Source organism: Cygnus olor, chromosome 19 (assembly GCF_009769625.2).
Source record: "Cygnus olor isolate bCygOlo1 chromosome 19, bCygOlo1.pri.v2, whole genome shotgun sequence".
Taxonomy (NCBI): domain Eukaryota; kingdom Metazoa; phylum Chordata; class Aves; order Anseriformes; family Anatidae; genus Cygnus; species Cygnus olor.
In genome coordinates this window covers 9,274,471-9,340,229 of record NC_049187.1, presented here as the reverse complement: position 1 = coordinate 9,340,229, position 65,759 = coordinate 9,274,471, and the positions used below count along the sequence as shown (strand labels likewise).

General features: G+C 53.4%; 1 protein-coding gene across 7 annotated transcripts; it reads right to left on the bottom strand.

Moving 5' to 3' along the window:
• Positions 1-12,751: 12,751 nt before the first annotated feature.
• Positions 12,752-65,123, bottom strand: NACC2 (NACC family member 2). 7 transcript variants are annotated; one of them, XM_040531186.1, is made up of 7 exons: positions 64,989-65,057; positions 33,383-33,472; positions 31,086-32,012; positions 22,721-22,888; positions 19,999-20,104; positions 19,599-19,696; positions 12,752-17,340 (listed from the first exon to the last, which is right to left on the bottom strand). In XM_040531186.1, the coding sequence occupies exons 3-7, from the start codon at positions 31,948-31,950 to the stop codon at positions 16,841-16,843; spliced, it is 1,737 nt and encodes a 578-aa protein (XP_040387120.1). In that variant the 5' UTR covers positions 31,951-32,012; positions 33,383-33,472; positions 64,989-65,057; the 3' UTR covers positions 12,752-16,840. The 7 variants fall into 7 exon arrangements, with proteins under 7 accessions (XP_040387120.1, XP_040387117.1, XP_040387119.1 ...); XM_040531183.1 differs by lacking the exon at positions 33,383-33,472 and having other exon boundaries at positions 64,989-65,123; XM_040531185.1 differs by lacking the exons at positions 33,383-33,472; positions 64,989-65,057 and adding an exon at positions 59,518-63,822.
• Between the last annotated feature and the right edge of the window lie 636 nt (positions 65,124-65,759).

The window sequence follows — 65,759 nt, the reverse complement described above, 5'->3', positions numbered from 1 at the left end:
CGGGGCTGGGTGCCCGTGGTCGGGCGTGGGCTCGGTGCCCAGCTACTGCCTGCACCCCGGCAGGCTGATTTTTTTTATTATTATTATTATTATTATTATTATTATTATTATTATTATTATTATTATTATTATTATTATTATTATTATTATTTCTTTTAAATACCCTGCTAAAAGGAGCTGGGAGCGGACACGGCGCCCCGGCTACCGCTGCGGTTTATTTGTGTGTCACACGATCATTAATGTTGGAAAACACCTCCAGGATAACCTGGTCCAACCGTCCCCTACCACCAATGTCACCACTAAACCCTGTCCCCAAGCACCACACCCAGCCTCTCCTTGAACACCCCCAGGGACGGTGACTCCACCACCTCCTGGCTGAACGAACACACTGAGCATTACTGGGCCGGCATGGATGGGGTCGTGTCGGCGGCACGCTGCTCGGCCTGGAGCCGGCTGAGGGGCAGCGAGAGCCCGGTGGGAGAAATAAACCCAGGCACAAACAGAACTGGGGCAATAATGGGGCTAGGGGAGAGAATCAGGGGCAATAACGGAGCTAGGCGAGAGGATCAGGGGCAATAATGGGGCTAGCTGAGAGGATCAGGGGCAATAACGGGGCTAGGTGAAAGATCCGGGGCTCCCGACCGCCCAGAGATGGTCTCCGAGAGACCACGACAAGGAGAAAATCCCTGAATGGCTCCGCTTGTGGTGAACGGCGTCGTTTGCTCGCTGGAACTTGCACTGCTTCACCAGCGGAGCTGGGAGTCTGGGAGCCGATTTGGGAAGGTGACACGGTGACACCGGCACGGCTGCCCCTGTGGCTCGCCAGTCACCGCGCAGTTTTGTCAGGAGGTGCTTCGAAACGGCAAAGAAACGGCCGGTGATTTCCAGGCAGGTCAAATTCAGCTGTGAGCTCGTAGTGCAGGGAGGAGGCATGAATGTTACACGGCCATCAGGGGGGCTCTTAGCCGTCCTTACTGCAAGTCGAAGCAATATTTGGAGATGAAACTGGAGCTGCTGCAGAAAGAAAATAAAAAAAAAAAAAAAAAAAAAAAAGATTTCTGCTGGCCATCCATATCTTGCATCAAAACAGTACTTGCCTAACACAAGTGGAATACTTTATTTTCTTGCTTTGAATGCAGCTCCTGTGTGCTTGATAAAATGTAGCCATAAAATTGCAAATACAAGGCAATTTGACTACTGATGGCTAATGCATCATAATGGCTAAGGAAATGCGAGCATTTAAAAATATCCCATTTAAACGTGGGGCATTACCTCCTTTACTTGCACCATAGCAGAATAAATAAACAATATATGTTTATTATGTTAATATTGTCCAAAGCCAAAAGAATGAGTGCACAATGTGTTGCTTGCCGCCTATGACTGATACATTATGCCCAGAGACGAGCGCGGGAATGCGAAAAGGTGGAAATCAACATCTCTTTTCCTTTGAGAAATGGCTTTTTTTGTTTTATGTCTCTGGATGAATTATTTTACGTGATTGCAGCTAGCAGCAGGAATCTCCTGCAGTACCGAGGGCAATACCAGCCACACGAAGACAGCGGCAAAACTCCCATGGATTCGGTGATTGCGGGCATTGGCCCGGGGGTTCCTGCATTACAGCGGGGACAGTGACCCAGGCTAGGGGGGGACCGAGCCCACCACAGCCAAAAGAAGCCCCGCAGTGCCCGGGTCTGGCTGGGCTACAGCCGGGGAGCAGCCTAATGCCAGTGCCAGCTCCTGCAGGAACCAAAGGGGAGGGTGGTGGAGCTGGTGACACTGCCGAGGCTCTCCTTTGGTGCGAATCAGAGCAGTTTTGGGGCTGCTGCCCTACCTGAAAATGGTCCTCTGGGGGGGGTGACATGTCCAAGGACTCCTCCACATGCACTGGGTTCAGCCCTGGGCTGATTTCTGCTGGAGGGCCCCCAAGGAGCTGGTTCCAGACCCCCCAGTGCTGGAGGAGCAGGGAAGTCTCCACCAGGGACCTTTCAGCAAGCTTGTAATCTTTTCTGAATTGTCTGAATGTGGGAGGAATAAACGAGAGTGAAAATTACCACCATCCCCCCTGCCCCCCTCCAGCATTTCTGGGCACTCTCCGAATTTATTGAGACAAGTCCTGTGGGATGCTCCATCATGTCATCCAAGACTTCCGTATTGACTCTCTTTTCCTGCTGCTGCTGAGTGAAGAAATATGATAGCGGGAGGGATAATGAAGCAGACGTTTTCTTCAAATCAAACCGATTTTCTCCTAAGATGGGATAAAAGGGTAAAGAACTTTCCCTTCGCAATATTTTTCCCGGTAATGTGTTTTGACAATTTAATTTAGAAGTCATAGAGTAGCGAAGACAAAGTCACCCAGTGGGTGGACATCGGAGAGTTCAGTTGCCTTTGTGATGAATTGGTGATAGTACGGAGATGACAAAACAACACAGGGGGACAAGAAGGAGGCTGGCAGCACTGTCGGTAACATGCACAGGATAAATTGAACACTACACTTCATCCAGGATCTTCAATAGTCCCAGGAGTCCCAATATAATTTATGAATTGCAATTAGCATTTTGTTAGGCTCGTGTCCGAGCTACGTACCTAGCATGGCTTGGGCTCGGGTCTGCCAAAAGTTGCAGAGTTAAGTTTTTGTAAGTTTAAAGTAGCTGTTTATTTAAATGAAAGCAATAAATGTGCTCGAGTTGCTGCTTTCCTGTTCCTAATCTGCAGAGGATAAGAGTGCGGGTTCCTTGCAGGGCTCCCATGGGCGCAGAGGAGCGCTGGCTCCCGCGTCTCTTCCTCACCCTGACTCCGGCTTTGTGCCCGCATCTCCTGCTGGCCTCGGGCAACCTGCTTGGGGAAAGCCGTGGGACCCAGACCGGGAACGCCAGGAAGAAGCTGTGGGAAGCAGTGGGATCTGTCCCTAGAACGGGATCTGCATCACGGGCTCCCCATCCCGCCGCGCAGGTCCTGAGCCGCATCCTGGTGCCTCGAAACCGATGGGTCCTGGGTTTCTCCTTTCCTGAGACACAGAAACTTCTGCCTCTTGCCCCTTGGCAACTTCCCTGGGGCAGAGAGAGGAGCAAGAGCTCCTCCTGGGTGCCCCCAGGGCTGCCCCACGGCACCAGCCCTGCTCCCCCCCCCCCGCACCCCGCAGCTCCTGCCCCATCGCGCTCCCCCTGCAGCGGCTGCGGCTGGCACCCCCGCTCGGAGAAACATCCCCGAGTACAATTCAGCTCCCGAATCACTCTGAGAGGCCCCTGACTGTGCTCCGAACGACTCGGTAGGTTGTCATAAATATACAAAGCTTTTTTGTGGGGATATTCATGAAATTCTATCACCACTTACCCTGGCTGGTAATGGCCTTGTTTATGTATGGTCTCCATACCTGGCTTTGCAGCCTCTCCAAACACAATTCCATTACCGCGTGTAACTGCTCCATCAGCGCCGTGCTTAGCGCTCGCTGCTCCCCAGCACCGCTCCTTAATGGCCAGGGAAGGTATTAAGGCACTGCTGCTTGGGAGTGCTCAGAAGAAAGTTCAAATCTCACAATGTCTTTATTTTAAAATTCATGGAATTTGTAAGTACCGACTTTTAAGCCATGACCAAATAGTCGTTTCTTCCTTAAACAACCTTTTATTTCCCTCTGCTTCCCCCCACCAGTTACCTGTGGCTTCCCCTCCCAGCCCATCGCAAGCCTCTCCCACTTTCCTCGCAGGCTTTGGCAGAATGTCACAATTTAATTGTTGAAAACAAGAGCAGGAAATATTAGCAGCACCAGCACAATAGGATTTTAATTTAGCTTCGGGATAGAAATGGGTCTCTAGCAGAGTGCCAGGCTCCGGGATTGCCTTCAAGTGCGAGGAGCCTGGAGTTTGGCTAATAGTTTGCACAATTGGGGTAATTCTGTAGGGATGCGAGGGACTTAATTGGGCTCGTGCTTAAACACCCTCATAATGCGAGGCACACTGCATGCTCTGAGCATTATTATTAAACAGCCCATTTCCCTTTTTAATGATCATCTTGGATCACCGTAACAGTGATCATCAAATAATCCCGGGCAAATAAACATCTGTCTTTGGCATCTGTACGGCGGGGCTGCCACCGGGCATGGGAACGGCCGTGTCCCAGCCCCACGGCGGCCCCACAGCAGCCCCACACACCCAGCACCCCTCATGGGACCGGGATGTTCAAGGGCCACAGTTTGTCCTCGTCCCCGTTGTCCCCTTGGGTTGTCACCCCAGCCCCAAACACCGCCGGGCTGCACGGGAGGGCGTCGCCGCCCGCCTTGATGTGGAGGTAAAATATGGGGCACCGCTGAATTATTCAGCTGGCGAGAGGGGCTCTCAGGATGGTGTGTTGCTCTTCTGCAGTGTAATTAATAGTCTTTAGATTAAATATGAAATCATTCCTCGTCATTAATAATTTAGCCGCAGCGTGGCGATCTTTAGAGAGCGGCGCACTTCATATTCTTCTCAAGTACGTTGCCTGAAACGCTTTGGGGGAAGCCGGACGCCTTTTCATCCATCTCAATTACAAGCACCGGCTGCTCATTTCCTTATCGAGCATTGTTGTGCAAAGGTGCAAAACTCTTCTGCTTCCTCCTGTCGGGGTTTAACAGCCCGGGCATGTCCTGGAAGCGAGGCGCGGCGCTGTACATCGATGACAATTTGCCATAAAGCACCGAGCCTCACCTGGGACACCCAGCGCTTCCACAGCTGTGCCCGTGCCCGACCCCAGCAGGTGCCCAGGAGGCTTTGGGCAGGATTGAGCCGGGTCCAGCTCCAGCGCCCTGCCCACGGGACCAGGAGTGGGGTGAGAGCCCTGCGCTGCCCAGCCCGGCCGTGCTGCGGGGTCTCCCCTCTCCCACCTCCTTACTGGACCCGGATGAAGCCATTCGGGACCCGGGCTGATTGGGGTGGCTCCGATGCTGCTGGTGAACCTCTGGGAACCATCAGTCCCAGTGCGCTGCCACGGGCAGCCCCACGCCATGCAGGAAACCTCTCCTGTGCCCTCACCCAGCGCAATCAATGGGGAAGGGGGGAAAAAACAGCGCCTGCATCTCCCTACAACGCTTATCAGCTCCAGTCGGAGGGCAGGAGGGGGCTGTGGGAGGGGGGCTCGGCCCTTCGCAGCTCCCCAGGGCCAGCAGACACCATGGGGATGCTCTGGGCCACGGGGCTGGGAGGGATGCAGCGTTTCGCCCCGCTCCGGGACTCCCGTTTCCAAACAGCACGCAGCTGCCAGGCAGCTGCCGCATGGAAATGTCAAAGCCACGCCAAGTCCCCAGGGTGCGAGGGGCAGGATGAGGCCGGCCCCGGGGCAGCGGCTTCGCGGGGTCCCAGCGGGGACTCGTGGGCTCCCCGGGGGGGATCGGCCTCGGCACAGGCAGGCACCAAATGTCACGTCTCCCCGGGAGCCCTAAATAACGCCGTAACCTTTCCGCAGCGCCCGTGATTCATGCGCTCGCTGCTACAATAGAATAAACTTGTTTGCACACCTGGCAGTGTTTTAAATAGGTCGAATCCCTCGGTGCCTCCCGCAGCCTCCTCCGACGGCTGCTGGCTCGGCAGCCGCTGGGGCTGAACGCTGCCGATGAAACGTGGTCCTGGGCCTGCCGGGGGGGTCCTGAGCCTCAGTCCCCTGAATTGTGGCTGGTGATGGGCGGAGGATCTGGCCCCAGCCCCATGCGGGTGCCCACGTACCAGGGGAGAACGGCCTCGGTGCAGAAATCCCTTCTGGCACCGGGCACACCGCGGGCAGGGCAGCCCCGCTTCACCTGGGGGAGCTGCTGGCCCCTTAGGGGCAGCCTTGGCGCGGTGCAGAGGGGTGTAAAAATAGGAACATAAGGGAGCACATTAATGAATATGGAAACCTTCTTTTCTGGTATTGCGCGCTCATAAATGAATCCACTTTATAGAGCCATAGCAGAGAGGAAATGACTATTCGGAGCCTGATTTATCTGCTCAAATGCTTTGTAGTACTTCAGATTAATAAAAATATTTAATAAAGAATCAAGATGGTTTATCTGTAATGCAAAGAGAATCACATCCCCTGTATTTTTACTACTGAAAAATTGGAAGCGGGAAGAAATAATGATATAAGCTACTGTATAAATGACAAAAATACCCATTCTAGTTATATGCATTGCTGTACAATCTTTTTCTATCCTATAAACATAATATATTCTTATGCCTATTTCAACTGATTCAGTAGTCATATGCTGCATTGTGTGGTTTAATACCATCCCATCCTCAACAGCTCTGGCAAGTGATTAAATAAGAAATAAATTTTGCTGTCATTGCATTTAAAATCAAATCAAGGATCATTTGTTACCCCAAACGAACCAGTTATCCTTCTCTGCTCGTAAGTAGGCTGCTGTTTGCTGAAGCATTTAGAAATGTATATATAGTAAACTCTTTGCATAATGGCTTGTACTGTAATATGATCTTTATGAGCCTGCCGCTCCAGAGACACTTGCAGGAACCAATAAACAGTACATTGCTTTTTTAATTTAAAGTTATAGGTAGGAGACATTTCCTATCCCCCTTGTATCCATCTGAGTCTTGTTGGCCGTGCCATGGAGTTGGGGCCAAAACTTTGCTCCTCGCTCGCGCCCCACACACCGGTTTGGCACCAGTGGCCCCCCCAGCCTCGTGCCAACACCAAGGAGCCCCCGGCCCCGCACACCCCCAGCCCCACACGCCCCCGGTCCCACAGCAGTGCCCAGCCCCAGAGCAGGGCTGGGATGCAGAGACAAACGCCTCGACCACCAAGCACATCGCACTTCACGTCACCGCCTTGTTAATGGCCCCTCGCGTTGTAACGTGTGATATAAACTTAAAAATTAATTGCGGCACCTTCTACAGCTTCTTTAACTGCCTGCGGAATGAAACCTGGCTAATAACCATAATTTTAAAGGCTGTTCTTGTTCAGAGATGGTGTCTGACCGAATCCCTTCGGTTGGCTTTGGTTTTTGCTTTAATTGCTTTGCTCCCCGTTGCTGTTTTTGGACTCCCTTGTGCAACCCCATTTCGGACACTGCTGAAGAGCAGCCAGTATTTATTGGGACCCCCACCGATGGTCAGCCATGCACAGCTTGGCCTGATGGACTGATGCTAACATAGGAAAAAGCCTGCTATGGGGATCTTTTTTCTTAGAAAGGCTAAGAAATGACCACTGTAAGAGCCACAAGGTGTCCCGGGGCCCTGCACGGCCCTGCCGCCCACCCCGCGCCTGCCACGAGCCCCGCCGAACCCAGTGGGGAAATTGTTTGTTGCAAATTATTTGCTCAGCTTTAATTATCAAGTTTTGGCACCCATTAGTTAAACCGGTTAATTTTATTACAGAGAAAACAACAAATCACAAGGCTGACAATAATGAGGATGAACAGGCATTTAATTATCCTTGTTCTAGACAGAACAATTATTAATTTTAAATTGCAAAAACTCATTTGAAAAGTTTGGAGTCTGGAGAATTATCACGGGGAACGCGGTATTGCTGCGGGAGATCTACGGTCAGATGTTTCATTAATACCAGTAAATCAAGCAAATCAATTCCTTCACCAGCCTCTTCCTCCCCATTGCAGAATGCAGAAATAAATAAACCATGGCGTGGGGTCGGGTTGCAGAATGGGGAACATGGGCTTGAGAGAGGCTCTGGAGGGACGTGGTGCCAGGGGAGGAAGGGGAGAAAATTTCTGGTGGCCTGAGAACAGGACGGGGCAGCGGGGTGGACACCGACCCCGGCCAATTTTGGGAGCCCCTGGACTGAGCAGCACCCGTGGGTGTCCCTTGAGGTGAGCGCTGTCCCCTCTGCAGCAATCGCTGCCTGTCCCGGGGGTGAGGCAGATGGGATGTCCCCATGTGCAGTGTCCCAGGGGACAAAGGGAGTTGAGATGTCCCCATGTGCAGTGTCCCCCTGCCCATGGGGTGGGAGCAGGGTGCTGCCTGTCCCGACCGCTTTGGGACCCTTCAGTTCCCTTCCCAGGCTTAAAAGCCCCGCAGCCCCCAGGATTGTGGCCATGAACCCAATGTGCAAGGTGCCACCACCACCACCAGGGTGACGCGTGGCCCTGGGTGTCACATCGAGGGTCCCTTTTGGGGTCCCCCAAAGCCCTTCCCCTCTACTCCCGCAGGCGTTCAGCCGCCGGCAGCTCCTCGCCCGGCCAAGCCAGGGGCAAGCGGCAGGAACAACAATCAGAGAGAAAAGTTGGCAAAAAGAATCTCAAGCTCGGAGAAACAAATGAAACCTCATCATTTATCCCCAGTGGTCAGTGGCACAGATAACATTTTTCAAAGTGTAATTGCAGTCAATTGTACTTTCCCCCCAGTGCCCGTCAGCTCATCTTAGCCGGTGTGATAAATGCTAGCTTTTAAGCAAGAATGGATTGATTATTAATAGCTTAGATACCAGTTACAGGAACTGCAATAAAACTAGATTTTAATTTCCCTCTCTATTAAGGAATCTCATGTTTCATTCAACGTAGAGAGAAAATAGGGTTTTTTGCACAGATATTAGATTTACTGCCGCTATAAAAGATCATTGATGCACCTAACTCCGGTTTATGTCTGAGCAGCTTTTAAACAAAAGCCGGGCTGCTGGGACACCCCGAGAGGGGATGGGGGGACACGCAGCTCCCCGGGGTGCTGGGAACCCCTGGGGGGGTCCCGAACCACCTGGCACCCCCCAGACAGAGCTTTCCACCCTCAGGTGCCTCTGATGGTGGCAGAGCCCAGAGCCTGCTCCTGCTCCCCCACCTCCCTCCCGTGTGCTCCTGTTTGCCATTAGAAAAAAAAATCCCTGCAGAAAATCACTTAATCAGGGCAGGGATGTTTCGGCTGTGATTTGTGTCTAAGTCAGGAGAAAAAGCATAAAAGCTGCCTCGACTGAAGAACGTAGTTGTGCATTTTAATCTCTTATAACTTACTTTTATGATGTAATTCTGAATTATGTTATTGCATTTGTATTTAGAGAGCACACCAGATGGTGCATGCAGTAACACTTTAAATTAGGGTTTCCCAAATACACATTAAATTTAGATTTAATAAGACAGTTATCACATGGGAATTAAATACCAATTGATTATTTATAAAATATCCCGGCTCAGCAAAGTGTGCGGCTCAGCCATCCCGGCGCGCAGCAGCTGGCATGGACAAAAGGCACCTTTACCCACTAAATGGGGTCTCACCGCCAGCCCTGCTGGCCGTGTGGGTGCCACCAGCCTCCCGCGTCCTTGCTGGCCTCCCTGGCACCCTTTTGGGCATCCCCTGAGGCCACGGACACCCGAGGCCATGGCCCTCCATTTCCCCCCATTAAAGCTCCGTCCAATTTCATGAAATCATTTCTGGCCCTGCGCTGCCACTGATTTATTATTATTATTATTATTATTATTATTATTATTATTTATTATTCAGCCCCACAATATGCTGCTCAAACGCTCCAGGCAGTTTACTTTTCTAATCAAATCGATTTCCATTCAGATGAATTCTCTTGTCCATCTCTGTTCCAGTAATGTTATTTTAAGCGTAAGCCGTGCCTTGGTACAAACGTGTACTCAGGCGGCGCGATGCAGAGGGCATGGCGGTGCTTTATGGCGAATCAAACAGAAGTGAAATTATAGAAGCTTTTAGGAGCCGTAATTTATGTATTGTAACTTCAGCTTGGGCCCAGTGAGTGAGATTACATTCCCCTCCTAGATTTATCTGTCCTCTTGGTTTGTGGCTTGGCATTTCTTCCTTTTTTATGTAACTTTTGTCCCTGCATTGCACTGAGCGGATCCGATTGCTGCCCGGGGGAGCGAACCTCAAACCCCGTCAGCCTCGGGCTCACCCCGCAGCCTCCACCCCACGTCCCCCACCGTGGGACAGGCACTGTGGGAGCAGCCTCACGTTAATTACCTGCGTTAATTACCTGCCTGCTGGCAGCGGCTTCGCTCCAGGAGCCTGCTAATTGCCGCAGCGATACTGCCTGTCGCTGCCCCGGCGCAACCCCGAGGGCATCAAATCAATCGCGGCCCCGCCACGGCCACCACCAGCCGTCACCCACGGCCAGGGCATTATCATCACCGCTTTATTATCGCTCCTAAGGTACCCTGCAATAACGCTCCAAAGACAGCGCCCGCTGCCCCTGCTCGGGGGCTGATTTATGGGCCCAGGGGCGAGCTTAATTCAGTGCCGCTGCACCTGAGTCAGCGCCGCCGAGCAGCACGGGCACGGCGGTGCGCGCTGGGAATGATGCAGTTCCTACCCTTCACCCTTTATTTGTATTTTCTGTCCTGCACGATATATATCAGCCATCGCCGGCGCTGGAGTGCTGCTTCACAGTCTATTATAAAATGGCTCGGTGCAAAAGATGCATATAAATAAGAGAAGCCGTGAAGTGTTCCTCAGCCGCTGATGCAGGCAGCGATCGCGGCCGTGATTTATGGCAGCTGCTCGGTGCTGCTCTCTGACATAAATCTCGCCCTTCCTTCATATGTGTGAGGCTGCGGAGAGGCAGCGGGGGCACCCCCAGCACCCATGGGTGCGCACCCCGGGGCAGCAGCCTTGGGGCCGGGCCTGTCCCGAGCGGTTTGGCCCCGGCTGATCTCGCTGCCAGGCCTGGGTGAGTTGGAAATTCAGGGCCATATCCGAAACCATCCCCACGCAGCCGGGGCAGGCTCGCTTCTTCGGGGTTTGTTTCGGGCTAGGTGTCGCAGTCGGGGTCGTATGCTACTTACAGCGTCCTGTGAAGCTGATAAAGGCAGGACTTTAACAGCTCTAGTGCTGCTGGGCCTTGCTGTGGCCAGGCTCAGCTCCTCCTCGCTCCTCTTTCCCTGGCAGCTGAGGGCAGCGATGGCAAAGCCAACGCCGTGTGCCATGGCCTGCGCTGCCTGCCGTGGTCGGGGCCGTCTGCCCCGAGTGCCGCACACCGTCAGGAGCCGGGGCAGCTGGAGAAGAGAAGCTTAACTCCAAAAAAACAAGAAGCAGCCCAAATCGTCAGCCCAGCGGGGCCTGCTGCAAGCAGAGCAGCTTTCTCTCGGTTTGTTCTCCGGGTGGAGGGGTAGCAGCCGAGAGCAGAGCCGCGGGTTTCTTCTCCCGCTGCCCCCAGCTCTGGGAACCAGCCACGGACCCCCCCCCCAGCTCCCCGTGCCACCCCACTTTGGTCCCTCTGTGGCACCCAAGGCTGTCTGGGTGCTCCCATAGCCCCACGGCACTACCAACGGGGTGCACCCGGCACTGCCAAAACCCCATCCTGGGGCAGGAGGAGGGTGTGGGGCACCTCACAACCGCAGCAAGTGCCATTAGTGCCAACAGATCTCCCCCCTCTTGCCCCGGCTCTGCCCCAGCTGGAGCTGCCAGGGGATGTGAGCTGCCTGGCTTCAGGGCCAGCCCTCCCCCCGCACGTTCTCCCTCTGCACATTTCTACAGCAACGTCGTTTACTTGGTTAAATAACTCATTTATCTTTTTATACTCTCTGCAGATCATAATACACCCACTCTGACAATACCGCACACCAAAGACCTAATTTTAGAAATGGTGTTTATAAGTAATCAGTTTGAAATATTGGAGCAGTCGTATGATGGTTTTTTTCTGAAATACTGACGTTTGCAAGAAAGCTGCTCATAAGGAAAATTCTGATTATAACAACTCATTTAGAATAAATCAGTTTGAAATGGTTTATATAACGCGGCGGTATGTGCTGCGCACAAGCATCCAAGTTTCTGTGTTTTTCCTTTCAGTAAGATGAGATTAAATGAAACCCCAAATGCAAGTGGTTTGGGGCACCTTTTTTTTTCTTTTTTTTTTTTTTCCTCAAAGCAGAGGAAATGCAGCTTCTCAGCAATTTTATGGCCAATTTGGTTGGGGAAAAAAAAAAAAAAAAAGACAAAAACGACAGCGAGCAGAATTACCTCCCCGTCAACCCACTCCGCTGCTGCTCATCCCACTGCCTCGGTCACCTCGCTGGCGTGGGGGTCTCAGCTCGCCCCCAGCTGCACTTTCCTTGCCCGTCCCGATGCTCAGGCCGCTGTGCCGAAGCATCCTCCGTGCCCACGCTGGGTACCACGGCACCCAGACACCCCAGCACCCTGCTCAGCAGGGACCCCGTGCACCAGGGTGTTTTGTGCATTGCCCCCACCCTGTGCCACCCCATTTTACCTCGAGCCTGCCGAATGTCTTCTTCCTTTACGAGCAGGCACCAAGTGCTCAGCAGATGAAAGGGGCCTCGTGTTCTGGCTGACACTGCATCCTTCTCGACCCCAGCCCTTGAGCCTGACAAAGGGCCGGATCCGGCTGCGGGGCTGTGGGTGGGATTTAAAGCACAACAACCAAAGAGAGAGCGGCCGAGGGGGAGTGTGTGATGTGTGTTGGGGGGGTGTCAAACCCAAAGCCAGAAGACCCGCCAGCCCAGCCAGGTGAAGTGCGGGGAGGACCCTCTGAAACCCCAAATGCTGGGAGAACCGCTCGAGTGACAGAGGTGGCATCGCGTGGTGCTCTTCCACATCCACACCCCAAAGCCGAGCCTGGTCCCTTCTCCCCCCGTCACACCCAGCTGGGGGTCCTGCAGCTCGTGGGGAGCCCGTGCTGCCCCTGAGTCCCCAGAAACCTGTTGCATCGTGCCCCAGGGACCCGTCCCAGGGCCATGGGATGCTCTGCCAGCACCCTCCTCATCGGTACAAGGCATTTAGGGCATCGCCCCTGCACCGGGCATCCCCTACCTGCAGCACTGGTAACATCCGTCGCCGATTAGTGACCTCCAGAAAAGAGAGAAAACAGAGCGAAGAAAGGCTTTTAATTGTAATTTACTTTATTATTTTGTAAATGTGAATTTTACAAAGCGTTTTACAATTAATGATCACGTTTTTGTTGTTTGTTTTTTTTTTTTTTAATGGATTTTTCATCATATGAAAACAGCTATGAGCACAGTTTCAACTGGGGGGGGGTCCTTAATCCTTTTTCTTTTTTTTAGTTACTGATATATCGTGTCAGCCATGGCTACAAAATAACAGTCTTAACTATACAGAGTAAGAGCACATAAATACTAGTGAATAATGCACGATAAAAAAAAAAAGCTAGCATCTTTCGTGGCTGAGACAGTTGAGAAACATAATTCAGTGGTACTGTGAGATTTTTCTTACAGCACAGAAAGTATTTTTAACAGTCATGAATTACAGTACTACTTAATACCCTATGAAGACGCTTTAAAAACAACCTTGTACTTTTAAGTCCTTTTTCCCAAACATCCTGTCCAAAGGATTAATGTTCTATTTGAATCAAGTGCCATCCAAATGTTCAAGTCAAAAATATTTTATACATTTATACTTAGTTGTTTATTTATTTATTTATTTATTTTTTTGTCTGCTAAAAATAGTATTGCAAGTTTTGGCTTTTATTTTGACATAAAAATCACAATGGTGTGCAAAACGCTTACAGTGGAAGAAACTCGTCAGAACACTTGAAGGTTTTTCCAATTCGAGCGCGCTCGACTTCGCGGATCCAGTTTGTCGGCTGTTGGGGCACTTTCTGCTTGTTTTCTACAAAACTCCCTCATTTTGAGAGCCACCTTACAGCAAGCCCCGGCTGTCTCGGGCAGGGTAATACGCACGTTTGCAGCTTGCTCGCTGACAAAATGACAAATTTATACAGCAGGAACACTTTGAAACAGCAGTTGGAGCCCAAGACAGCTATGAACTCTCAATTTTGTGTTTAGGATTTACTGCCGGCAGAGGCAAACAGGGCTTGTCTCTTAGTTTTCAGTTGGTTAATGGGCCATACACCCTTCTCCACTCGCAGCGAGTTATTTCCATAAAAATAAGCAATCGAACAAAACCTTAGCAGTAAAGCGGCCGAGGACAGGCGCCGCCAGTCCTTCGCAGAGCACCACGCCCGCGATGCGGCGCTCGGAGGCGTGAAGCGGTGCGCGGCGAGCCCCACGACCACGGGACCCCCATCCCAGGCACCCCACGAGCCGGCCCTGCCCCGCCGTCATCGCCCCCGTGCCCACCAGCACCGGAGCCACCGCCACCGCGGGCACCGTCCCCAAGCATCAGCCGAAGCATGAGGAGCGTGGCGGCGAGGCCGAAGGCCATGCAGCCCTTCAGCAAGCGGCGGCACAGGGACGGCACGGGGAGACCCGGTGCCACGGGGGGGACGGGGGCCGGCGGCCACGCGCCACGGCGGCTGCGCGGAGCTCGTACGCTCACGCTGCAATTTCTTTAAAGGTGCTTGGTATAACTTTAGATATATAATATACATGTAATATTGCTAATAGTCAAGCATAGGAATAAAGGTGCAGACATACCATAAATACTGATGCTTCGATTTTACACTATCAGACCTAGATGAATGCAGTTTCCTATTCACATTATAAAGCAGCCCCAAGTTCTATAATTTAATATAGTGTCGTAAACAAAGAGGAGGAAGGAGTCGGTTATGATCTGATTTTCTTAATTTGTTTTCCTTGGAAAAAAATGATCAAAAAATTCTAAGGCACTCAGGAAAGCCGCATACAATCGATGGACTGCTCTGTTCTCATGTTACATTCAGTATTTTAAAGGGGTTACTTTTTTTGTTTTGTTTTTCGGAAGAATACAATCATTATCCATATAACATTTTCAAACATATCATTAATCCTCCACACACAGGAAACATTAGTGCAAAATGCTTGCCCTCATCTACCAGATAAGGAAAAACCCAACGCCCTTCACATTTTAGAAGTTTGCCTTCCTAATAATAATAATTAATAAAACAAACAAACCCAAATCAAAAAAAAAAAAAAAAGGAAAAAAAAAAGAAAGAAAGAAAAAATGAAAGAAAGAACCCCAAAAATATACAGGAAGTTGTGCTAGGTATAAAAATATATATTTTCACTGTGCAACTCGACTCTCTTCAGATTCTCTGTCCTAAGCCATTCAAGTACTGCTGCCGCTGTCCCCCGGGGACGCCCGTCTGGGAGCTGGTTTGGTCCAGGACACCTTGAGCCGCCCGGGAGCCCCAAAGTGCCGAAGGGGAGGAGAACCCTTCCCGCTGCCCACCCGCTGCCCACGGCCGCGGGCGTTTCGTTTGACGTGGGTAAAGTGCAAACAAGGCCCGGGCTGTGCCGGTCCCGTGGCCCTGCGGCATCGCGCCCGGCTCCGCACGCGGGGCCGGGGGCACCGGCTGCCCCCCGAGCCCGGCCACACCGCGGGGCGAGGGGGAGGCAGAGAGGAGCCCGGCGTTCATTTGTCTGAGGGCAAAGAGCAGTGGAACGCACGAAGTGCCGGACAGCTTCGTTATCACGATGCAAAAAAACAGCTTCAAGTATCGAAGAAAACAAAACACGCGGCCAAAGGCTGGGTCAGCCTCTCACCCCTCCCCTTCCCTAACTCAAACACAAAGACGGAAGAAAACCCTGAGCAAAGCGCTGTCTGGATTCAGGAACCAAAGCAGGAAAGAAAAGAAGAACACAGCCACAGGAGCCTTCAAAAGTGACTATTTGTGCACTTGTTCAGAGATCCACACTTATTACAGGACAAACTGTAAATACCTTTAAAGCAGGCCTGTTAGTCACAGTAAAAAAAAAAAAATAATAATAAAAAAAAAAGCCATACTTGGCTTTCACATGGCTGCCCCCATCCTCAGCATCATCACGCACGAGCCTGGTGCCCACAGGCACCCCGTATTTCCCCATCCCAAGCTGGGGTGTATGGGGCCGGGCAGCAAGGCTGCACCGAGCCGTGGCTTTGGGGACGATGGAACGAGAGCCCTCGGGGGATGCCCCGCAGCATGGCTGGGTGCTCTCGTGGATCTGTCCTCGCCCAGCTGGGTATCCGCAGGCAGCCCAGCCCGGGGACAGCAGCTCTGAACCACAAGCAGGCGGATAAATCACACAGGGCTTCTTCCCAGGAGGGCCTGTCTGGAGGACGAGCCAGAGGCGAAACGCCTCCTCCTCCCAGTGACCACTTCATGGAGGGGCACAAAGCTAATTAAAAAAAAAAAAAATACACAAAACGACCCTTTTTGTACCCAATACACTGCGGCTAAAGACGGAAGAGCAGACTGCTGGCCCCAGCAAGGTCCCAGCCTACGGCAGCCACCAAAGGACGCGGCTTTGGCAGCCCCCCCATGGGGCGCCGAGCAAGGAGAAGCAGACAAGAAGCCGCTCGGGGCGGGAGAGCGAGAGGAACGAAACCCAGAACCCAGCCGCATCGAGAAACAACACCAAAGGAAAAAGGGCAGGGCTCAGCCTGCAGCCCACGCATCCTCCCTGCACGCACGCCTGGACGCGGGGGCAGCCCCCGCTCCCTGCGCCGGGTCCTTCGCCGACCTTCCACCGACAGAAGCGTTGAACAATTTCCCCCACCCTGTGCCACTTGGCTAGAGCCGTTCCGCGAGAGAAAATCCTTGCCAGTCAAACCACTCGTACCCTAACACATCTTGCTTTCCTGTGAAGCGACGGTGAAACTCTCTTTTCAAGGAAAAGGTTAACGATGGCTTTACTTCTGAGCTGAGTAATGGATGGGGTGGTGATGGCGGGGGTGGTTGGGGGGGTGTCTAGCTTTTCTCCTCCCCTTCTTAAAAAAAAAAAAAAAAAGGAAAAAAAAAAGGAAAAAGCTACAATCTTATAGACTAACCTCAGGAATATCAAAAAAGGAGCCCAATAGTTTTTTCTTTTTTTAAGTAGGTCGCCACAGACCTAGTCGTTTACAGTATAACGAATGCGATTATTTCCTTCATAAATTTTAAATACAAGCAGAATAAAAATCACATTTTTTTCAGGCAACAGTAGCAGTTCAGTAGGTAAGTGGCTTGATCACATTTTTGTTTTGTATTAGTAATGCATGCAAGCAGCTTTAGTATTACAGATCCCTTATAGGTCACAAAACGTTTGCTCTCTTTATAAAGTCCCTCCGTAAGTACCATCTTGTCTTCTCACCGGAGTTTCGGGCCGGCTGGAGGAGCCAGAACCTTGTTCAAAAGGTTGCGGAGTGCTTTGGGTATCCGATGCCATAGCATCTGTGGCAGCTGCCTCTTGTATAACAGAGCCAGCCCCTTCGGCATCCTCGCTCTGTTCAAAGGACTGGCTGGATCCATTGCTTAGATCTACGTTCACCGTGTTAGTTCTCAGAGCTACTATAGTTCCTGAATCGCTCCTCCTTTCTGCATAGATTCGCTGCTCAAAGACCTGAGCAGAGTTGGGCTGGAATTCGGGATCCAGGGGGACACTGTTTGTGGTGGAGCCCATGACCGTGCGGTACATCTCCATCCCCTCCGGCAGCATGGACTTAATCTTCGGGAGCCAGCGCTTGCGGACCCGGCGGGCGTTGGTGCACATATCGGCCGCTATAACATTCATCTCGCTTTCCTTAAAGCTCGGGGCAAAATTCTGACAATACACTGCAAAGACAGGGATACACAGAGCTGAGGAGTCAGAGAAGCAACACCATGAGGCCGAGCGACTGCAGCCTCGCCCGACCTGGACACGCACCGATCGCCGGCGGGTGCTCCCGGGCGGAGGAGCTCGGACCCGCAGAAAAGGACTCCTCAGCTCCAGGGACAGCTGGGACGGGATGCAGTGGGAAGGCACAGAAACCCCAAAGGGACTGGAGGAGGTGGGGTGGAGAAAGACCAAGCGCTCCCTGGGGACCTGGAGAGCCCTGGCATCACAAAGCTCCTGACCACCGGCCCCAGCCGCCAGCAGGGAAAGGCCAGAGGAGAATTGGGTGCACAAGAGGGCAATGGAGGCTCTTAAAAACTCATCGATGGCTCTGAGGACCACAGCAGTGCATGGCTAATGGGAAGGGGTGAGCTTCAGCATGCCACCATGTGCGTGGGGACAGGACAGGACTTTCCCTAGCCAAGCCCTGCAGCACCTCGGGCAGCCCTGCTCTCCGTGTGGGTCAGGCTCCTGACACTGTGGAGCAAGATCCAAGCGCTGCCTTCACAAACAGCCACCAGCTGCAGCTTGTGCACTGGCTACTTCTAAAACTCAAGAAATCATCTTACGCCCTGCACACAACAGCGTGCTGCAGGCGCTGTCACTGGACAACGAAGCCTTTTCCAACCTCCAAAATGACCTGCGAGCCTCAACAGGGAGCACAGCTTGGCTGAAACGCTGCCTGCCCGGGCTGCCGGGGGGCTCTCGGAGAGCTCCACGCACAGGCTATGGGCAAGCGCCAACAGCACTGCCTAGTGATTTTCTCTCCATGTAGTGAACATCTGCTGGTTTATCCCTTTCCTCCACGTGCAGCAGGTCTCAGAGGGTGGCTGGAAGGCCCCTGGAGTTCAGCAGCACAGCAACAATCAGGGAGAGAAAAAGATTTATCTTCCAAATCTCTCTCTCAAAAAAAAAAAAAGCTTAGAGTTTCATTTTCCAGCACAATATTTACATAAAGATTTACTATCCAGAATCCAGCGAGGGTGAGAGAACATTTGCTTTCCACCATATATCAAGCACACGCTGGATGGGCTCCGCTGTGCCGACCGTCAGCGCTGCCCGCAGCACCGCGCTGCTCCGGCTCCAGCTGGCGCCGTGTCGGCAGCGCCCCGGCACGCAGGGGGAGCTCAGTGGTCACCTTTAACCACGGGTTTCTGCCGCAGATAACGGAACCACCCTGGTGCAAGTAACCCAACTTTCTTTTATCAGCACTGGCTGCTGGGCACAAGCTCGCCAAGTGAAGGGCAATCCGTCAGGTACCCCACACTGGCTCCAAAGTCAGAGTGCGGTGTAAGCCGTGAAACACGGGGACCTTACCTGCAGGACAGGGAAAGGGGTGCTCGTTTTGAACAGCTGAACCTTTCGGGCCCCAGCTCTAAGGCAGCCCAGCTGCTCTACGGACAGACCTGCTGAGCCACGCGGCACGATGCAGGGCTTTGTTTGGGGTTCAAATGTTAAAAACAAAAGCTACTGCTGCTTTACGCAATCTTTTAAAGAGGAAATTAATTGCAGCAGGGCTCCCTTCAATCATTTAAAAAAAAGTCTATAAAGCATATTCAAGAAAAAAAAATGTAAAACCAAAGAAACATTGCCAGTCAGATGGTGAGAGCAGCTTATCCCATGCTACATTGGCCAGAGCAGCCAGAGGACGCCTCCAGCCAGGGACCCCTTTATTGCTCAAGACCAACAGCAGCAGAAGCTCAGGGCACTGAAGCATGGCCGGGGCACAGCTGGGCCAGGAGCAGCACCCAGGGCTGCACCGAGGGCAGGTTGGGGCTGGATTCAAGCTGCACACTCTGCTCCTGCAAATCAGCATGCTGGGCAGATCCCCGCACTCGGATGAACTTGAATGTGAGCCTGAGCCCCAGGGCAATAAAAGCCAGGGCACGGAGACCTGGTCCTGCAGTATCAAGCTCCGCTTGATGCCAAAAGCTTGATTTTGATTTCCTTCCTAGAGCACCCAATAATTAACTGGGAAATTTTGGTCTTGAAACGTAGCAAAACAGTTAAGTAGCAATAATGCTTTCTGTTCAGATACTGCCAAACAACAAAAAAAAATCAGACCCAAAAAATGACATGAAAAATTAATTTCCCTGTAACCTAATTTCACCATATAAGTTCGCCCTATAACGCAACAAAGAGGGCCTTCCCTGCTGAGGTTTCGGCTTTGCTCCCGGCATGCTGTTCCAACACAGCAGCAGTAAACCTCTCTCCTTACATTTCACTGCATTAAGGACCCTGCTGTCCAGGGGCTTCCTGCTAGGGTCGCTGGTGGAGGACCGGATTCCAGTTCCGCAGCTATTGGCAAGGGTGTTCCTGCAAGAAAGGCAAAGGAAGATCCTTACACTGGGGACTCCGGGCCCAGCAGCCGTCCGAAGCCCCGCACAAAGACACCGGCCTCTTCTACTTAGATTGTGCAGGGGGCACCAAGCTACAAGATTTTAAGGCACAGAATTGGAAAACCTGGTGTCGAGGCTCAGGCATTGCTGAGAAACAGCAGAGAAATGAGCGTGGCATGCACAGAGGATGGCGTGCTCACACATCATCTGCTAACGTAGTTAAACCACCAGAAAATAAACTGAATCCCTCGAGGGAGCACGGGCTGCGAGAGGACATACCGATCAAAGAACGTGGCCAGAAGACGTCTCAGGAGGACCTTGTGTTTGACACCGGCACATAAGTGGCAATTCATCAGCTGCCCCCGCGTGATGTAAACACCTGAGCCTGGAAGAGAGGGAGAATTCAAAGTTAAGTCCTCGTGCTGCTGACAGGGGCTGCCTTCGACCTGGGATTTCTGCTTTGCTGCTCGGTCACAGTCCTGACACAGCCCAGAAGGGAGCGTGCAGCCAGCAGGGGCCTGGGCAAGCCTGGCGGGGTCGCTACCACAGCCCCTCGGGGTCTTCGCAAGAGCCAGGTAGTGGCATTCCCAGTTTCAGCCATGCAGGAAGGAGGTCTGTGGAAGTCAAATGAGTGGAATTTTTCTCTCTCTCTCTCTTTTTTTTTTTTTTCCAAAGGCACACAGGACAAGGCTTTATCCTGTGATTCTATATATACAACCAGATTATCTATTCTTTCTGAAGGAAGAAAACCCCAAACCGTTTGGCATTTTCTTTTCTCCAGTGAAAGATCGAAGAACACAACTAAACTGAAAACAAAAAAACCCACCGAGCACAGAAAGCAGCGCTCATTAAGCTACAGATCTAACCGTTTCCAAAAACCCCAGCCCGTAACCTCTTGATACTTCTGGTGAGCTGGGAATTTTTGCTTCTAATGCACAGAACTGCTGACTTTGAAACACACGGGCTTTAAGGATGTTCTCCGGCAGCTGGAGGAGCCCTGCCAAAGCGGCTTTACCCGTGCAGAGGTTTGGCAGCAGACCCTGCAGCTTCCTTCCCCTTCCCTACCGAGTGCCCAGGAGCACACCGCCCCGCGGGCAGGGGGGAACTGGGGCTTGGGGCTGGGGCTTGCTTTTAATTAGGGTTAAATAACGGGCGATAGCAGGATCCAGTACACCCTATGCTCTCGAGATATAAAAACTTCTACCGGAGGAATAAAATTACCTCCTGGATTTCCAGCACAGCCTTCAGATTATTGTCCTTAATCTCCGGGATGAAGGCAGAGCCGTGGGGGGGGGGGGGTGGCTGTGCTGGGGGAAGGCAGCACCCCCGGCTGGGGGGCCCCGGTTCTGCTGCTGCATGGGGCAGTGTGCCCGCTGAGCCCGGGGGTGCTGGAGCCCGACCTTCGTGGAAAAAAGCTTGCAGAAGGCAAGCGAGCACCAGTGCGGGTTACAGAGCAGCTCCGCACACTGCATCTGCCCGTCGGATTTACCGTGATCATTGCAAGGCTGGTTTAAGACCCTCTCAGAGAAAGCTGCTGAAGCTTGCAGAATCAGTTATGGCACGAAAAATCCGAGACAAAGGAAAATGCTCAGAACGGAGAGTTTACACGAGCCCTGGGTCCGGCCCCCCCGGAGTGGGGACAGCACTTAGCCGCGGCGCCTTTCTGCCCCCAGTAGCAGTATTTTAACACGTGAGCCAGAGAGAATGCCAGACCCTACCAAGGGTAACTTCACTTTAATAAATAAAAAATAACCCAGGCAGCCACTATCAGTTAGAGATATTAATCTACTTTTTTCCAGATTGAAAAATGTAAATCAAGCAGAGCTGCCTCGAGCCAATTTGCAGCTCGCACTGTGAAAATAACCTGCACCACTTGATGTTTTTAAGAAGTCTCACACAAAATGTAAATGGGTACAAAATGAATATTCCAGATACAAAATAAATACTGGTGGCTTTGTGCTGCGTTATGGTGAGTGCTTTTCACTCCTGCCTGCCCCTGCAAACCCACCGTTGATCAGACAGGAGCCGTTCTGGGCAATCCCTGAAATTAAGATTCCCTCTGCAAACCGAAGACAAAACCCTGCTACTCACCCAGAGAGAAGAGGCCAGAGGGAAAGGACTGCTGGTTTGGATTGATTGCGCTGCCGTACCTCCTTTTTACAGCAAGTGCTTTGCAGGTGTAAATGAGGCTGCAGGTGAGGGAGTGGCACACGGGTCACCTCACCCACACAGCTACACTGGGGGAAAACAGGCAACTGCCATGCTGTGGGGGCAGCAAAAAGGATCTGGGGGTGCTTCCCGAAGGGGACTGTAGCTCTTCAGACCAGATTGAATCCGGACACTGCAGCACGGCCGCTCTGCCCTGCCCTGTGTCCAGCCCTGCGGCACCGGGACCCCCGCAAGCCACCTCCCACCCCAACTCCCCTACGACCCTCACAGAGCAGCCCTGAATTCTCCAGGGACTGTAAATTGCCCCCAAACCCGAAAATAAAGATGCGTGAAAGGACCAAGCAAAATTGATTCCTTCTCCTCCTTCCAACCGCAGCAGATGACAGCTTAAAACATCCCCCATTTTAAAAAGAAACTTCGACAGGTTTTTCAAAGCTTGTTCACTGACACAGATTTAATTTCTATTGCTTTGTAAATCTTATAGTGTGATGATTTTTTTTTTTAAGATCTGTGCATCTAAATCAAAATACAATTGCAATGCAGCCCACACCAATCAGGAAGAACACAAGCTGCAGAATTCAATTAAAATGCTAAATTAATTCAATTGAATAAATCCTGTTAATGACACGTTTTTCTATCAGCAAATTAAAGGAAACTTAGAACTTTTTTTTAAAAAAAAGATGATTGGTGATGAATAATCCAGAAAGACACTGCAAGGGCACACAAAGCACAGGGCTCCAGCAATGGCGCAAGATGAAGAACGCATTTCAAGAAGAAAAGTATCAGTGATCTCCAGCAATTGCCAAGCCAAGAAAAGTTCCCCCCTTATTACCTGCAACGAGCTCGAGTTTCTCTCCAGGATCTCCCTCTGAGTAGAGTTTTGGGTGGCAGCGGTATCCAATTTGACTGATAAGACTGGCTGGGAGAGCAACTAAATCCCGGCGTATGAGGACACAGGAGCGGTTCTCCAGCGGGATCTGCTCTGGCTTTTCTTGAGCAACTTCAAAATTAAAAGGGAAAGACATTAACACGGATTATTAGGCAGGCACGACGTTAAGAGAAGGTCAGGTTTCAGCTTTTCACAGAGCTCCTGGAGTCACCCCTCCCTCCAGCAGCCGCTGCCTCGGGTCCGCAGCCCCATGTGGAGGCTCACCGGGCTCTCCACGGGCAGCAGCAGCCTCGCGGTTGTGCCTGGATGCTGCGAGAGGGACTCCTGGAGCCTAATTACACTTTAGCTGGTTCTAGGTTAATCATTTATGAAAGCGGGCAGCTCTACACATCTGCCGTCAGTCTGGAAATGAAGCATGCAGCGCCGGCTTCCCCGAGCACTCGCAGAAGAACAGGATGGCAATCCAACAGCGGTCTCTAACACAGGCACTAAACTGCCCGGATTTAATAAATATCTACCTCAGTACCGTAACCGCTTCTCCAGATGTTTTCCCCGCTGAAGTTACGGTCAGGCTTCGCAGGCACACACCGCCCCAGGGACAGTCACCAGCTCACCTCCCTCGCCACGACAAGCGTGACCCCAACCAAGAGACCAAAAAGTGGTGTTGAGCTGCGGCTGCAGGACCCAGTTACACGGCTGCCATTTCCCTGCTGCCACCCCTGCAGCATCTCCAGAGCCCACCACTGCCCATCAGCAAACACCGGTGCTGGAAAGCCTACGCAAATGCTTGAAAGTACAAATCCCAGCAGAACAGGGCTGACACGGGCGTACAGGGACTGCAGATGCACCGGGACAGCCTGGGAGCAGCTACAGCTCCTGGGTTTCATCCCAGCAGTACAGCGATCTGTCCTTTCCCCCCAGGAAGGGCTGATAATGTGGCAAGTGCCATGCACGAAGTCAAGTCCAGCTCTATGCTGCGTTGCCCGTGAATACCGATAAAAGAAAGACCAGCAATTAGAGTTTCTGAACTCGAGACGTTCCCTCCTCAGGAGGCGACGTGCTCCGCAGCTGCGATGCCCTGTGGGCCGTGCTTCCTCTCTGCAGATAAACCGGCCGGTTCTGCAGACCTGTTGCTGCAGTAACGGCACAAAGGGTCAGTGTTCCAGCCGGGACGTGCCCACCGTATCCAGTTGCTCCCTGCCACCACCGCAGGGGCCGGACCCGTCGGCGCCCTCCTCCCTGCAGCACCAAGACCCTGCGCCGGGGCTGCGAGGGGTGCACGGCTCTTCCCTATGCCCAGCACCGCGCTTCCTTGTGTGACTCGGGACCGATGGCAGCAGCACAACCCACGCACACACCCTCAAGCCCATGCCCCTCACCATCGCAGCCCCGTTACCCGCACAAAGTGGCCGTGCTCCGTCCTGCTGCCGTGCGGGTTTGTGGGCAGGAGACCTGATGGACCTGTGTGCCCCGACGGTGATGGGCAGAGTGCATCCCGTTCGGCACAGCGGAAATAAACCGAAAGCGGAGGGGTGCCAAATATCCTATTTATACCAGGAAGAAGAAAAACAAACAGCCAGCTCTGCCGTCCTTCAGACGCTTGGTTCCGGCAGAGTGTGCCCACAGAAGCACTATGGCAGCACAAAGGCCCCCGTGAAATAAACACAAATGTGGAGGGGGAGAGGGACGAGCAGCTCCTGGGAGGCACCGCGGGAAGCTCCCGGCCAGCATCCCCCACGTGCTTCTCTGCCACGCACAAACCGAACCAGACTTCATCACGTTCAAATTCCATCGGCCACACACAGCACTTGTTCTGCCGATAAGTCCCAGCAACCTTGGGATGTCCAAGGTCTTTAACAGCAGCAATGGGAGAAAGGCAAACCATGCTGCTGGGGTAAGCAGCTGCCAACGGCTGCCAACAGCTTTCTGTCTTGCATGCACAACCCTGAACCAGCGGGTCACAAGGCAGAGGTGACAATGGGGCCACGTCGGTGCACACGGCTTGTGATAATTGCGATAATTGTGATAAATGCTGAGAGGGAGAGCGTGCCTGCTCCCAATCCTCTCTGCACACCCATGGCATCCATGCTGCCGAGCAGAAAACCACCACAAAACCCCACCACAAACAGAAGCAAGATGCTCTGCCCTATTTGTGTGAAACTGCACTTTAATTTATTTTTTTAAACTAATGACTCAGGTAAGAATTCCCCGAGATATTTATCACCATCTACAAACTAGCAGATCTTAGGCTGCTGAAGAGAAGCTGGGCAGATACCGATGCTCAGGAAGGTTTTTAGAGGCCTCCAGTGATTTATTTTTTTTTGCAGGTATGAAGGCTGCAGGTCTCCAGAGGAAGCAATTGCAATCAATACAAACACTTCAGAGCAGAAGGGACAGCCAGAAGGTCCTCACTACTTCTGAGCTAATACTTCTATAATTGAAAAAAAAAAAAAAAAAAAAAAAAAGAAGTCAGGCTTGGGACTGAAATAGCAACGGGTTGCTGTTGTGATCACACCGGTGTTCCTTCAGATGGCTGCGTTGGGTAAAACCCGCTGGCAGCACCAGGAGCGGGCAGAGCTGCAGGGGTGCCGCGTGGCGTCAGCCGTCCATCGTGGCACATGGGGACTGAGGGGCTGATGGGGCTGACAGGACTGAGGGGCTCCTTTCTCCCCACAGCACCCACCTGGTGGTGCTCCGCACCCCTGCGGCCCTGCCCTCCTCAGCTCGGCCTGGCTGAAGAACCGGAGCTCCTTCAGCACCCGAGCATGCGAGGCCAGGCCCACCTCCTCCACCCCCCGTCGCACGCAACCACTCCATATAAAACCAGGCCGGGGCACCACAGAGCCCAGCGTAGCAATAACAAGGCACACAGGAGAGAAGAGAAAAAGCGCCGCATCAGCACTTTTCCTGGAGAAATTTCAAAGAATGAGGTGTCAAACCCGTTTCTTGAAGGAAAGGCAGCTTTTGAGGGAAACAGCGGCGACACGCGGAAACCCGCACCGGGGAGAGCTGGTGGCAATCCTGCCTCACGAGCACTCCTTGCTTTTGAAGTCAGTTCGTCTTAGACACATGGAGCCATGGAGAAGTTAACGTTTCTTCTGGTGAAATCAAACACTTCTCAAAAACAACCCAAAATCTGATCTGAAAAGACCAAACACGCCTGAATGCACTATTATAATTCGGGCACATCTCTCCTGCCGTCTACAAACCCCTCACTAAACATGCGCACAACCGATTTTTGGAATTCGTCTCGATTCAAGCATTAGCACAAATTCAATGCCGCCAAAGAAAAATTAGCAAAGATTGAGGGCTTTCAGCTCCCCCAGCCAGCAGATAGCCATCGCCGCGCACAGAACAGTTATGTAAAGCCACGGGACACAAGGGACACTTTGGTCCCATGTTCTCAAAGAAAGCAAGTCTGTTTGGCCTCTGTGCGCGGAAGAACAGGATAGTATTCGCTTCTAATTAATGTGTATCTTCAGAGGGCAGCAGCTCCTTCCCTTTCAATGGAAGGGCAAACAATGCGAAGGATTGTTTGGTGCAGTTTTGTCCTCGACCAAGGAAGCAGCCTACCCGCGGCCTGCAGGAAATCGCTGCAGAGAAAGCAGCGATGGCCGCACATCGGACGCTGAGGGATTTTATTTTTTCAAATACACACTTTCTTCTGAAACTTGTAGGGATGCTGCAGCTTGTCGTGAGCGGTGGGGGGTGGGAAATGTGGTGAGGCTGCAGCAGGTGCCCAGCGTCTGCTCCTGGCCCGTGCCCTCCCTGCCACATCCCAGAACTGCTCCTGAGCCCCCGCTTCCAAGCCTGTGCTCTCCTCTTGGCCATTTGCTGAACATAAACCACACCAGTGGGCAAGGAACAGCAACTTTTAGTTTAGGGATGGGAATGTGAGATACAGAAAGACTGGAGCGATGAACCCTCACCAAAAGCTCACCAAAATCCAGATGACAGAGCCACAAGTCACGAGCCCACAGCCACCACCACAGCCACCAAATCACCTCCATCCGCTCTGCACCAACACTTGGATAATCTCCCCCGTTCTCTCCTGAGAAGTTTCTTTCCAAACGGCGATCCTTTACCAACATTTGTATCCCACTAGTCCATTTTCCCCCAAAATACCCCACCCTAAAAATAGCACCCCCTGGCACGGCGGGCCCTCGGGGAGCCGCTGCCCGGAGCCTGGTGTGCCTGCCCGCACCGGCCGCACACGTGGGCTGGGTGTGCAATGCAGACCCAGCCGGGACAGTTTACATTTTACAAATGGTACATTTATAACAGCGTGCTAGAATGCAGAGATTTGATTTGTGACCTATTTATACAGGGAGGTAATCTGGAATTAGTATAGGAAAAATATTACTGGTTTATAAATACCCCTATCTTGCCTTGCTGCAGACCTCAGCCAGGAGTGAAACATCTGCCAGCCTAAAATTAAACATCTGTGCTTTACGGTGCGGAAACCGGGACCAGTTCACTGCCTAAAAAGGGCAGCGGCTGCCTGACCCCGGGGCTGGCTCTGTCCCCTGTCCCCAGCCCAGGGACATGCTCCTGTGGCAGGGGGCAGGTTTGTCACCCTCACCAGCACCTCCGCACCCGCAGCTCGCGGCCCTGAGAAGCCCCCGTGCAAAGCCAGACCAAAAGCACTCTGGATAACACCCAGGGCATGCCCTTGGGAGCGCTTTGGTTCCTAAAAAACTCACAAATCCTTTGCTCAGGGCATCCTCCTGCCCACGGCACCAGTGTCTGACCAGCCCCTGGACCGCGCTGCTCCCGGCTGCGCCACGCGCCGGCTCTGCAGCTAACACCAGCTACTTTATTCCGAGCGCAATTAGCTGGCTGCAAGATGTTAATGGGTTCTTCGCTACTGGCTGCGACTTCAATTGTTGCAGCGTTTCTCTTCGTAGCTCAGTTTGGGATACTTCGCAGCCTGCGCCGGAGCCGCTCATTACAGATTCTGGGTTGTTTCTTGCCCTCTTTCCTTACTGTCAGGAATCTGAGGCCAGGAGAGAAAACTATTCTCTCAGCTAATTACCACAACTATTCTATAATGGCTATTTTAGATGAATTTTTAATGAAGTGTGCTCTTGTCAGTTCGGGATTTCATAACTTTCAAGTCCAGCCTTTACATCCCAGCGATTTGCTGCATAAAGATTTCTTCTCCCCTGCAAAGGAGCGCTCGGCGAGCGGGAGGGAAGGGAGACCCTCGCCTCGCGCAACCTCACCGCTGCCTGTCAAAATCGAATTAAAGGCATCTGCTAAGCAGCAAGCTGACTGACAGGAACGCAGAAACCACGCCAAGCATCTGCAAGTCCTGCTGCAGCCCACTTCAGAGCAGGCCCACGACGCTGTAATTAAGAAGGATAAAAATACTTTGCTTTTGTTTAATATTTTCCCCGAGTTGTGCATTCCTCTGATCAGATGCTAGGAGCCTCAGCAGCCTCCCCAGCGTCCTCCAGGCCTGTGTCCTCCAGGTCCAGACCAACGTACGGGATCAGGAGCCCCGCGGCACGCCACCCGTGCTTAAGGTGTGGACTTGTCCTTGCATTTATCTGCAGCCCCTTCTGCACGCCCTGTGCTTTTTCCTGTGCATGCCACTGCTGCTGCAAGATCCCCGTCGCTGCGCGAGGCTCTCTCCTGCTCCCCCTTCCACCACCCTTTGCCAAGGTCGAGATGTGCTCGTCGCCTCTTGGATCCCAGCCTCGGAGATCGTTTCTGAATGCAAAAAGGGGGCGAAGAAGAACAGATGAGAAAGCCCACGGTCGGGACTTGGTGCTGCCCCGGCCAGGCGTGGGCGAAACCCACGGCTGGGGCCAGCACCAGCACCCAGGCCCAGCGCTGCTGCTGCTGGGCAGGGAGAAAGTGCAGAAAGAGAGGGGAAAAAAAAAATCTCTGAAATTCAGGGCTTAAGCTGCTGTGCTCTTCTCTGGCTTTGTTTTTGTTTTTACAAACGGGGCTCCTGGAAACCTTGGCAATCTGTTTTAAGCGGCTCCCCCCTCCCCCAGGCCTTTGTGAGGCTGCGGGCTCTACATGCCAGCAGCAGGATTAGCTGGCTCGCTCTCTTCCATCTTACGGTGTCGTTATTCTGCACCTTTTGAGGGTACAGTTTATCCCGAGTAATTAAAACACAGTTAGCTGTACAAGTCCCAACCATAATGGAATAGCTTAGATTTTTTTGTTTTGTTTTGTTTAATCTCTTTTTTGTGTGCCCTGTTTTCCAGGAAGCCTGATACTATAGCTGGCTTATTTAAAACAGGAAACTCCCTTGAAATGTGCTGGTGCGGAAGAGATATTTTAGCAGAAACGTAGGATACTGCAGCCTCGCCGGGGCTGCTCGGCGTGGGGCAGAGCCACGGCCGGGGCGCTGCCCAGCTCGTGCCAGCTCCTAGCGCATCCAAGCGGTCCCAGGCTTCTCCCTGCAGGAGCCAGGCAGGAAAACCTTCCTTCCCCGGGACGACCAGCTCCCACGTGAGGGCTGGACGGCTGAAGCGCTGCCAGCGACGCCCAAGAAAGCTGCTCGCCTTTGCAGTTCTCCAGCTGGAAGCACGCTGGTGGCGCGGCAGCGAGAATCGGGCACCATCGCCCGCCTGGGTAATAGCTGCCTCCTGCTCCATCCCGCGGCTTTGTCCTGCCACAGCCTCCTGGCGTCCTGCAGAATTGGTTTTGTTCTGCTGCTATATAAACTGGCCCCATGACAGAGAAAGGCAAACACAGCGTACAAGGCTATAATCCCATTTCTCTGAAGAATAATGCTCCAAGCGCTCAGCGCTGAGGACAAGCCCATATTACTCGCTGCGTGCTCTACAGTGGGAAAACACAAAACAAAATAAAAACAAAACCAGCATGCAGGAAAACAGCCTTAATTCTGTTCGGCTCGACACCAGCGTCGGAGTGCCGGCTGCTGGCACAGCCCCGTGCCCGGCGGGCACCCGGTCGCAGGACGCCCCGTCCCCATCTGCCCGGCACGGGTGGCGTGGACACTGCTCAGAGCGCGGCGGAGAAAGCAGAGAGGCTTTAGAGGCTCGTTTTCTCAGCAGATATTTCTAATCTTGAAATAGCATCACTGCTACTAGCATGCCTTCCCCCTTTTGCATAGGGTTTAGGAATTACCGCTCATCTGTTTGCTGCCTGGCAGGCGGACGTGCCGAGGGAAGTTCGGGCTCCTGCTCTTTGGGAAGGGGTGGGACATTGCCAAGCCTCAGGACCAGGCGAAGCAGGCTTTGGGCAGGGGAAAAGGTGGCGTTTGTCAAGTCTTTTCCCTTGCTTAAGAATAAAACCAAACGGCTTTGAGGAAAGCATGCCAGCTCCTCAACAAATGAGTTAAATATTTGCAAAATTAGCCCAGCAATCACAGCAAAGCAGCGGCACGCAGAGGCAGCCCCAGGCTCGGGGCCACCAGACCCAGCGGCTCGCTCAGCCCGTGGAGATGGCCCTGGAAGCACACACAGACAGTCCTGGAAGCACACACAGACCCGAGCTGCCGCCGCTGGCACCCCTCGGTCCCGCACCCCCCAGCCCTGCACCATGCCCGGGCAGCAGGACCTGCAGCCTCACCCAGCCAGAGGGCAAAGAGAGGGATTCCAGTTAGTTATGGGCACAGCGGTTCTAACACAGAAATAAAACGTTATCAATTTGCTTTTCCCTGCTCGACTACAATGCACCAGGCTGCTCTGGCACAGGAAACGGGTGCTACTGCAAGCAGGGGGGAGCAAAGCCTCCCTGCTTTCCTTTCTGCAGATATCCCTAACGAGCATCTTCTGTGAAGATGATTTATTCGATGACGTTCGGAGGAAGGCAGAAGAACACACTTGCCACTTATTTCAAAGGGCCAGGACAGAGGGAGGGTGCCTCACACCCCACGGCCCAGCCAGGCTGCCTCGGGCTGATGCTGCCCTCCACCGGTGCCCCACGGGTGCCCCACAGCACAGGGGATCGGCCGTGTGGGGACAGGCGCCCACTGCGCGGCGCTCACCAACGACGGCCTGCTTGGCGGCTGACGAGCCCATTTTGGGTGACGTAGCCTCTGACCTGAAGTGTCCCAGCTGGGGACACGGCACGTGAGAGGTGGCACCGGGGGACCTGCCCACGCCATACCAGGACAGAGGCTTCCACCGCCCCAGGCTGCTGAGCTGAGATGTCCCCGGCACCGAGCCCACCGCGGGCGCTGCACTCTGCAACGCACGTGAACGAGCAAAGCGCCCGAAGCCAACAGCCTGACAACAGCCCCCGACTACCTGCACTGCCTGGAAAAGGACCGAGCGAAAACTTGGGGAGAGCAGAAAACCAAAGGACAGAGACGGTTCGTTACCAGAGTAGCCTCCCGAGGACTTGATGTACATCTGCCCGTACTGCTCCTCCACCATGGTGTCGTACGCCTCGTCGTCTTCCTCGTCCTCCTCGTTGTGGTAGGACGTGGGGCTGTCAGTGGTGGGAATGCTGCTGGCGCCGGGGCTGGTCCGCTCCCCCTGCGAGTACTGCACCTGCTGCACGTTGGGCAGGAGGGTGGCCAGGTTGGGCACCCCGTAGTAGGAGACGCGGGACAGCTTCAGCGGGCCGGCGGCGGGGCCACCGCCTCCCGCGCCGTCCCGGGCGGCCGGCTCGAGGGGCCGCTTGGCTGCCAAGCCGGGCACGGCGGCCGCCTGCAGCTCCAGGTTCTCGTGCTTGACGCGGGTGAGGAGCGGGATGGGCATGGAGGGGGACATGACGTAGGGCGCCGAGGCCGACTGCAGCTGGTTGCAGGGGCTCTGCGGCTCCGAGCTGGGGTCTTCGATCATGGCGGTCTGAGAGTCACAGTGGGGAGAGCTCACCTTGAACATCAAGTCTGTCCCTTTCTCCACGATGTGCTGGATCTGCAGGAAGCCCGCCGTGTACATCACCACCAGCTGCTCGCTCGCAGCCATGGTGAGCTTGCCGGTGTAGCAAAAGGAGAGGATCTGCTGGAAGCAAGCGGGGGGCACCGTCCCCGGCAGCTCGAAGGCGTTTTTGCTGTTCCCACTGAACAAGTCTCGGAAGTAGAGGCTGCTGGCGGCCAGCACCGCCCGGTGAGCCTTGAAGGCTTGGCCCTTCACCACGATGGAGACATCGCAGTACAGCCCCAGCAGCCGCTGCTCGTTCAGGCAGCCCAGAACGGTGTTCCCGAAGTTGGGAATCTCTATGTGCAACATCTGCGACATGGCTCAGGATCAGCTGGAGCTCCTCAGACATTCAATGCAGGGATATCCAAAGTAGGGCACATCTGAAAAAGGGAGAAGGCAGGGAGAAAGGAACAGCGTTTTTAGACAGTTCACCGGCACACGCAGAAGCAGAGGAACCAGCCTTGCCGCACATCAAAGGCTCCGAACTCAGCTTAGAGCCAATGCAGAAAAGCAATTGCTTATAAAATCACTTATCGATGTTTCTAAACAATGCTGAAAATGCTATTGGAGGATGGCAAGGGATATTCCAAAATTCAAATATTTTCTTAAAGTTGTGGTCTGTTTAAATAAACACCACTGATTTATTCCCCCCGGGGTTTACTTTATGCAGGAAAATCTGAACTGTAATGGGAGAGGAGAGAACGGTAAAGCACACGTAAAACAGACAGACCTTGGGCAGCATTATATAAGAAACACAACAACAACCGCCGGCGATGTTGAAACTACAGAAAAGATATTTATAAAGCAACGTGCCATTTTGCCTGAAATAAATACAGGATTCTGTCGGAGCAACAGCTCCCATGAAAAAGCACTCCACAAAGCGACCTTCCCGTTTGCACCAGAAAGAGGAAGCATTTCGACAGTCAACCCCCTTCCCGACAGAATCATCCCGAACAAAACGGCGCTTATCTCCAAATTCAGGCAGACGGGTGCTGCGGGAGCTGCCCACCCGCTGCCGGACCCCCCGGACACGTGCCCTGGGGTTGGGGGGTCCCGGCACCGCCCGGGGCAGCCCCCCCCCCCCCCCCCCTCCACTTTCTGTCCCCCCACCCCGGTACCTTCCTGCGGCGGGGGCAATTCCGCCTCTCACATCCCAGGGGAAGGCTTGTCCAAACGCGGAGCCGGTGCGCGAGCCCTGCGCGACGCCGAGGCGGTTAATTTTAGTGCATTCTGGGCACTGAAACTCCGGCGAAGCAAATCACTGCGTATTCAGCGGCACGCAGCCATAGCCCAGGACCCCCCCACCCCATCCACCCCCCACGAGCTCCGTGCCACAGTCCAGGAGATTTAAAATCCTCCCCCCCCCCCCCCCCCCCGGCCTTCAACGCTGCTGAACAAAAACTACGTTTAACTAGTACCGAAAGATCACAAGACCATCATTAAAAATAATAATAATAAAAAAAAAGAAGTTCATCAGAGAAAGATTAAAAAATAATAATAAATCTGTTCCGAAAAGAGAATAACCCACAAAGAGCTGCTCTGTTCCCAGTGCTGGGGAATAAAAAAAAAAAAAAAAGGAAAAAAAAAAGGAAAAAAAAAAAAAAAAAAGAGTCCTATCTGCAAGGCCACAGGGTAACAGGAAGAAAAGGGAACACGCTCAGAGCCAATTTAATTGTATCTGCATGGTTAAAAAAAAATTCTTCCGAGCGAGGAACTTCTCGGTCCCCTCGCCGCCTGCGCAGGCACGTACCTTACAGACCGCACATCCAGCGCCTGCCGGAGGGTCCCCGGCCCCTCCTTATCGCCCCGCCGGCTGCGCTCTGTGCGGCGACGGCGATTGCTCAGGGGGAAAAAAAAAAAATAGTATCAGCCCCTCCGTTTGTATCTGCTGTAGCTCAAGCTTTTACCAAGTCAAATCTCCACGGCAGTGCACAGCATCTAAATGAATAGGCCGGATGCAGATTAACATTCAGGCTGCTCTCTGCAATGAATAGAGCCCTTTGATTAGGGACCTGAAGTAAATGCCAGTTTCAAACCGAAGCTTTAAAAACAGAGAAATATCAGTGCCAGAGGAATGCTCTCAGTGTTGGTACAAGACAGACTTTTGATGAGTCACTGCAATGCAAACAAAGATGGCAGAAATACTGTACTGTATGCTGATGAAATGCTTAGTGGTGCCACGGCAACTGAGACAGGTTTTAAATTTATAGTGCAGTTTTGCATATGAATTACGCTGTAAACTGCCTCCCCTGCCATCTAGTACATCCAGAGTGTCAAAGCATTTAAACTATTCCAAACAGTCTGCAGCGCTGGCACTGCTGCTGGTAACTCCTCGGGCTGGGGAAGGGGCGGCGAGCACAGCATCCCGCACCCCAGCGCCCCCACCCCGCACCCCAGCGCCCCCACCCCGCACCCCAGCGCCCCAAAATCCTGCCCCGAGCCCCAGCATCCCCCTGCCGCCACCCCAAAGGGGCGCGGGAATGCCCAAGTCAGCAGGAAATAAAGAACTAAAGGTGCTCTGTGGGCAGCCACAGGCATGGCCCACCTCCCGCCAGCCCCCCCCCCCTCCCCGAACATACAAGAAAGCCTTTCAAATGCAGGAAAAATGTTTACCCCTTGGGGAAAGCTTCTTTCAGTCTGTGGCTGAATCCACTAAAAGCAAATCCATTTGCTTAAGTAATGAAATCCTAGTCACATTGTCTCCTGGATTCAGATTTTAAATTACCTTCGCATTTATTGAGCATGTTTGGTGCTATTTTCTGGGAAAGAGGGTGGGGCCTTACTTTGCTTACTTATCTCTTGCCCAGAGCATTTTTATTTCAATTATTGCTCTAGGATTTGTTTCAATGGCTCTGCTCAGATGGTCACACGCAGTTCGAATTTAAGAGATTAAAGATCGAGCCACCCTTAGACAAGGGCAACAGAAGTGCAGACACGGCCTGTGGCACTCCATCTTGGTCCTTTCGCAGATTTTTGGCCCACATCTCCGCTTTGCTGCCCCGGTACCTGCCTGGTGAACCGAGCTATGCCCCCAGGACCGCAGCGAGCCGCCCCCATCCCCATGTGGGTGCCTGCCCTCAAACACAGTGACTTCCCCATGTCCCCCAGCACCGCCACCGCCCGGCAGAGCTCCCAGGTCGGCCCAGGTCTCCTCTGCCTCTTGCTGATGAGGGAAGTAAAGGCGTGGAGAGGTGGCCAAGGCGACCACACATCGCCACGAGGAGGTTGGAGAAGACACAGCAATGGCCAAGCCCAAAGGCCTCCTCCAACCACGACGCTGACAACTCATCCGAAAAGTCACTGAGCCTCCCCCAGCAAATGCAGGTTGACTCCAGATCTGTAAAAATTCCTGAATTTTTACATGTGTTTTATGCTTTCTGCTTTCGTCACATCAGCTGGGGTGGCAGGAGGGGACACGGAGCGAAGGTGGCCTCATCCCCATCCAGCCTCACCTCAGAGCAGTGCCCATGGGTCCCCAGGCCCAGCAGGGCTCGGGCAGGCCGTGTTTTGGGGTTTTAAGTCAAAAAATGACATTTAAGCGAGGGATCCTTTCTGGCAGCTCAGGGCAAAGGTCTCCATGGGGTGCGAGTCCCTGCTCCCCCACCAGTCCCCCCCAGCCCACGCCGGCCCCATAGCAAGCCTCCTTCTGAGGTCCGGCCTCCACGGGGAGGCTTGCTTAGGGGAGTCAGCCCTGGTGGCACAGAACGAACTAACTTAAAACAGATAAGAATTATTACCATTGCTTAGAATTTACTCTACAAACAGGCCGGGCATACCAGGAGGCACCCACGGCTCAAAAATAACCAGAACTGTGCTGGTTCGGGATATGTCTATGCCAGCGAGTCAATGAAACCAGTGCCCCAGCCTAGCAAATTATTGGCAGATTTCATTTTAAACTTGCCATGAAGCATCAGAGTTTGAAGCAAGATGCTCTCTCCATTCCCCCCCTGCTCCCAGCAGGTTTCTGCTCACAAACCAGCCGGACCTCACCAGGTGAGCGCCCGCACTGCCAGCCCCTGGCAGAGAAAGGCTCTGGCAAATGAAGAAATAATGGTAAAAGCAGTGACACCACCCAATGTCTGGTCTGGAAACACTACCCAGAACACAAGCAAACACCAAGGAGCTTTCAGAAGCCCCAGTGACTTAAATTGCAGGCCAGGAGAGGTGTTTTTTTGTTTCTTCCTCCTTTTACCTCACCTCTTCGTGGCAGGACTATGGGTAACCAAAATAAGACCAAGAAATGAGATAATGTCGTCTTGGAAGCCAAGCAGAAGCTGCCCACCACCACACCTCGCATCCCCTAAAACCAGCAGCAACCAGACATCACCACAGCGAGAGGGTGAAGCAGCGAGTCCCTGTAGGGTGATCAGACTTCCCCCAACCCCAGAAACCTTGGACAAAACCAGACTGAAAACAAACAAACCACCCCCTCCTAATTATTTGAGGTATGTGACAACTGAAACAAAACATCGTTTTGTTTTCTAATGGAAGCCTCTTACGTGAGCTGTTAGATATACCAGGACAATTTGTACGTTTCTGCATGACTTTTGTAAAGCCATAGCCTTTGTCACAAGAAGTTCATAAAAAATTCAGCTGTCATTTGATACAACTTCTGTGAGAGTTTCCAGGTTCTGCATTCACATGCTTTGGGGGGAAAAAAAGAAAAAAAAAAAAAAGCAGGTTTGCTCTGTCCTGAAGTATTTTTCTGCTCAAAGGCCTGAAATGTCAGGGCTAGACAACAACAAAGAAAAATGCATTGACCTGGAATATGATGCTGGCATCAGATCTCCCATGGGAGTAATCAGAAATAATTAGATAATTTATTTAAATTGTCTTTTCCTTAGCCAACAGGGAAAGGGGAGTCGCAGACTCAACCAAAAAAAAAAAAAAAAAAAAAAGGCAAAAAGGGTTCCTAAAAAAGGGTCCCTACTGTAACTTTCTGGGAGGTGAGGTGGCCGAGGCAGCAGCAGGACTGCGGGAGGACAAAGGCAGCAGAAACCCTCCGGTGGCCGGGGACAAAGCGCCGCAGAGGGCTGCCACGGCCATCCCAGGAGCACAAGAAAACAGCTGAAAAGTCCTGCCCTGGAGGGCCCCAACGGGTCAAAAGAAACTTCCCTTTCTTCTGTAAATGAGGAGAGGGAGGGAAAATAATAAATGATTATAATAATCAATTTTTTAAAAATTGCACCCCTGGGCTTCAGGCTGCCGGGGCTGGAGCAGTGAGGTGCCGATGGCGCGGGGCCGTCTCTGCTGGCAGCAGGGATGCTCGCTGACGGCCCGGCTCCGGCTGCAGGGTTTGGGGCTGTTTTCCCCCTTTTCATGAGGAGGGAATGCGCTTTTTACCCGAGGGGGAGCATGCACAAGCGTGCTGCTCAGTGCCAGAGCCGTGCTGTTGCCACTCCTGGGGGGACAAAACGTGCTGGGTGTGTGCTGCACACCCCTCCCAGGATGTGCTTGCAGCAGGAGACACAGCAGAAAAAAAAAAAAAGAAAAAAAAAAAAAAAGTATTTATCTTCCCCCCCACCCAAAAAAAAAAAAAAGAAAAAAAAAAGGGGTACCCCCCCCCCATTTTGGAAGTCCCAGTTTGGGGCAGGGACACGAGCGGAAGGGACTGGGGTCGCAGATGCAAAGCACTGCGAACGCCGGCGCTGCTTAATGCCGTCTGTGGCAGGGGAAAGGAGCCAAGGTTAAGTTTGGTGCTCGGGTGCCAGGCACGGCGAGCCGGCTCTGTGCTGCGGCACTGGGGCTCCTGCAGCTCCAAAGCGCCTGGGTTCGAGCGGCTGCGAGTGGCAAGCGGGGCCCCGAGCTAACAGCCCCCGGCTTCAGTCTGGCAGCCGGCGGCGAGCGGCGAAGCGAGGTTATTTCTGGTCTGTTAAGGCAGGGGAAAGGGAATTTGCAAAGCTGGGTAAGTAAGAGAAGCGGCGTGCGCAGGGCGGGCGCAGCACAGCCGGCTGCTCCTGGAAGTTCGCACGGAAAGCGGGGAGCGGGCGGCTCGGGATGCTGCTCCCGGGGGAGCGGTGGCAGCGCCGGTGGCAGCGTGTCCCCGCGGGGAGCGCTTCTCCCGGCAGCGCCCAGCGCTCCCTCCCGCTGCAGCGCTGGCAGCGGGGCTGCAGGATGCGTCCTGCTGCAAGGTGAGTCACTCGCAGCCTCCGTGAGCCGCCGCCGCCGCTCGAGGTCACGGACCCGGGCAGGCTCCTGCCTCCGAAGCGCAGCGGTTCGGCCAAGGCGAGGCGTGTTGCTGCCATTATTTTTTAATTAGGTTGTTTTTTTTGGTTTTGTTTTTTTTTTTTTTTTTCCTCCTTATCTACCACTGATTTTAAGAGCTCGCAAAGCAAGGACATGCAAAAATAGAAAAAGCAACATCTAATTTTTCAGATTACTACAGGGAAAGGGGTAAAAGAAAGACATGGTTAGAAAATAAAACTATTTTGCAGAATTTCATTTTTTACAACCTAACACAGCTCCTCAAGATCCAGCCAAAGTTACAAGCCCCTGAAGCACCAGAAAGCACGCAGCACCCCGTTACCACGCCTGCTTCAAAACCGTGCATTTCCTGCATCCCGTCACAAACACTAATTCACCTCCATAACGCATCAAAAAGACAAGTGTCATGCTGAATCGTATTCTCCTCACTCCTCGCACACAACAGCAGAGCTAGCAATATATAACATGCATGACTCAGTCCTACCACCATGCCACTACAGAACAGAAAGCCTTAAAATAAAGTAAATATCTTAAAAGGTCAATTAAGAAAAGCTTACAAAACATCAGACGCTGCTTCTTGCTAGAGCTCATTACCTAGTATGGTGGAGCTGCCTGTGTGTTTTTTTTCTTGTGCAAGTTAGTCTGTGAGTCAGCATTAACACACATGAGAACATCAGGAATACTGCCTAGTTCTGATGCAATGGAGGTTGTAAAAAAAAAAAAAAATCGCGCTCCGTTTGGACAGGAGCCTGTAATTCAATTGCCTTTACTTTTCAATTACTGCATAGCCTACCGTTACCAAACTGCATGGGGAAGGAAACTTTGCTTACATCTCTGTCTCAAAATTAATGACTTCTTACTTTTGGCTACAGTTTATTCTCCCTGCTTTCAGAAAAAAAAAAAAAGTAGGCATAATATAAATTAACCCTTTGAGGGCAGCTGAGTCCCTGGAGCTAGCAGGACCTCCATGTTTTGGGAGGAATTTTAGCACTGGGGAGTGATACTGCCAAAAAGTTCTGGCGAAGGCAGACATTTACACATTAAACTTTTAGTACTCTATAAAGCGAAGCTACAATTGCATCTGAGCTTGATCCTTAATGGAAATATAAGCTTGCAGATAAGGAAAGTTACATACTGCAGCCATTTAACCCTGTACTCGCAGGCTCACAGCAGCAAACACGAGGTCGCACGGGATGTTTTGCAGAAGCGGCGCTGCTGGGCATGCGGCAAAGCCACCGACAAACCTGGAGGCGCCGTCACAGGCAGGATGGGATGCGAGGTGGTCGCTGCAGCCCACGATGCCTGCACTTTGCTGCACCTCCATGAGTGCCACAAGGTTACTGTGAGCCCATGAAGCCCCTGATGAAGCTTGTAGGGGCGCTGATTGCACCCCGCCTCGTGCCTTGGGGCAGCGGCCCCGGGGAGCCCCGGGCGCCTCCCAGCCAGGGCCACCTTGGGCATCACAAGCAGATTCCACACCCCACTTTGGTTTGTTGCTCTTTTTTTTTTAAATGAAAACGCAAGCACTAAAAATTTCTTGTTTCTTCATGCACAAGACGTTATTAATGCTCATTCACCAAGAAGGAAGCCCCCCAATATTACAGACCAATCTTTCTGCAGCTTCGCTGGCACGCAGCTCTGCCTCAGGCCAGCTGAGCCCTGGGTTTTTCCCCAAGCGTGTGGGACACTTGCATACAGATGAATTGAGTTTTAAAGGAAAAAAACCCAAGCAGCAACTCCCGGGCCAAGTTATCGTGTGCCAAACTTCCCAACCGCCGCGGCGCGGCTCGACAGCGTTTCAAAGGAATTCCAGCGCTGTTTTGAATACTGCTGACAATCTTCCTCGTCAAAATTTGTCATTTAAATACCTCCAACGCGAGAAGCGCACGGCTCCCTGGGGTGCACCCGGCTCCCCCCGCCCCAGCCCTGCTCTGGGATCAGCGACGGAGGGATCGGCATCCCACAGCATCCCCAATCGCCCTCCATCATCCTTGGGCACCACGGGGGATCCGCCGCACGGTTCTCCGGCCACAAAAAGCCTCCACGATGGTTCTTCAGCTTACTGGGACACCGCACACCGCACACATTACCCGCACACCGCAGCGCCCAGACCCCAATTCTCCCCTTTTCCCCATACTTTAGGGGAGCACCCATGCGAACCGCCCAGATTCCTACAGCAAGGAAGGGTTAAGCCGAGGAGCCCCGGTGCCCAGCCCCGCGCTAACCAGCAGATAAGATGTTCCTTCACATGACTTCGGATGTGTCAATAAACCAAAAATAATTCTATGCAAATAAGTCTAATTGGGGAGGAACGGCAAAATTAATTTCTTCGGGCACACGCAGTTTGAGAGGAAGCAGCTCCATTTTGGCTGAAGCATGTTTAAGATTCCCTCCCGGTGCTGCAGAGCACCTTGAAAGGTCGACGAGCACTTTCATATTCTCGGATCCATCTACAACACTGCAGCAGATGAAACGGATTGACCTATACGAGAACCGAAACGGTCTCTGTGAAATAATCCATCAACACCCTTTTCCAGCCGCAGCAGCGTTTGTCATGGGCACGTTTGGAAATAGCACCTACCTCCTGCAGCTGATACAGGGCTCGATAGGTTTTAAATAATGGCCACGCTCCCACGGGATGTAACCAAACACGGCATAAATAGCTGCAGAGCAGCGGAGCCGGTATGCAACATAAAATACGTCCATATTAAAGTGTGCACGAAGCCTGTGCCCATTACTGAACTCATTAAAGACAGTGATACTTTGTAACATACTCTAATCTTTAATATTCATAGCTTGCTTAATTTGCATATCATGCCATAAATAGTTGAAGCAGAGGTAAAACACAAAGCGCTCTACTTGCATTTCTAATTATGCCTAAAATCAAATGTAAATCACAACACATCCAAGACAGAAAATATTAAATTTGCTGTCTCTCCATTAAAATATTAAAATAAATTTTAAAAAAAGCCAAACCAATTATTTTTTAGGAAGAAAATCCAAAGCGGCTTATAAGCACGGGGCCGGGATGACCCTGCTCTGAGCGAGGGCTGCCGTGCCTGAGCTGGGCCCGTCGCCGTGTGCCTGGATGTGGCTGCAGCGACCCCGCCACCCGTCCCGTTGTCCCCTGGGCCAGGTGCTCGCCCCAGGTTTGTGCCGTGTTTGCTTCCCTGTTTTCCTGTGCCTCACACACCCAAGAACTGCATCTACCACCCAGCCGTGCTGCAGCTGCTCCTTTGACCTTGGGCTCTGAGGGGACAAAAGCAGCCCTTCTCCCCGGGGCGGCCAGGAAATCTTAACCTGAGGAGGCGAATTTGGAGAATCGGATTGAAATCTAACTTGTGCTGCAGTGCTGCAGGCTGCTGCTGGCGGTGTGGGTGCGGAGGGACACACAGCCCTTATGGACGGACACCTCACGGCTGGGGAGCGGCCTCAAAGCCCACAGCAGGGTGCTCAGCACCACGTCTGGGTGGCTCTGGGAGACCTCCAGCACCCATGGCCCTGTAAGCATCCCCCCAGCCCTGCCACACCTTGTGGTAAAGCAGTCCCCGGCACCCAGGGCTGCTGCCTGGGGACGCCTGGAGTCTTCCTCCCCATCCTCCTCCTCCTTCTCCTCTGCTCCCAAGTTGCTGCTAACGACAAGGAAGTGCAGCGACCACGGCACTCTGAATAAAGTTCTGCAGATCCATGCCCAACAATTTCATTAAAATCTACCTAACCAGGTTCCAGAAAAGTGGGGCAAAAATTGTTTCTGCAAAAAGGCATTTTTGGAAGCACCCAGACCCATGAGCAGGACAGAGGAGGGCAGCCCAGGGCTCACTGCCCAGTGATGCCACCAACCACCTCTGTGCTCACCTTTCTTTTACCACTGGGCCCCCAGCTGCACACCGTGGCGTAAGGAAGGGCTGCCAAGGGCAGCCGTCCTTAAGGAAAAATGCACTTTTAAGTCACTTCAGCTGGGACTGACTCTTGAGACAGAGCAACCTGAAGCTCACCAGAGGCAGAAAGGCAACCGGCAGCTGCCTCGGCTGAAAACAGGGATCCGAGCCACAGAGTCCCCCTGGTTGGATTTTCCCAGCTTACAAAAGCACACACATCATTGCCACGCTCTGCTCCCAGCCCCATGCTGCGTTTGCAGCACCCCAAGATCCCATCGCTGGCGGGCCCAGAGCCTTTTGCCACCCCCAGGCTCCTGTATGACACCAGCGCTTCTTCCTGCTGCCTCGCCAGGCTTCTTCCCAGAAAAATACCGTATTTGTTCTACCACAGAGCTCAAGTATCTTTTCTGCAATATCTACCTCCAAAGAATTCCAGAGAAGTAATTAAATTTAACCCCGAAAGGTGAGTGTTTACTCCTTTGTCCCGGTTAATACAGCTGGCATACAGAGAGAAGTGAAAGCGAGCTGCTCAGTGTGCAGAGCTTTTTTGCTGTTCATATGTACCCTGGCATTTTGCCCGGACCTATTTTTAAGCCCATTTACTAGAAATCCCACAAATTAAAGGAAATACGGATAATGTTGTAAGAATCCTTTGGGCCAAATAAAAGCTACACATAATTTTCCTGGTGCATCAGACTAAGATCCTTAACCACAAAAACCAGATTTCCCCAAAGCTCTTTTGCAACTGCGAGAGAATCTCGTTTTGTAAAAAAAAAAAAAAAAAAAAGGTGCTCCGATTCACGGCTGGATGCCGAGGGGCGGCGCGGCCGCGCTGCCTGCGGGACAGGGGACAGCAGGTGGCACGAGGCGCGAACCGGACACCGCCAGGCTTGGCAAGGCCGCTGGTGATGGCAGTGGAGCCTTCAGGGTGTGCTCGTAGGGGAGCCATGAGATGTGCCTTGTGGGGTTTTTGTCTGCGCGGAGAGGTGTGTGGTCTCGAGAGGTGTGCGGCCTCGAGAGGTGTGCGGCCTCGCTTCCCAGCTCGGCCCCAGCCATGTGTGGCGCATGCAGGCCATCGTACCGCAGAGAGGCCCCAGTACACCCCAGTCCTGCCCAGCTCGGACTGGTCCCAATGGCAAAGCAGCCGCTGACGGTGCCACCTGGCTCCTTGTCCTGTCCGCCCAGCAAGCCGCAGGGAGCTCCATGCCTCCATGGAGCCCAAACCTGACCCAGCCCAGCCTGGACCCACTGCAGGACCCAGCCCCAAAATGTGCGCTGAGGACACTGACAGGAATCATAGAATGGTTTGGGTGAGCCCAGCCAGTGCCACCCCTGCCGTGGGCAAGACCCCACCAGCCCAGGCTGCCCAAAGCCCCCCCAGCCTGGCCCTGGGCACTGCCAGGGACGGGGCAGCCACAGCTCCTCAGGGCAGCCTTGGCCTCGCCTCCCTCATAGCAAAGAATTTCTTCCTAGTATCTGACCTAAACCTCCCCTCTTTTAGCTTAAAACCATCCCTGCCACCCCCAGCTCACAAAACCAGGAACTGCTCTAATCAAGCTCTAACGAAGCCATTCTCTGCACCTTTAGCAGATGGGAGTCCAGTGATAAGAAACGGGCGAGAGAAGTGCCCGCAGCCAGGGCCGGGATGGAGGCAGCCAGATCTGTGCTGACCCCAGGGAGGGACTTCAGTGGGAGCAAACTGCAGGCGTTGAAACAAAACCAAACCAAACCCAAGCCAACAAACACACACCTGGGATTTAAAAGGAAACTAGCAACCAGGTATGTTTCAATAGAATTCATAAAACAAGCATAAAAAGCCCCAAACCACACCAGTAAACACGGCATTTGGCGTTAGTCCTTGTGGGAGGGGGCTTCGCTCCCAGCAGCTGTGCAGCAGCAAGGTGAAGCAACCCTCATTAAACCTGCCTCTCCTTTCGGCCTCGCTCATCCCCAGCAGTCTCTGAAAACGTCCTGCTCACAAACGTTTCAACCTCCTTTTAAAAAAGAAAAATAATTACGCAGGGGAATAAACACTCCCATTCTACAAACGCACAGAAGTGAGCAGTTAAACACGCAACTTCGGGAACTTTTCCAAGATTTATATGTTTTGCATGAAAAGCAAATGTTTTTTTCCTGCCTGGGAAAACATTTAAATGCCACGCTTAGGAAGCCAAGTCCGTTTGTTCCCGCTCGATGCTGCTTCTTGGGCAGAACCCAACCCAAGCCTCGCACAGCCCAGGGACTGGTGCCGGTGCTGGTTCCCAACCTGTGGCCAAGTCCCCACAGACCCTGCACATATGGGGCTCATCAGTGCCGCCCTCCTCGCTCCCCCCACGTGGCCGGATTCAGCCCAGACGTGGGGTTTTCCACCCCTGCCCTCCGAGCAGAGGACGCTCTGCAAACCTGGAGCCTTCCCCTGGGTCACAGCCCAACTGGGCCACGACCCAAAGCCGTTGTGCTTTCCTGGGAAGAGGAGGAGGAGGAGCTGGGAAGGAAGGGGTGAAGCTGAGCCCAGGAACAAGGCAGGAGGATGCTTTACTTTTATTTCTCTCTATCCTACTTGATTTTTAATCAGCAATAAATTGAACCAGCTCTGGCCATGTCAGTAGCCATGAGCTACCTCCCCACGGGGCAGGACTGCCCCCCAGGCTCAGCTCCCCTTCCTGTGGCTCTGCCCCCCGAGGGACACCAGCAAGACCCTAAAACGTGGAGCTCTGCTCAACCCCAAGTGCCAAGTCCTCAGTGGGGGACCTGGACGCTTGTCACGGCAAAGCCCTCCTGCTTTTTGCAACAACACGGCAAGTGATTTCCCTCTATTTTCCCACTTATTTCTATATTTTTAAAATCTTTCTGGCCAGTTAGACCAGAACCATCACAATTGCGAAATCCAGGAAATGTGCTGCAACATTCTGTAATACTTGCAAGGCAATTAGCCAAAAACCTCACACAAATAAGCTTTTTTGCCACACCATTCTAACCACCAAGCATTAACCCATTTCTTAGGAAACGACATCTGCTGAAATAACTTCCTAATCTAGGAGCAGGCATGGAAAAAGAGCCGCCGCAGTATCTCTAGCCCGTGGTAAACAACATCTCCAGCCAGAGCAGCTCCACCAGAAGACCTCGAAGTCACCCTGGCTGAGTGCACGGCTTGTCCTGGGTCCTGTCCCCAGAGCATCAGCTCGTCAGGAAAACTGGCACGTGGGGAGTTTTCCCCGCAACACCCGGGCACCGGTGTATGGAACGACGGCGCTTCCTCGGGGAGCCCACGGCGGAGGCGATGGCAGGAGCAGCCAGGGGATTCGGGATGGGGGTTTGCACCGCTGAGCTCTGCTTCTGTAGGACCTGAGCTGAACCCTATTGCGTTAGAAATAAATCACAGCACAGGCAGGACAGCTCCCAGGCAGTAATTGGGAAGAATAAAGAAGCCACTGGGCAATAACGCGGACAGCTTGGTTCAATTTCAAACCTCAGCGTTTACAGGGCTCTTTTTTTTTCTTGGGAAGATGTCAAAATATAAGAAAAATTAAGGTTCATGATTTGCCCTAGGAAACAGTTATCATCTACAGATAAACTGAGGCAGAGCACGATAACATAACCAGCACCACACATTGAACTAGAGCTCACAGGCAGCCAGACACAATTATACTCAAATATCTTTCCCTATTCCAGATTAAAATAGCAGCTACGGTTCTGCGTTATTTATTATAACTCATTCCCACTCTCATTCTCTCTCCCTGCTTTTCCCTCTTCCCCATCCTAAAAAGCCAATAAAATAAAATAAAAAGCTTCCTTTTGGGAACGCGGTGGTAATAACGCCGCTACCATCTGTTGATAAGTCCAAGGACCTGCATGGGGAGGAAGCAGCGTGCGCAGCTGAAAGGGAGTCAAATGTTTGCATGGTTTTATTGAGAAATGAAATCCAGCTTTAAACATAGTAAATCGGAGACTATTCTGAATCACCTCTTGAATTTTTTAATGCTACTCCTGGGAGCACTGAAGGTAAATATGTTAATTTGACTTCAATCACGGTTCAGGAAAAAAAGCGCACTGTATTAGTTTAGGGTACCAAGTCTTAAAACTATTCATGCATTTCTGCATATTTTATACTCAGCAAATAAAGTTCCAAGGTTCTATAAGGAGGCTGAGAAATTATTCTGAGTAAGCAATAATGAGGCGTGCATTATATAAGGCTGATACTAATGGTAATCTATTATTAAAATTTAAGAGTTATAGCAGCTACATCCCGCGCAGCCCTGCGACTTTCCCCCGGCAGGATGGGGAGGCAGCACCCGGGGGGCAGAGGGGCCCCCAAAATTCCTCCCAGCCAGCTGCCTGTCATGCAGAGGCAGCACAGGTCCCTGTGGCTTCGCGTTCCTTGCACCACGCTTCAGCTGATGCTTCGGCGTAACGGATCTCCCAGAACATGTTGGCATTAAAAAATTAACGAGGTTTCAAGTTTGCGCGCCTTAGCGATCCTTGCGGCTCCCTTGACCCTTGATTTCTGCCGCGATACCCCACTCTGGTGGCAAGGAGGACGGAAATTTGACTGGCACGGTAAAAACTTATGTGCTTTCCTTTGTGTGCTCACGTGGGACAGACCACGGCCACCACCCGACACACGGCCTGTGCCACAGCTCTGCCCTGTCCCACACGTAAGCACTGGTGTGCCGAACCACCACAAAAAGAAGCATCACGACGTAGGGGGGCTGAATTGGCACTCAAAAGAGCCTCGGGAGGAACGGGGTAACTACACCCTAGTGCTGCTAACAAAGCGAGCTCCTGACTTCATTAAAAAAAAAAAAAAAGGCACCAACCCAGAATTTGGCTCAGTTTCCTCTTTCCTACATCTTTCGGTGAGCACCACAAGGAGTCTCTGGGGCTGTCAATCTGTATGTGACAAGCACACACAGAAATAGTCGCGGCAGGAGGGCTCAGTAGCAGCAGCAGAGCAGTGCCTCCACGTTTAACTTGTTGCAGGCTCTGCTGGCTGCTACCCTCAGCCCCACAGAGGGGCTGGGCACGCAGGGACCCATTGCACTGCATGCCCTGTGGAGGGAAGGCCCCTTTCCCTGAAATGCAAAATTACATTTTAGCTGCGTTTCAGAGTGTACTGCTGGTGTGCAGCAAAGTTATTTTTTAAAGGAATGTTTAAGTTTAGCCCTGACAGGCAATGTTCTGCCCAAAGCAAAGGATACAGGAGCGTAACAATTGCAGAAGCATGCTTCGTTGGGACCCTTGTACACCAAAAAGGGTGACAGGCAGCTTCACGCTGCTCTCCGACTGAGAGCCATGTGGCAGGGACGGACGGACAGGGCACTAAGCACCACCATCCCCTGGGCACGTGTAGCTCCCATCACCAAAGGGGAAAGCTGCTTTAAAACCAAGCGGCACAGGCTCCAGCCCCTGCAGGGCCTCGCGGGGCAGGAGACGTCCCCTTTGCTCAGCCAACCCACCAGGGCTCCCCGACTCCCGTTCTGAGGTGGATAACCAAGATATCAGCACCCGGCTCCTCACCTCTTTCAGGAACCACCTTTATATGCTGGAAGTACAGCTACGGGGCACCTCACACAGCGCAGCCGAAACAGGACGCAGTGAAACAAGCCATTTCTGAGCCATCTGCAGGAGGATGGCCTGGCCCCAGCTGCTTGTCCCTGCTCTGAGGTGGGCTGGATGCAGCCATCGCGGCCCTTCAGCCAGTGGGAGCTCGGCACCACCAGGCCCGACGGAGGAGCAGGAGGCTCCAGGCCGTCCTCGCCCACACAAATAGTGCCCACCAAAGGCCACAGTGAAGCAGAGCTTGGCTCAGCCTGACCTCCATTCCCCCCGGACCCCGCCGCACCCCCCGTCCACAGAAAGGCGGCTTTTCAACCCAAAACAGCCGAGAGAAAGGAGCCGGCACCCATGGGCGCTCGCTGCCTGCCCCAGAGGCAGGAGGCAGCAGAGCCCCGAGTGCAGCACGCCGCTGTGCCGATTCACACGCCGGCCCCTTGGTATTTTTTCCCAGAAGGAAAAACAGAAGATGCTTTCCATAAGCAGACGATTTCAGCAGCTAATTTTACCATCACTTATGGTCGACTTTATGACTAAGATTTCATGCTGACTATATTAATCCTGTCAAATCTCAGAGTGAGAGAGAAATGATACTGTATATTTTATGGCTGCAATAACTTCTAAGCCATTAGACATGCATGCTGACATGAAAGTAATCAAATTGATTTTTTCCCCTATTACAATGAAGAACTTTGCATGAGCATATAGACTCTCTGGCAGAGGAATGAAACCCCAAGAACCTTGTGCTCGCTCAGGAAATTAAGAAATCACCACAAGACATTGTTCAGAAATTTGGGTATTCTGCTTACTTGCATGTTGTTGTCACTAAACCAGAAAGGCACACGCTCGTCGAGCAAACGATCAACAAAAGACAATGCAAGGAATAATTTGAGGTTTTGGAAAGAAGGCAAACATTACAGCAGTTGCAATTAATTGCCTTCCGAGCATCAAAGGCTCCGGCGTGCCGTTGTTAACCTCGCCAGGCTCACCGAGCCCCTTACACAGCTTCCTTGCCACGTTCTCAGGTGTTAAACATAAAAGCGAGAACAGATCAGAGGAAGTTCAGAGGACTTCTCGGGAAGCCCCGAAGACCTGGAGGCACTAACGGATGCAGCACAGTGCCGCTGAAACCCCCCTGACGCCGAGCACTGGGAGAGCTGGGGCCAGATCCAGGCGCTCGCAGCGGCAGCATCTCCATCCAGCCCTGCAGCATGGCCGGGCTGCGCCGGGGGAATTGGCAGACGGTGCTCAGCTGTCACCCCGCAAAAAGCCACTTTTCTCCTGGGGAAAAAGCAGCTTATCCCCAGGGGCGAGAGGAGAGCTTAGATCCGCAGGCAGAAGCGCTGCTGGAAGCTCGCGCCGGCAGCAGGAGCCCACCGAAGGCAGGGACGGGACCGTGCTGCAGGCAGGAGCCCTCTGCTCCCCTGTCCTGCTGTCCCCTTGTAGTTACACGGGCAGGAAAAAAGAGATCATTAAAAGTAATTGTTAAAATGTAAATAGGCCTTTAGTTTTAAATTACACTTGCTCTGTGGTTGTTTTTTTTTTTAAAACCCAACTCATAATTACACCTGGAACCACGAAACCTTTCCTTAACTACAGCAATTACCCAGGATTATAATTTAAGACCTTTAAACTGAGAGACTTGTAAAGTTCTGCACAAAGTCAGGTCACAGCCATCCATCCCTGTGACAGGCAGGCAAGGCACGGGACAGGGGGTGCTGGTGCTGGGTGTTTTTTATTTTATTTATTATATATATTTTTTAAATATGTATGTCCATGTGTGTGTGTGTGTGTGTACAGCTTCTCTGGGCTAGCAAAAGAATCCTGCATTTAACTCGCATGCATTTAGTTGCAAATCAAAATGTTTCAGTAGCTCTCTACCAACAGCAATCAGTTCTGTCTTTTTTTTTGTTCTAAGCAAAAACTTGGAAGTACAGAAACGTAAAACCACAACTACAAGGATCACTTCAACCAAGACTTGCAAAATGCCAGTTCCAGTGAATTAATTCAGCCTGTTACCCAAGGCATCTGTAACGTCATCTGAGTTGCTGCTGCAGTCCAAGCATGCAAAAGGTTTTCATAAAAGTTATTAAACAGAAGAAACTACTTTTTGGATAACTTTTTAGTTTAGTTCAATTCAAATTTAAGAGTTAGCACCTCTCCCCTGTGACAGCTCACAAAAGCAGAGACTCACCCTCGTACCTTTAAAGCCTCGTTGCTCACCCCCTCAAATGCACTTTGTTTTCCACTCCTTTATTTTCTACCTTTCGAAAACCGAATAAAGGCAGCCTGCAACTTCCCCATCATCTCCTTCGGGCTCTGCCCGGGCAGCGGGACAGAAACCCTGCTTTGCTGCCCGCGCCACTTCTGCCCGTGTTTACCGACCACATATTTTTTAAATGACCCCCGCCCGCACGGCGCGCTGGGAGCGGCCGCGCTGCACGCGTGACTCGCGACGTTACGGCCCAGCACCAAGCTTGTCTCTCTGCCCACATTCCTCGGCAGTGACCGCATCCCCCAGCGCCGTCCTCGCACGGACCCGCACCCTGCCACGTTACCCGTGGCCACGGGGGACCGGGGCTGGCACCCAGTGCACCAGGGGCAGCCGCGAGGGCTTGCTCCTGCTGCTGCTGCACCTCCTGCAATCGAGAAAGCACTTTTTTCTTTCTTTTTTTTTTTTAATTGTGTATAAGCAAAGGCTTTCCCAACAGAAGGGGACCAAGTGACACCTGCAAGCTGTGGTGCTCCCAGCCACCCAGTACAAACTGGGGCCATTTGGGCAGCCCGGCACTGGGCCCCGCTGCGGAGCGCGGCGCTTGTTTTGGGGCGGTGCGGTAACTGTCCTCCCACACACCCCTCCCGGTCTGGCCACAACTGCCTCGCTCAGAACACAAGCACGCTATTCACCAGAGGGTCCTTTTAGCCAAACTGTGACAAAATTATGCTTTAAAGTTATTAGACAAAACACCCAAACCCATAGTTTTGTAAAGGTAGACGAGGTCTCCCGGGAGAGGCAGCGAACAATATCAATGAGTTTCTCATGACCTTACAGAGATTGCCATGACAACACGGTTTCAATCCTCCAAACATGGATATATTCATTTGCACCAGTGTGATTGAGAATAATTAGAGCGAGATTCTCCGCGCTGGGGAGACCGGGAGCCACAAAGCGGCGGCGACGCCGCGGCCGCACAGCCCTGCACGGAGCTCAGCCCGCGCCGCGCGATGGGGGAAGCGCTCACATTGAAATGTAAAAAAGAAAACCCACAACACTCTTTAGAGCCGTGTGACCTAATTCATTATAAAGAATGTCAGTTAGCAAACCTCTTAAATAAAACATTAAGCTAGAGGTAATTTGAAGCCTTGTGGATTTTGTTTTACTCAATTATTTTCTAATGCTTCAAGTTGAAGAATAAATATGCAGAAATAAAAAAAAAATACCAAGGGTTTCATTTAATTCTTTTGCAAAAGAAATGAAGACATTCATACTAAAACAAAATACCCTCTACCAAGCCAGATTTTTAATTAAAACTTTTAAGTCCTACAAGATTCTTCAAGGTTGCAATATCTGCTTTGGTTTCTCTGGGCTGAAGCTCAGCCGTCCGCTGATGCCAGGCTCTGAGTCAAGGTTCTTCCACTCCAGCCAAGGGCACCAGGGAAAGGCAGGGGCTGGGCAGCAGCGGGGTAGGTGGGGACAAAGCCTGCAGAAGAGCAGCAGGGGACAGAGGACGCTCCTGATGTGCACGATCTAACGCCAGGTTAACTGGGAAGTGGGGAAAAACAACAGGGGGGAACTTGGTGGTCAGTGCTGCCGATGTTCTTCTAGGAAACACCATCAAACCCAAGGAAATTTGCCTCTTTCTACTGCAGCCTTCGTGCAGAGCTTAGGCTTACCTATAAGAAAAGTAAGTTAGAGGCCAGAAAATTCTGCCTTTAGCTTAAAACTCCTGGGCGGGGTTTTCTGAGCCCTTGCCTCCATCCCCGGGCACCCAGAGCGGGTGCGATGCACATGAGGACGGGGAGTTGTGGCCACCACCCCCAGCCTCCCTCAAATAGCATTCCCGAGGCTTCCATTTACAGGCTTTTCCAAAAGAAAAGGAAAATCAGCCATTTATATGCAGGAGCGTTGTTTTATTCTCTAACTGCAGCAGTTCAGGGGAGCAAACTTCCCTCTGCCCCATTTACAGCACACATTCCTGGATAAAGACGTTGCGCAGAGCATCCCTGCTGCCTCCACGGCGCAGCACCGGCAGCTGCTTGGTGGCGAACGGCAACAGCGCGGCAATTTAGGAAGAAGGACGGCTCCTGCGTCCGGCCGAAAATACAAGGGGAACACTGGGAAACGGAAATTAATGGTCTGGTGCGACAGATTATCCTGCTGTCTGGGCGAACCCAGCACCGAACACGTGCACAACGGCACGGGTGGTGCATCAACGCCCCAGCCCAGCTCCGGCCCTGGGGACGGATCCTGCCCGAGCTGCAGCAGACGCGTGCAGCATTTCTTCCAGCCCTGCGTGGATCTGCAGGGATGGGGGCTCTTGGCAGGGCAGCTGCCCATCACTCCCCAACCCGCACCGCGGGATGAGCACGTGCCACCAGAAGAGCCTTGGAGCAGAAACGGGCAGGCTTGGAGCTGTGCTTGGACGTGTGCGTGGCAGCGTCACCGTTTTCAAGGGGACACCAGGAAGAGGTTCGCAGAAACGCGCTCCACAGAGCTCCTCCGACAAGCCCGCGCTGCGAGCGGAAACATCCAGGAAACGAAAACCCCGAAGATCAGATATTCCTTCCTGCCACCGCGGTTAGAGCAAAACACCTCGCCGCTTTGATTCATCCTTTACACAAACCAAACCAAACCAAACAAACAAACAAAAAAAAAACGACCCAAACCAAACACTCCTTTCCCCGAAACTCAGCAAACAGGCTGCAGGGAAATGCCCGGGGCCGACCAGGGGCCAGCTGCTGCCACCCCTTGCCTCTGCCACCCCTCGCCACTGCAGCAGCTGCACCCCGCAGACACTTTTGGGGTGCCACAAGTTCTCCTGAGCAGTGCTACCCGGCACAGGCGGCGGCACCCGGCTGAGCACCGGCGCGCACACGTCCTTCCGAGATGGACAGGCCCTGACGGATCTGCTCCTCTGCACACTGCAGCAGAGCAGGAACAAGGATTAGTATTCACCCGCTCATAACGGGGAAACCCTGCAGCTAGAGGTGGAGTCGGTCGGTGCCTGAGCATCCAGCCTAAGTTGCTTGATGAATGCTAACTATGACTTCCAGCTTATTTATCTAATTTGGTTTGATTCTAAAATATTGAGTTATCTAACCAGACAAAAAAAATAGTCTGAAAATTTCCCATGCTGGTGAAAACTCACTCTGCTGTTTTACGACAGGATAATTCAATATATATCTCTGAATATTACTGACCTTTCTCAATCGCATTTGTATTGAGAAATGCCTAAAGAAATTTCAGGACAAAGGCTACAGTTTTTCAAGATGATCTGAAGTGCCTGAAAAACGGGGTTCTGCAGTGAATGAACTTTTTCAGCTCCCACTGCCATCCACAGCCTGTAAATATTTTAGCCATATGAGCTGGTTACAATATTTATTAGGGTCTATTTTTGTCAATCAATCCATACAGCATCTGATACCTATAGAACGACCCAGTGGAGTCTGGTTTCTGTATCAGGAGCAGCTCTGAACCGATACAAGGAGTTTCCAACAAAAAAATAATGGAGGAGGGATGAAGTCGGTGGCCAATTCACCGTGACTTCAGCAAGGGCTAGGATTTCCTGCAGGAACGTGCTGATGCCCAAAAACACAAAGCGGGCAGGGCTGGAGCGGCTCGGGGCAGGACGAGCCCTCGTGCCGCAGGTGGACGCAGCCCTGGGGGTGTTGCCACCTCCCACTGCCCCTCGCTGGGGATGTTCACCCTGCGACAGGTCGCCAAGGCTGCCACACGTGCACTGTGCTGGAATTTCAGGAATCTGGTGCTGTTCGATGTGCTTGAGCCCTCGATGTGCACTGGTGGCTGCGGCAGGGCTGCAGCCCGATGCTCAGCACCACGCGAGCCCCGAGCTGAACGCTGCCACAGCCCGCAGTGACCGTTCATGGGGGCTTGAAGCAACGGCCTGAGCACACGAATTCTCCCCCTCTCTCCCTGAACCCACGAGGTACAATATCCCCCCACCACGCAACCCTGCCCTGGTTTTAAAATTCATACTTTATCAGCTTGAGTTGAGAGAATCCAGCAGAAAGGCACAAATGGATTGTGCTAGTAAGCAGAAAAACTGTTACATCTTCTGAATGTAATTTTGCCAAAAGCTTCTGCACAATTTTTTTTTGTCACGCTTTGCATTATGAAGGAAATTTCTTTTTAGAAGAACAGGAGAGTGATTTGCATAATATTCTTTGCAAGTTAATATCAGCCTCTGATAATGATCTCTGCATAATGCACAAACGTTTGAGAAGACTGTTACAACACTAAGTAATCATATTTTAAATTATGTTTCCCTTTATAGAAAGGTGTTGCAAAAACACACAGACATGAAATCTGTCTGTTGAAGTCCTCAGAACCACCTGACCATCTTCCCACTATTCTACTGTTACATATTGCAACACCGCCTTTCAAAATCTTACAAAACAAATTACGCTGCAACAGTCTGGCTTCACAGAAGGCAGAGCTTTTTCCTGTGCCGATGCTACAGCACATTAGATTTCACAAGAGCTTCTGATGTTCTCTGCGAGTTAAGCAAGGAGCCACAAATTAAGCCGTAACACAATTAGGCACGCCGCATCAGCTCGGCCGCGCTCCCCGCACCGGGCCGGTGGCGGCAGCGCGGCTCCGTGCCTGTGACACCCCCAGTAGGCCGCAGAGCCCCTTGCGGGTGCTGGAAATGAAATGGGGACCCTACAACCCCTGACACTTTGTCTAGGATGCTCCCGACCCCGAGCTGCCTCCTGGCAGCCCCCGAGTCCCCCAGCAGCTCGCCGGGTGCCGCCGAGGCCTCTGCTGGTGTTAATCGGGCCGTGAGCTGGCCGTGACGAGGGGAGGGCCAGGAGGAGGCCGCCTGCTCCAGCAGCCCCACGGCAGCTCCTGGATGTGGGCACGAAGCATTTCCCTCTGCCTGCACCAAATGGGGGACGTGGGTGGGAAGGTAACGGACTGGTGTGTTACACGCGTAACGTGCCTTACAGCTACAGCCAAGCAGTTCAAACCGGAGCCAACCTTCCCCAAACGAAAATCGAGAGGTCGGAGGGGTTCAGATGGGTTCCTGGGACAAGCCTTGCACGAGACAATCAAATATCAAAGCTGCGAACTTCAATTAAGCAGAGACAGGCGGCGTCCCACCCAGCCATCTCACCCCAGGACCGAGGAGAGGTGGAAGAGAGCGGGAGGCGGGCTGCACGGCGCCGGCTGCGCTGCCGAAAGCTGCCCTACGAAGCCCCTGCGGGCATCCCAGCCGCTCAGGAGCAGAGTGGGCAACACCAACGTCCCGCTAGCACAACCCACGTCTCCAGCACACGGCGGGGCAGAACGCAGCGCTGAGGGTGTGTTGTTGGGCTTCTCACCTCTGCTTTGGGGCTGCGCACGCGGCGGCGGCTCCAGCCGGCCTGCGGAAGGGAATCGATGCAGACAGTGTGGGGTGGGCGATGGGTTTGTCCCCTGCAAGCCTCAAGACCAGTTGGAAAGCTCATAAACTGCTTCACCAAGATGGGAGGAATGAGCAGTTTGCAGGTGGGAGGCCTGCACTGGTTTTTCAAGGTCGTTTAAATAAGTCACGACCTTCACTATTTAAAACCTTAAAACCTTACAAAACGGTAAAAAATGCTACCGGAATATTTTTGACATTTGAAAAATCACTTCGAAAAGCACCATCAGACCCCACCACCGAACACACGTACAGCTGTAGCGGTCCTCCCTGCTTTGCTGGTGGCCACGTGAAGAAATGATGCTCCGAGCTCTGCTGAGGCTGCGGCGGGGGGCACGGCTGAGCCGGACGGCCTCACACTGCAGGCTCTGCTCGGGATGCAGCCCACGAGCGAGCCCCAGAGCTCACCCCGGTGTCCAGCGAGCGATCCTGCCAGCCTGCAGCGGATCCCTCACCTATGGGCAGCAGCCGCTGCCTAGCAAGGCTCCACGCAGAGCCCGGCCAGCCCGCAGCCTAAAGAGGCTGCATCTTTATAGGAAGTATGGGCTGGCCTTTGGTTAAAAAATAAAATACGTATTTGTGGTCTGGGTAAGATCTGGGAGCCTCGATAAAAGCTGAACAGCTCTGGGCTGCCTGCAGAGAAGGATCTACCTGTGCAGGCAGCTCCCAGGCAGCAGACACAAGTCCTCCCTCTGCATCGCTCCTTACACGAGGAAACTTCCTAAATTTGACTATGAAAATATTCACGAAGATATCAAGTGGCTGGGAACTTGCAGCCACTCTCTTCAGGAGTGCCCACTGAGGACGAAGCACACACATGCCTTGGAAGCAGGCACACCCGGCTCCTCTCCACGGTGGGCGGGAGCACAATGGGCAACACGAGGGAAAAGCCCCCCCAGCTGTTCCATCAGTCATCAGGGCTACAGAAAAACCCAGAAAAAAAAAAAAAAAACAGAACCCAGAAAAAAAAAAAAACAAACGGAAAAACCCAGGGCTACAGAAACCCCAACAATGCTGTGTAAGGATATAAAATAGCCTGGGTGCCAAAATTGGCATTGCAGGCTGGGAACAGGAGCATCACCAGCACCGGTGGGTCCGAAACCCGGCGCAGAGCCGAGCCGAGATGCCTCAAGCTCTGCCCTGACTGCAGGTATCGCAATCCTGCTCGCTGCTTGCGCTGCAAAGCCGGAGCACTAGATGCAGATTGAGGCCAAAGTAACATGTTTACAGTTGTGCAACGGAAAAAGAGAGGGAAGAAGTAAACAGTTGTCTGAAAAAGAGGGTTATTGGATTTCTTGAAGCGACTTAAAATGAAATTTCCACAGATTTTATTGGGCTGCTCGGGTATTGATTCTGGCGTGCTCCTTTTCAGGTCTGCAGCGCAGAAGGCCCACCCCGCTAGAAGCCGCGCTCGCTCGCCGTGCCAGCAGCGTGCGCGGGGGGACATTTGGGGTTGCTTTGTTCCGCTCCCTCTCCTTGGCCTACGACTGCTGGCGCACATCGCTGAAGTGAGCCAGGGATTTCCAACAGCGACGCCTTTGTTCCCTGCCCGCAGGCACCAGCCACCGCTCGGAGGTGGGAGAGAGCGGGGGAAACCCCCGTGCCCCAGGGGAAGGGGTGCGAACACCCCCGCGGCCCCCAGCGCCTCCCGGGGCCGGCCCCATGCCCTGGGGGTGCTGTACTGGCTGGGACGCACCAGGGATACACCGGGACAGCTCGCTGCCACCTCACTGCCCTGGTGGTGGCTTCCACCTCCCTGCCAAAGGCAGCCTGCTCGACCAGCACAAGAGCCTCGGGCTTCGCCCATGGGCGCTGCGCTCGTGTGCACGCCCGCGGCCAGCAGGACGTCACGAGGTCGTTTGACCCACGGAGCTGCGCCGAGGTGGAACTACGCTCCGTTACCCTCGTGTTCATGTCACACGAGATAACTTTGAATCCTTGTCCTGAATTCCCAGGTTATAAATTCAGGCAATGCCTAACCACTTGACACGGAACAACAACATTATAAATTAAATTATTTACCCACTTTAAAAGGAGATAAAACACTTAAAAATCTGGTCTTTGCTGCATGCGAACAGCGAGCTCAGAGCTCAAGGCAGCCCCTGGATCACCCAACGCTGTCCAACGCGGGATTCCTTGTGGGGGCCTGCTCGGTGCTCACGGCTCCACAGGACGCAAACTCGGCCCCAAGCAGTCACCACCACTTTCCCTCCGGCCCTGCAGAAGTCCCAGCTCCAGACGGTTTGGGGGCTCAGAAGGCTCCTGCTCAACACCACACCACCACCTGCCCGGCACGGACAGGCCCGCTGCCCTGCGACCTCCCAGTTCCCACGTAGCTTCCCTGAACCCCCGCTCACAGCACAGACACGAGCTGGGCTGGGACGCCACTCCTCTCGGCTGCCAGCCAGCTCCCTCATCAGGACGCACTCATCCTTTGACTTCATGGCTGATCCCCTCACGTTACTGCCTCATTCAGCGGCACACCCAGCCCATTGCCAAGCCCATTGCCAAGCCCATGCCCCGTCCCGGCGCTGAGAAAGCCTTCACCAGGAGATCCGCGCTCACAACCTTCCCCAACACCCTGCAAGAGGTGCAGGCGATGGCAAGCTCTTAGCACAAAAGGAAAACGTCCAGAAACATTCAAGAGAAGGTGCCCAGAAAGCGAGCACGGCTCGGGCTGAGCAGCACAGAGTGTTCTAGATGGGCTGGAGGCTTGGCAGGGCTCGAACGGCCAGGCGCAGCCCATGGACCTGGAGAAGCCATGGCACGGTTCCTAGGAACTGTCTGATGAGTCAAGAAGTCCCGTTGTTCGACTCACTGCACGGCCCGAGAATTAGTCAACCCTCTCTTTAGCCTACCCCGGAGCTAGGGAGGGGGGGCGCACTGGCCCCCAACCAAATATTGTGTAAACTGCAGAAAACCTATTAAAAATAATTAATAATGATAATCACTCAACCTCTAGAAACACCATTTTGGAGGATGGGAGAAAACACAAAGCCATACAGCGAATTATTTGCTCTTCTCACACGCCTTTCTTCCAGGGGCCTCGCAAACTCACCACCACCCGACGCGACGCCCTCACCGTGCACAGCCCCGCTGGCAGCAGGACCCCCGCATCTCATGGGCTTTTTATTCCTACAGACACCCCCAGAGAGCCGAAGCGAACTTCCCAGCTTCCACTTTCTAAAAGGCTTCCCCCTCTCCCTCCTTTTCTTCCCCCACTCTTTTAAAATCCAATTATAGCGCAGCTCTCTCAGCAGGGGTCAGTGTAGAATAAGAATCGCCAGAGTTAATGGACACAGGACCAAAAAAAGATTAATGCCTAAATGGTTTCAAAAGTTGTATGATGCAGATTTCATTAACATTTTAATTGTAACGTATCTTTTTAATCTGCTTTCACACTAATGGTTTTATAGGCTTCAAAAAAGAAAAAACTGCTGACAACAAAAATATCAACATAAAAAAATTAACAGACAGAACTTCGGGCTGTAATGGGAAACGAATGAAATGCAGAAAGCCGTGTTAATGATGCATTAAGAGCAGAGATTGTGCTTAAACAAGAGTCAAAAACTGAGCGCTACAATTGCACTCCCGGGCGCCCCTTCCCCAGGCAGCCTCAGCCACCCGGCTCCTAGCAGGCCCCGGGCAGCACGACCAGAGGGAGGCACACTTTTATGAAAAAAAAGCATTTTAAACTTGTCAATTCACCTAATTTATTCCCGGTGATATACCAGGCCGGGGTACAGGCTTTTTTCTGCTGTTGTTCTCTATGGCCCCGTGCACGGGTGGCTTCGTCCCTGCTCTGCAGGCTCAGGTACCGTGGCCACGGCAGCGCTCACACATGAAGAATGCAGTTCCAACCCCTGCGCAAACTTTACTCTTAACTGGAAGACAGCTAAACCCGAGCAGCGATGTTCCGGTAAGCACAGGCGTGCACCCATGACGTCTGTGTGTACGAAGAGGAGGGAGCTGCAGAGCAGGCAGATGAAGTTTCACACAACTTTGTCTTTGTGCAGAGCAGTGACCAAATGGCACGGCCCCCACCCGGGAGGCTGGCCTGCAGCTCAGACACGCTGCAAAAACTATTGCCTTATTTTGCAGCCTTTTACTTTGGAGTCTGTAAAAACTTGTCAGAAGGGCTGAGATCAGTCAGAGCCATTCAAACCCTCCGTACGGCTGTCAGCAAATCACAGAAACCTACGTCTGTGGTGAGAACGTGATCCCAAAAGGTAACCCACGGCACATCACCCTGCTCACGTTTACTCCTGCGAAGGCTGCTCCTGCTGGTGCAGCCCTCCGAAAGCTTTCCAGGGAACAAACACCTACGGGGAGGGTGAGCCCCTGCTCCTGGGCACCCCGATCCCACCGGCTGTGAAGGTTCAGCTCGGCACCTCCGTGAGACGCCTGTGCCCACGGGGCCACGTGGGTGCCAGGGCAGCGGGTGGGTGCCTCCCACCCCACGCTGCCCGGCCCCAGCTGCCTCTGCCCTCCCAAACCGAGCACTTCCAGCCACCTCCAAGCGTGCAAAACCTCTCTCCCTGTCTCTGTCAGGCCACTGCCTTCCACGTGGGATGCCCTGAAACGCCAGCCGTGTGTTTACACACCTGCATCTCGCGCCTCTGCGCAGCGTAATCCCTTCACAGCTTGGCACGCTGGAAAGCACTGAGGACGGAACATTATCGCTCCTCGGTTTTGCCACTGCTGTATCTTCGCTGAACAGCGTCTTTTGCAACATCTCTGCAGGAAATTATGGTATTCTCCAACCCTGCTCTTGTTTTTCTAATGCCTCATATAATCGGAGCGTAAATGTTTGTCCTATGACAGCGAGAACTGGCATGTGAAATATGTACCCCCACACAATATATATAACCGAGGCTGCCATATGCTTCCCCAGTGGATATCATGATACGAACGCGCTCGTGGAGCCCAGCCAGCGCTGGCACCAGAACACAGGACCCTTTCCACACAACTGCGCTGCCATCGGGCCCACGAGCCTGACGAAGCACAAGCTCGGTCATATTTAACTCGCAACGCTTCACACACGCTATTCCTCAACCTGCTGCCGAAATTCCAGCTCCAGACACCCCGGGATGAAACACATCCGTCTCCTCCCCCGGCCCGACGGATCTCGAAGAGCCCCAACCGCCACAAATCGGACGCCGCGAGGAAGGAGGATTTTTCCTCCCTTTTTCCCTCGTGATTTACAGATCCCGATGCCGGCCGTATCTCGGCGGGGTGACGGCGAGGCGAGGCGCTGCATCTCGCCCCGGTGCCTATATATGGCCACCCCGACGGGGCCACCTCCCCGCCGCGCTGCTGCCGCCTGCTCCTGGCGCCGCGCTCGGCGGCCGGCCGGCAGCGCCGGGCACGCAGCCACCCCACGCTCCCCCCACCCGGCACGTCAGGAAGCTTCACCGGGAGGGGAGAGCGAGGAAAAAGCACATTTCAAGACTGTCCTGTAGAGAATCATTGCATCAGGATGGGGTCGGACCTGCCAAGTTACTTGTGTTTAAGTGGACAGATCGGAATCGCCCAGAAGTTTGAAAATCCGTCTTTTTTTCTGAAAACCGCACCCATTTATGCAGCCCCCCCACGCCGGTTTGTTACTGGAGGGCAGCTGGTGGCTGCTGAAGCAGCAGCAGCAGCGATTTCTCCGCCCCATCCACCCACCTAAGGGAAAAAATGCACTGAAATATTTGCCTTGATAGGAAACGAAACATAAAAATGTACTTGACATGCAAATTTAAAAAAGAAAAAAGTCTGACGCGAGGACCTGCAAAAGGCTGAAGCAGAAGCAGGCTGCCTGCAAGCAGCGCTGGGAGCACATGGAGCACCGAGCCCGTGCCAAGAGCTATTTATCTTCATTTCAAGGGGCGGCGAGCTTCGGAGGGTCTCCGTCACCGCAGCGAACAAACGACCGCGCTCGGCACGCGCATGGCCCAAGTCCTGCGAGCAGCTGCAGGCGCCCGTCCTGCCGCTGTCCCCAGGGGCTTCAGCCCACCGAGACGCCTCCGGCAGAGGAAGGGAGCCCGGCGAGCTCCCTCCATCCACCCGCAGCTCCTCGCGGCACAGGCTGTCCCCGCAGGATGATTTTTATTACCTCCGTCCCCATTTAGGAGCCATCACATGACAAAAAGGAGCGCAACGCCGCCCAGCTGAGCTCTCCCCGGGACTGCTTCTCCCTGCCCGGGATCGTGTCACGTTAACAAGTTTTCCCTTAATGGCAGCATTTGTGGGTACAAACGCTGTAGGATTTAATGTATTTTTTTTTTTTCAATTTTCTGTTCTGCCTCCAAACATTTGCTTAAAAACAAGTTGAACTTAAAAAAAATCGCTAATGAATCACAGTTCCTAGCAAATGAGCAATTGCAGTTGACACAATGAATTATGCCTGAAGCAAGCTGGGAAGCATATTTTGCAAATGATCTCATCCACAGGCAAACCTGGCATGACACTTGATTTGCTAAAAAAGACACAAAGGCTGTCAAAATTCCTGTCACTTCGCAAATAAAGTCAGGTAGAGAAAACCAACAGCCTCACCCTCTTTAGCATGCTTAACCTATTTCTCAATTTCTGCACAGGCTCGATTAAGAAGAGCCCTGCGCCACACACACCCTTTAGGTGTTTCCATCCAAACTTGTTTAAGCCCGGTGACAGCGGGAGGCCATCGGCCCTGCCTCGACCTCCCGAGGTGCTGCAGACCCCGAGGGATGCTCAGGTGGCAAAAAGCCCCCGGCTCAAACCCAGGGCTGACTGCAGCACGGTGCGGAGCTCTCTGGCCGTTAGGTTCGCTGGGGAACCTCCAATGCAGTTTATTTTCCTGATAAAGTTTTATTTTATTTTTATATTTCAGCGGAATGTTTGCATTTTGCTTCTGTCATTTCATTCGACTAGACTCAAAGAAATGTAAAATAAAATTAAAAAAGAAAAGAAAAAGCAATTAAAGTGCTGCCCTTCCTTTCAGTTCTTCTGCCCCGCGCTCCCCAGCATCACTGGGGCTCCCCGGGACCCACTCCTTTCAGCCCAGCCCAGCTGTTTTCCCCGCTGCAGGTCCCACTAAAAATCCGCCTGGCTCATAAAACCTGGGAAAAATTCAGACCTAAGGCTGAAGCCTCATTCTAACCCCATTTTGTCAGGCCTGGGTATTTTTAAACACAGGCATTGTACAGAGCAAACCAACAGCACAGTCACATCATCGTTTTGCAGGGTTGTTTTGCTATGTTTATCCACAATCCAATGGTTCCACACAATCCTTTATAACACGCCCGCCTATCGCATCCGAGAGCCATGTACCAATTTAAGTGCTATTATGTCAATAAAGCCAGCTTTCAAATAAAGTACATATCTGCAGAGGTACGCAGCCCAGCTCCAGCCCTCCAGAAGGCCTGGCAGGGAAATCTGACTTTATAATAAGACGGTCTAAAATAAATATTTCCATTCCAGCGCGAGATGGTTTGCATCCCGACTCGGATAAGCACACACACAAGTCCAGAGGTTTCTCTGAAGCAAACCCAAACCCCTCCCGGACTGCAAAGAGCAGGCCCTCGCAGGAGCTTTTTGGCCCTTCCCCGTGCACCCATCGGTGGTGCCGCTGACCATGAGCCATGTGGCTCAGCACCACAGCTCCAGGTCTTGGCCCGACCCCTCTGAGCTTTCCAGAAGGGCTTGGGCAGGGCGAGAGGATTTCTGTTCTCTGGACTCGTGTAAGCAGCCGCTGTTGGAGTTCACCCGACAAAGGATCTTATTTAACCGTGCCCATCTCCTAGTGACGGGCAGGGTGGCTGAGAAAGGAAGGAGGAGCTCTGAGCAAACCAAACCTGTAAAAACCCAGCGAGGGCAACTCGAGGATGGGGACACCACCCCACGGCCACCCCCAGGCGGTGCACGGGGCCCTTTGCCCATGCAGGAGCCTGGAAACGAAGCTCCCCGCTCCCGGAGCGCCAGAACCCACCCGGTGCCGGTGCCCTCGGTGGCAAAACCCAGCGGCACCGGGCGGGCGTTCCCAGGCAGGCTCGGTTCTGGCAGCTGCAAAAGTTTGGTTTAAAAGAGAGCGTGAACACCGGGGTTTGGAAGCACAGGTGTCCTTGGGAAAGCCGTGCAAGTGCCCAGCCTCTTCCAAAGACAAACGACATGCTTTGCCACAGCGGGCCCCGTACAGCTACGCGGAGACCTCCTGTTTATGCACTTACTGCAATCTGATTTCTCTCCAACTGTTTGAATTATTTAGCAAGCGCTGGAAGTTTTCTCCCAGAAATTCTAAGTTTGAGAAATCCCTCCCTACCCTTTAATGTTCAAATATCTCAACTTCGCTCCCAGAAGCCTTAATTATAAGACCTCTACAGGAGAATAAAAGAACCTACGGTCTTCTTCGGTGTCTTCGGCGCACCGCGGACGGACATTTGTTCTCAGAAGGAGGAGGTCAAGATCCCTAATTATTTTACATTTGCTGCTTACTTCAGATCGGACTATTATTACCTCCATTATCCACACCTTGAGGTCATGTACTGACTGTCCCAGGCAAGGCAAGCAACATAAATTCAACTAATAAGCAAGTGTCTGGCTTTATTCTTTCTAGTCGGAGTGTTGTGTGGAGCGGGGAGCTTCCAGAGCCGCCTGTCCCGGGCGATTCCTGCAGGAAGACGTGGCTCTGGAAGCCCCCACGACGCGACCCCATCCTCCGGGGCAGCCGCTGGGAGGAGGCAGCGCTGACTCCCGGTTTGTTTACCGCCTGCGACTCCTACTACTGTTTAATATTTCAGCTCGAGAAGGTGAAGCAGCAGCGTGCCAGAGCGTCAATTACGCAGGACGCGAGGCAAACGCTTGGCAGGCGCGGGGCACGCCGAGCTGCCCGCAGTCTCACAAACGCCTCCCGCCAGGAGCAAAGAGGCAGCGCCGAGCCCTCCCAGCCCCGGCCCGCTGCCGGACGGAGCCTCCGCGCCCCGACGGCCGGGCCAGGCGGCGTGCGCTGCGGGGGCAGGTGCGCTGCGGCCGGGCCCTGGGGCACGGCGACCCCCGGAGCCCCCCCGGAGCCCCCCACCCCCGAGCCCCCCGCAGGCTGCAGCCCGACGGGGGCGCTGGGCAAGCCCCGGCCCCGCCGCCGCCTCCCCCCCAACCCCCCCCACCCCGCCGGTCCCTTCCCACGGCGGCGCGCATGGGCCCGGCCCGGCCCGGCCCGGCTTTTCCCCGCCGTCCTTTTGCTTTTGTTTTTCTGCTCCTCCGCAGCGCCCCCCCCCCCCCTTCTCCCCCCTCCCCCCGTGTGCCCGCAGCCCCCCGGCTGCCAACCACCAACGCGCCCCCCCCCCCCCCCCCGCAGCCCACGGAGCGAGACACGCGTGGGGACCCCCCCGCACCCCCATAACCCCTTACCCCTTATAACCCCCCCCCCCCCCAAGTCCCCGCACCCCTCCGGTACGCCGCATCCCCGGTGGGTAGGGGGGTGTCCCAGGGGGTGCACCCCCCTCAGGACGAGGACACGGAGCGGGACACGCGTGGGAACCCCCCCCCGCCACCCCTATCACCCTCTACTCCTTATAACCTCCATAACCCCCCACCACCCTCCGGTACGCCGCATCCCCGGTGGGGAGGGGGGGTGTTCCTAGGGGGTGCGTCCCCCCGCAGGACGGGGACACGCAGCGGGACACGCGTGGAGACCCCCCCACACCCCTATAACCCCATACCCCTTATAACCCCCATAACCCCCCCACACCCTCCAGTACACCGCATCCCCGGTGGGTGGTTGGGGGGGGTCCCAAGGGGTGCACCCCCCCCTGCAGGACGGGGACACGGAGCGGGACACGCGTGGGGATCCCCCACCCCCCCATAACCCCCCCATACCCCCCCCGCACCCCTCCGGCACACCGCATCCCCAGGAGAATAGGAGTGGTGGTGGTGGTGGTGGTGGTGGAGGGGGGGGGGGGGGGGGGGGAGTCCCAAAGGGCTGCGCCCCCCCAGCAGCACGGGGACACGCCGCGCCCCCCAACCCCGCGAGGAGGGAGAAGAGGAGGAGGAGGAGGAGGAGGAGGAGGAGGAGGAGGAGGAGGAGGAAGGCTGCCGGGGGCGGGGGGGGGGGGCTCACCTGCGGGGCGCCGGCCCCATGGACGCGCGGCGCGTCGCTGCCCGGGGCCTAGCGGCGGCAGGAAGTGATTCCAGCCGCTCCTCGCCCCGGCCGGCCCCGGCCTCGCCCAGCGCCGCCGGGCGCCGCGCACAGGCGGCCCCGCCGGGCCGGCCCCGCCGGGGGAGGGGAGGGGAGGGGCGGGGGGGGGCTGGGGGAGGACCGGGAGGGTGAGGGGGGGGGTGTTAAGGGGGGGGGCACCCGGCCCCGCTCCGCCGCCCGGGGGGTCGCGGTGCCGGGAATGGGGGGGGGGGGGGGGGGGGGGGGGCGCGGTGCTGGTTGCGGTCCCCGCGGGAAGGCCCCGTCCGGAGGTGGTTTTGGGGAAGGAAAAGGGGAAAGTGCGAAGGGAGTGTGGGGGGGGGAGGGGGTTCTGGGACCCCACACAGCGCTGGTGTGGCTGAGTGGAGGTGCTGTGCGGGATCCTGCTGTTGTGTGAGAACCGGGATTAAAAACTGCAAAAGGTGCTGCACGGCACTGCGCAGCATGGCATGGCACGGCACGGCATGGCATTGCACGGCACAGCACAGCACTGCACGGCACGGCACTGCATTGCACAGCACAGCACTGCATTGCACGGCACTGCACGGCACTGCACGGCATGGCATGGCACAGCACTGCACAGGAGTGCGCAGCACGGCACAGCCCGGCATGGCACGGCAGGGTACAGCACAGTACTGCACTGCATGGCACCGGACAGCACAGCACTGCGCTGCATTGCGCAGCAAGGCACGGCAC

Bases quoted from the DNA above. Each gene is read 5' to 3' on its own strand.
- NACC2 (XM_040531183.1), bottom strand. From the start codon at position 31,950: ATGTCGCAGATGTTGCACATAGAGATTCCCAACTTCGGGAACACCGTT. The intron at 22,889-31,085 runs GTAACGAACCGT...TTAATTTTGAAG, and splicing joins GTCCTCGGGAGGCTACTCTG to TTGCTCAAGAAAAGCCAGAG. The intron at 17,341-19,598 runs GTAAGGAGAGAG...CTGTCTTTGCAG, and splicing joins GGTCCTTAATGCAGTGAAAT to TGTATTGTCAGAATTTTGCC.